This window comes from Vulpes vulpes, chromosome 10 (assembly GCF_048418805.1).
Source record: "Vulpes vulpes isolate BD-2025 chromosome 10, VulVul3, whole genome shotgun sequence".
Classification (NCBI taxonomy): domain Eukaryota; kingdom Metazoa; phylum Chordata; class Mammalia; order Carnivora; family Canidae; genus Vulpes; species Vulpes vulpes.
In genome coordinates, this window is record NC_132789.1 from 92,901,833 (window position 1) to 92,973,921 (window position 72,089).

Consider the following 72,089-nt stretch of genomic DNA (forward strand, 5'->3'; position numbering starts at 1 on the left):
TGTTATACATAGTGTTTCTAGAATATCTTTTCAAGTTGTCTACAATAGCAAGGATATTTTTCTCAGAATTGTTAGTTAATTCCCTTTGAATCTTAAAATATGTAACGGTCCACAATTATGCATGAAAAATACCTCAAAATTAGACCCATCCTACCTCACCTCTTGATAATCTTGGGCCTAAGTAATTTCCAGAACTTCCTAAATTACTTCTCTATGTCTTCCCCACTGTCTCCCCCAACACACACTCCAATCCACTCTAACACATGGCTCCCTAGCTTAAGAACTTATAATGGCTTCTCAGTAAAACACTGCACGGGATAAACAGTTTAAGATTATTCTTAGAAAGCCGTTATTCTTAGGAAAGAATGATGTATCTAGTATAAAGCTATAAAACAACTATCACCCAAACTAGAAAGCACTGTGTAGATTTCTTTGAAAATAAACAATAGGGTTCTAAAAGACCTAATTAAAAGAAAATGGGAATTAGACCTGCAAACACACTGCCAGTTTAGACTAAAAAGAGTAAGAAGAGGAAAGAATGATGCTGAAAATGATTCAGAGATCATCAGAGCTGCTATTTTCACCACAGGCCCCAAAGACAGAACTGGTTCCTGCTGGTTTCAGTGGGCCAGGATGCTGCCACTAGTGCCTCAGGGGTAAGGCTGCCCGCCAAGTCCTGTGGGCAGGTCCCTTGCAGAGAGCCATGGAGTGATGGCAAACTAAAAGAGCAAGACCAAGTCTTGCAGCTGTGAGGGTGATACTGTCACCCCAGTGAGCCTGGGACAGGGCACTCAAGCCAAAGAGGATTATTCCTGACACTTAAAAGCCAATGAAATTTGCTTATGTTTGGACTGACTTGGGACCCATCACCCCTTTCCCCTTTCCTATTTGTTCCTTTTGGAATGGGAAAGTTTCTCCCACAGTTGTCCCACCATTGTATGTGAAGACACAATGAAAAGGTGACCATCTACAACCTGAAGAGAGAACCCTTTCCAGACACTGGTCCTGCTGGCAACTGGATCTTGAACTTCCATTCTCTGATACTGTGAAAAATATATACCTGTTATTAAAGCCACCTAGTCTGTGGCATTTGTTGTAGCAGCCCAAAAAACTAAGAGAGAGACCAAAAATCTAACCTAGATAATAGTGCCTGGCGATAAGGTAAGGGGGAGTGATGGAGGGACAAAAAATATAACCCCAAGGATGGAACTACTGCCAAGGACAGAAAACATAAACCCCACCTCACAAGAAGAGCAGACACCTGTGCTCTACAGCAACATCGGCCAACAGATTTTTCTACAATGATGGAAATGTTCTATATTGGTGCTATCTGATGTGGTAACACAGCGTCCATGAAGCATATGAGGTTCCTGAGCATCTGAAATGCTGCAAGTGTGACTGAGGAAATGAATTTTTAATTTTAATTTTAATAGTTCCAAAAGCTATTGCCTGCAGCCTCAAAGAATATTTTGAAAAACTCTTTGAAAAACTAGTTCAAATAAAAAGAATGAGAAATGAAGGTCAACCAAGAGTTAACAAAGCCGCCAAAGAAAGCTGAGCTCTCTAAAAAGAAACTTGAAGATAATAAAATCATTACAAGAAATTAAGACTAATGGAAAGCAGGGAGAAGCCAAATAAATGGAGCTGAAATGAAATCAGAGATATAAAGGAAACATGTGGGGAAACAGTACATTTTGTGGAAAAAAATACAGGGAAGTAAGCAAATAAGGAAAAACCAATTGATTCAGAGCAGATTCCATACACATCTAATAAATATGTCTTTACCTGAAGACAGAACAAATAGAACCAAAAACTATTCAAATATACATTGTAAATATCTTCCTGAAGTGAAAGAAAATATAAATATGTTGATTCCAGAAAAATGTTGTGTTCCAGGAAAATCTGATGCAGAATGACCAGCTTTAAGACACATCCTGAGAATTTATTAAAATTAAAGGGTAGGAGCACCCAGGTGACTCAGTGGGTTAAGACTCTTGCCTTCAGCTCTGGTCATGATCTCAGGGTCCTGGGATCGAGTCCTACATCTGACTCCCTGCTCAGCAGGGAGTCTGCTTCTCCCTCTACTCCTCCGCCCTGCTTGTGACCTCTCCCTTTCTCAAATAAATAAAATCAGAAAAAGAAAAAAAAGAAGAAAGAAAGAAGAAAGAAAGAAAGAAAGAAGGAAGGAAGAAAAAAAAGAAAAGAAAAAAAGAAAAGAAAAGAAAGAAAAAGAAAGAAAGAAAGAAAGAAAGAAAGAAAGAAAAAAGAAAGAAAGAAAGAAAGAAAGAAGAAAGAAAGAAAGAAAGAAAGAAGAAAGGATTTAAAAAAAAAAAAAGAATTCAACATGCATGGAAACCAGAAAAGCGAATCACCTACAAGTCAGAGGGAAAAAAAAAAAAAAAAAAGCACAGCCTGACCTCTGACCTCTGAAATCTTATCTGCAATGTTCAATGCTATATGACAGTGTTATAGTGTCTAAAGACTTCCAAGGATATTTCGTTTTGAAAAACTTTTTAAAAAGCGCAGAATCCAAATTTTATATCACAAGGCTGTTGTTTACATACAGAAACAAAACAATGCCATTTGCAAATCAGCAAGGCTCGCTGAATATGGAACTCATGGGTAAGTCTGTAAAAATCATTTCCATGAAGCCAATCAGCAAAGAGATGAATGAGTACAACAACAACAACAACAAAAAAAACCTCAGGAAGGAAGAAGTTGTAATTGATGGTGAGCAGGAAATCTATTCAAATATGGAATTAATGCACCTGTGACAAAGTGGAAACCAGAAGGTAAATATTAGGAAGACTGACATGTAAGCGTGATGATAAATATTTTAGATATTGGTTTATGAAGGAGAGAAGTGGAGGGAGGGGGAATTTAAGAACATGAACATCTTTATCTGTCATAAGAAGAACTCATGATGTACGTTCTAAAACTGACAAATTAGAGAAAGACCCAATTACCTTAGAAACTAATTATAGATTTGCCATTTGTTGCAATTATCAGAAAAGCTATCGGCCTAGATTAAGTTAAAGCAAAACGGCGCATTAAGAAAGGACTCTGAGGAAACTAAAAATTGGAAGGCACCTCAAGCAACTAATGCGAAGGAGTCGGAAGACATGGGACCTCCCCATCTCACCCACCAGCACCTCTGAGGCTTGAGGCTTTCCCTCAATCTACATTAAATTTTCTCCACTCACAGCAAAAAAAAAAAAAAAAAAAGTCTAAGTAAGATCTCCAGAACATTGCCCCATTATTGCTTTAGGCTTGGGTCTTGGTTTTTGTTCTCTTTATCTGTTCTAAAACTCTGAGGCAAGTTTTCTGGGTGACCTACTTAGATCAGGTGTTCAGTTTCGAACCAATCAATTATGACAGGAAACAGAGCTGAATAGAGAGACTGCGACTGGCCCAGCATTGAGGCACATGTACATCACTGACCCCATCAACCATGGTCAACAGAGGTCAGTGAGGTGGGGCCGGGGGGACAGGGGTAATCTCGAAGAAGAGGGTTGACAAACAATAAAAGATTTGGGATATGATTGCCTCAAACGTAAGCAGAGCCACCCCCGCAGTTCTCACTATCTGCTATAGTTACCGGTGTCCCTTGCCAGACAGTTGAGATTTCTCGCTTTTGTCCAGTTAGTTGTGACGAAGTGCAAAGCCCTCCAGAACTTTCTCTCCCTCAGATACAGAAATAGAAGCATCCAGGCTGCCTCACCACGGTGATCCTCTAGGTGTTTATCTGAAGCAAAGCTCTCCTGCCAAGCTGTGGCAGACATGTGCTGTGAGAAATCTAGCTTTATTGTTTTAAGCCACTGAGATTTGATGGTGTTTTGTTTCTACAGCATTACTTAGCCTACCCTGTTGATATTCCAGTCTTTTCTTCCATTTCCCACTGGGATTCCTCACTGCCCATTGGCTGCTAACTGTATCACAGTAGAGCAATTCCGCTCTAACACACTTTGCTACTCGTTTTCCCCTCCTGCTGCTAAGGAAACACCCTCCACTTCCTTTGACCCTCTGTTGGAGGAGGATCCCACAGGGCTATAGGGTCCCTGGTGTGAGCAGGGCTTCTTTGTATTCCAGGCATCTTCTCAAAGACTACAGATCCCGAGCCCCAGGACAGAGGAAGGTAGAGCACAGATTTTCCAGCGCTTTTACTTCAACCACCATCCATTCCCAAATTTTTATGCTGATATTTAATTTGTCATATGCTCCTAAATTTATGCTCCACCTAAAATGTTTATTTCAAAGCCCAGTATGTCTCTTTTCTCCTCTCAAGTGGCTACTTTTATTGATCTCTTTCTCCAAACCATCAGACGTCTCAGGGCCCTGAGTGATGCCATACAATGTGGCAACACAGTCTAACACAAGGACTTAGAGAAAAATCTTCATAAGCTGAAGGCGAAAGGACAGGCAAAAAATTAAAAGGTTTGTCTTTTATGGAAGACTTTCTATCAGTGAAGGTGCTAAAGCACGAAGAACTAATGATTCTCAACCAGGGAATGACTTTACCTCCTAAGAGGACATTTTGCAGTATCAGGAGACATTTTTGGTTGTCACAACTTATAGGCGTGTTACTACTGACATCTAGTAGGTACCCAGGATAAAGTCAAGACTTAATTAGGAATTTGTGTCTCTAATTAGGACTTTGCTTCTCCAGAGGCTGTCATGTCACTCCTCCTTCAACACAACATGCTGTGTCTACTTGCAACGGACCGTAAGGAAGACAAAGGAAATGACACAATGTGGGCAGCAAATAGCACTGCCACATGAATCACCAAAACTCAAGTCCTACATTGTAACTGTCACCTGTTACCTGATGTGGAGGACGGACTCTTAAGAGAGGCTGTAAATTATTTCATCATTCTCTTAAGAAAGACTTGAATCTTGCAAACTTAACGATAATGTACTCTCACAAAGTTAGAGGCTATCTGAATCACAGTTGATTTTTTTAAGTTACTATGTGGTAAAAAATGAATAAAATAAATGTTGACCTCCCTTTTTAATGCCCCTGAGGGCCTGAAACAGGGATACAGAACAAGATCTCTTGTTCTCCTAAACAGAAGTTGAGCCAATAACATAGGGTACTTTATGAGCCAAATAATGTCTGGTGTCCTGGGGCTAAAGAAAATGTTGGCACATCCTGCAAAATCACAGCTGTTTCAGTCTCATTTAGTGACTGGTCCCACTCTCTGCAGCCCAGTTTGCCTTTTGAAATATAGCACAGCTAGCTAATTCTGCAGCATGTGATTAAAGCCACTGACAAGGGAGGTTTTATTTTTTAGTTCTTTGTCTCAGAAGCTTTAGAAATCTTGACAAGTACTGCTAAGAAATACAGATTACTTTTTTAGAAAGAAGATGCATAGAGATTTCTTAATGTGCACATGATTGTGCATATTTTTATCGAGAAAACTAAATGCATTTTGGAGTCATCATGGTAAAAAGGTAACTTACTAAGATGAAAAAAAAAAAGTTGAACTAATTTAGTAATATGCAGTGCTCTTGCAAGAAAAGATCTCTGCCACTTCATTCCCTTACCATGTGCACTCTTAGGTTGCAAAACGGAGTCTGTCCGCAAGCCCTTCTGAGTCAGACCTCTGAACTAGATAATCAACTGATAACCACTAAAAAATTAAAAGATTAAATGAAAATAAGCTCCAAAGGCTAATCACATGGTGTCATTCAGTTCTTCAGTGATAGAACTGTGTTTTGAAAGGTTGCTAAAGTAATTTTTCAAAAATTTAAAATCATGATTCTCAAGCAAATAAGATATGACTCTGTAGTCAAAAGTTTATTAGGGCAAAATATTTGAAATAATTGAAATCACAATTCCTATGCAAATGTAAAACGAACATATGTCAAAGACTTTATCTAATTAATAACCAAGGGAACTGCTAAGATGGTAAAACCATTTCGAAGAGTATTTCAAAAGCTAAGTATTTACAGGCAATGTTAGGGTAAGATTGCTGGACTAGATATAAAACTGGCTAATGTCCAACAGGGTAATAAACTGTAAAACCATTAGGGTTGTCTTTTCCACCAGGCAGAAATTATTTGCATCTCAATGGGATAAAAATCTACAAGTTAACCTCTGCCCCACAACATTAAGTAGACCATTCAATACAAAAGCAAGCCCAGCATTGTACTGAAAGAACACCCAAAAATCCCTTCTGGCTATTTCCAAGGGTCCAGTAACTTTTCCCACAAGTCAAATTCTGTTTCAAGAATGGAAGTTCTTAATTCTTGATGCTACTAGTTTTTGGAGAAAGGTCTTTTATCATCTTTATTTGGCCCACATACAATTTCCATACCATACTTTCAGACTAGTGCCCTAACTGAGCCTTCCTTCATTCTGTGCTGAGATAAACATAAGAATTTCATAAAGTACCGGGTAGATAAATCTACATCTCGGTTATTTTATTCATTAGCTATATCACATATATTTAAAGGTACTATGGAATAAACAGGCTATAATACAGGCTTAGAGATTCTAAATTTTTTGAGCATAAGTCTAAGACATTTTATATTTTGATAAGTCCCCCAGGATACCTAATAAACTTAATAAGATTGAATGCTATAAAGAAAACCTTAACTATAGTTCTAAGACTCACCCCCAGCAAAGAAAAACAAAAATCAGTCTCTTAGGGTTTGCGATAGCTATTAACTAATTTGCATACCGCGGAAGATAATGCTTTATGTACACCAAGAAAAAGCATAAAATCACTGGTAACAATGTCAAATATATGCATACACGAACACAGTCCAACAAAACTCTTAATTGTTCAACTGTTTCTTTTATCATGGGCAGTGGTAGCAAACAGTCTTCCGTACTTCACTTCTGAAAAGTCACCCATGTACAAAAGAAAACCCACCTACAAAATAAAAAGCACGCATCTTTATTTTCTAATATTTTTATTATAGATTTTTAAGATATGTATTTATTTTCATATTATCAGCTTAAAGAAAATAAGTCACACAAGAACAAGCTTTTGTATGCCTGCCAAGGTAAATTGTTCTATTTTAAATTTATCAAGTTATAAATAAACCACATAATATGCTTATGTGAACCAAACCACAGCATGATCTGAGTGCATCTGAAAGGTGCAGAGTACTCTCATTGTTTCAGTGAGAGAAAAGAGGAGCATTACTTAGAATTAAAAGCCTGGCCCTGTAGCTATCCATTATTCAAAAATAATACAGCATGAATTATTCACTGATTATAAAGCAAAATACATTGTTAAAAAGCAAAGGTGACTAAAATAAACATGTGTTCCTGGACCTTTCATTTAATATTAAGCATGTCAGAATAACTGGAGGCAAATAAGCAAAACCAGACCCACATAAGAGAGAACCAAGCTGCCCCAAAGCAGTGCAGCTGGAGACCCAACATTATAGCTCATTTCTAAGGAGACTGGAATTCCCACCACTAATATCACAAATTTGGCTAAAGATGCTCTACTCCATAAAAAGCATATTAAAATGAAAATATGCCACCTTGATAAGACAAGGTACAAGGCAACTTGACAATGAGTTATTTTAAGTCAGTGGCTCAAAATAGAACCTGGGTCTCCAAGCTTCTGTTAGGACAATTTTCTTTTATTAAAATACTGATTAATGAGAGAAAAGGGGATTTTTAAAAACCGGAGCACAGCAGGTAAAAGTAGAGACTCGGGAGAGCCAAAGAGTGCACAGGACATGTGGAACCGAAGAAGGGAAATCAGAGTGGTAGAGGGATAATGGAAAAGAAGAATGGTCTGAAGGCCACTTCTCTAAGGGTTAGCCCAGAAAATAAGGATGTTAAAAAGTAGTACTTGAATGTGAGCCTAGAAAAGTTCTAATTAGGTGATCAAATGATCCCTCTCTCCTTGCCTGTCTTCTCTTAGAGTTAGCAGGCGTTGTTCTGACATTTTTGTCCCTATACCTTTGAATAAATTAGAATCTACAGGTACATATATTTTTAAATTTTAGTCTTTATTGTTGTAATGCCTTTAACAGTTCTAATTTACAGTGATATTAAGCGACCCTTGATTAGAACACAGAAGATATGGGACTTTAGCAATAACACACAGACTCGAGAAAACAGAATAGAATGCAGTACAACATTCTTAAATCATATTTTTAAACTTTCAGGGGAAAAAGAAATCAGTATATCAGCTTTTAAATAAGGAGTAGGTGTGAGGGGGGTAGAATGATGACTTGTTCAAGATTTGAAACCTCTGTAAGAACATCTATCATATGTGATGACATGGTTATCTTTCCAGGACACAAAGATCCAACACATGAATACTGTACTTCCATGTCCCTGTGCCTAATTAAAAAGTTGGTAGAGGGAGTTTGGGAGGAATTATTTGAAGCTTAATATTGTCCAAATTCACTGTTTTAGTTCTAGTCATGTGCTTTCAATGAGGAGAACTGAAAAGAGTCAGGTTTCAATTTATTTTGTTCATATTTTTCATATTAGGTTAAGCCAAACAACATATCTAAATGCACTCGGTATCTGGTTCTATCGTCAATATCTCAGCAACATCATTTAAGTCAGTTTAAATATAATTAGAACAAATCTAAAGAAATCCCCTATTATTAAGAAAATATACAAAACTATAGTATATCCTTTGTATAGTGTATCCTTTGTAAAAATGACATTTTTTCAAAGAGGATCCATTAAAAAAAGGCACACTAGAAGTATAGTTTCAAATAAGCTAATTTATACCTTAAAATTGTTTAATGTCTAAGCCACTAGACAGAAATTGGACCAAAACTGAGGAAGCAAAACTACCTACTGTATAAATTGTCATACTTGGATGGTTTCAAAACTGAAAACAAAACAAATTTCTTAAAAAAAAAAAAAAAAAGTGAAACTGTGATTTTTGTTTCTCAGACTCACAGAGATGGCCGATCATATGCAGATAGAATATATCGGCGCTTTTGCAAATAACCCACCATTTCTCGTGTAGAATTATTGTGTGTGCTGGTGTTTTTGTAGATCACATGCCTCAGTTTTCCAATATGGAACTGCCTCCTCTGGGTCATATTGGGACGGCTCTGTTTTAACAATCAGCAACTGAAGATGTCAAGAACCATTCCCATCAGTACTTGATCAGACCAGTCAATATGGCATAAAATACACTTTGTTAAAGGAGTCAGTACCTCTGGTTTACACTGTTCTGTTAAAAGGCACGACAAATGTTTTAACAAAGCTAAATAATGATTACAACCATTCTGTAATCAGATGTTGAGACTCGCATGACATGATGTTAGAGGAAAATATGGACAAAAATCTTTGGAGCAGTATGTTTTTTAAAAGGTTTTAAGTCTGCTTATAGTGCTCAGACCGATCATATACACTTGGTTAAATTCATTTGTTTTATATATTCATCTACACTGCCTCATTCCTAAAAAGGCTTGAGGTTTGTGTATGTGATTTGAAAACAAAAACAAAAAAATGCATAAATATGCCTAGTATTATACCCAGAAGATGCTTTTGTTATTCATTCATAGGTAGTACTTTGGCCCCATGTGCATTGATGTAGGTGAGAAGGATTTTGGCTCTCTGTTCTATTACATCGATGAGCTTTTCAATTCCTTGTCTACCGCCTTGACTCTCCCAATAAACTTTATCAAGAAACAAGGACTGAAGGAGTTTCTGCCGTAAGTGCTGGCTCTTCAAAACAGAAACTGCAGATTCGGGAAACCTGAGAAGATAAAATGATATTTCATTCTTAGTAATTGCTTAGAAATATTACGCCTTACCCAATTGCTCTGCCCTTCATTAATCTGGCACAAATCACACTATCAAATAGTACCTGGAGAATGAAAACATTTTTGTCACTGTCAAGCCTGTCAAGCTGACACTTCTCTTAACAATAATATACTAGAAAAATATGTCTCAAGGGACCTGAATTTTCTACGTTGAATTTTCCATTGAGAACTTGACATGTTAACATCTTATTTAAAGTCATTACTGTAGGCAAAGAGAGGCATAGAATTAAAAAGAGTTCTGTTAGCCTGGCAAAAATACTTTCCTCAATCTTCAGCTCCATTTCACCCATAGAAACCACTTCAATCTGTCAAGTTAGAATAGTATCCTCATAAGTGTCAACATGGGGTTTTATGCAAGAAAATATGAGAAGCAAATTGCTGACAAATGCATGACTGAATTTAATGTGAAATAATCCAAAATGTAGGTAGTAAAAAGAGAAAGGAATCATTCCATGATGCCCAATTAAATAAGGAATTGCTCCTGATTCAGACTACACTTCAGGAATTCTGAGAATCTGGGAGCACTTTACTGAACTGGAATACTAAATTGTTTTCAAATCAATTTACCAAAACTCAAGTTTTAGAGCCAGCATTCCACAGTGAACCTTCTTTGGAAAACCTGAGGCCAATTTGGAAAGGTCCTTGTTGAATGACCTTAAGAGAGTGCTTTGGGCTGCCTGTTCTTCATTTAGAAAGTAAAAACCAAGCACATACACTATCTGAAGATGTCTGTCAAGTTTCAGGTTCAAAGTCTTAAGGAATGTCTTGCTGAATCTCCAACTGGCCCCATCCAGCTTTCATTGAAATACTGATGGAAGCACAGTACAGCTACTGGGGTTACGTGGTATATTTCATGTCAACGTAATTGCTCCTTAAAAACCAAAACAAGAACATATCCTGGGGACGCTTGGGTGGCTCAGCAGTTGGGCGCCTCCCTTCAGCTCAGGTCGTGATCCTGGGGTCCTGGGATTGAGTCCCACATTGGGCTCCCCGCAGGGAGCCTGCTTCTCCCTCTGCCTGTTGTCTCTGCCTCTGTGTGTGTGTGTGTGTGTGTGTGTGTGTGTGTGTGTCTCATGAATAAATAAGTAACACCTTAAAAAAAAAAAAAAGAACATATCCTTGTTTAAGGAATACAATTTGCCCAAAGTTTCAAGCCTCCTAAACGCCTTTTCCAAATTCCAATGGAGTGAACTAAGGATGGCATTCAGGGGGCATAAATGCTGGGCATCCAGGTGTTCCAGCACTTCTGATGCTGCAGAAAGACCAAAGGCCACAGAGCTGGACGTGCTTAATGAGTCTGAGTAAGCATGGAATTAAATAATACTGATAAGATGCCCTGAGCTCCCTGAAGACATGTACTATATAATTTAGTGGCCATAGTATTAATTAAGTAAGCATTTTTGCTCTATGAAATATTAATAATCTATGATTTATAAATTCTATGACCCTTCAACTAATTTCACTGTGGCAAAATGTATGAGATGAGATGGTGAAAACCATGGATCTCTTTAGCGACTAACCCTTTTCATAAGGAAAATCAAAAAAATTACCTCTATGTGCATTACATTAACAGGAATATTCTATGCATAAATCTGGGCTAGCAAAGTCATCATTTTTACTTTAAAAAAAAAAAGATTTTGGGATCCCTGGGTGGCTCAGCGGTTTGGCACCTGCCTTCAGCCCAGGGCATGATCCTGGAGTCCTGGAATCGAATCCCACGTCAGGCTCCCTGCATGGAGCCTGCTTCTTCCCTGCCTGTGTCTCTGCCCGTCTCTCTCTCTGTGTGTGTCTCTCATGAATAAATAAAATTTTAAAAAATAAAAATAAAAAAAATTTAAAAAAAGATTTTATTTATTCATGAGAGACACAGAGAGAGAGAAAGAGAAAGAGAGAGAGAGAGAGAGAGGCAGAGACACAGGCAGAGGGAGAAGCAGGGACTCGATCCTGGATCTCCAGGATCACGCCCTGGGCCGAAGGCAGGCACTAAACTGCTGAGCCACCCAGGAATCCCCTCATTTTTGCTTTTCAATGCATAACTTACTTATTCAAAAAAAAAATTAACTTCAAACTCATTACTCCTCATATTTCATTGGAAGTTAACTTCTTTGGAAATAAGACTGTATTCATATTAATATGAATGGATAGAATGGCTGGACCATATTCTCAGGTACTCCTAATTCCAAAAGAAAATTTAGAGATTTAAGAAGACCCCATAATATCAGTAAGAGATGCCTTTGGCAAATTCTTCTACACATAGAATTTCTATAGTTTAGTCACTTTAAAGAATGTGTCATATAGTCTACCTTCAATCCACAAAGAGATGTGAGAATGAGTATGCAAGATGCGGCAAGAACTCATGAAATTGGGGCTCATGAAACTTTCATGGGAGCAGTATTGTTTCTAGCCCTGAAAATACATAAAATCCACATTACCTGATTCGGAGAACTAGGAAGAACTAATGAAACATGCTTCAGAGTGTTGTTAATAAGAGCAACAGCGTAAACAAACAAATCACTGCAGAAGAAATGACTGGACCTGGATTTGGATGACTGGGGTTCTACTCTCAATTTTAGACTCATTCACGTGCTCTCCAGCAGTCACTTAGCTTCACTGAGCTGGTTAACTCTTTCACTAATGCTCCCTTCTATTTGCAAGTCTCAGACATACCCTAATGTCTTGGTCACTGATTTCTGACAAGGTAGGAAGGCTATGTAGGGCGGCTATGAGCTGGGGGGCCTGAAATCCGCACTCAATCCCTGTAGCTAAAGTTGAATGGCCCACACTCTACAGCGGGTTCCTGCCATTATTAAGAGTCTGTTTCCTTTATTTCCAAATAGATAAGCTCAAGATACTTTCCCCCATAGTCTATGTCTACCGGAAAGATTTCCAAAAGTTCAAAAACCCTCCTACCTGAATTAAAAAAGCCACTGTCTCCAGCAGATTAGCTCTAATTTCCCACCGCATTCAGAAGTCTCTTGAGTGTATTATGCCTTTGGACATCCCCCCAGTCAACATCTGCATGCCTGTTCTTCCCTCTGCCCCATGCCCTGATAACGGAGTTTCTGCTACCCACTCACCCCTGCTTTGCTGGTTCCTATCCCAGAGGTCCCTGCATGCTTCCAACCTTACCCACGTGGATGTTCACAATGAGGCCCAACCAACACAACAGATGTGAAATGTAGTGGGAGTTTTGTAGGTTGCATGGGTTAGTGATAGTGACACTGAGGCCGCAGTCTTGTTCTGTTCTGTTTAGGTCTGTTTCTCATTTCTGGGCCTCCAGTCCCCGATTGCACATCCACAATTCCATTCAAGGGTTAGATCAGTCACACATAGCATTTGGGTTTTCTCAAAACCTTACTACTTATTTAATCGAAAAGTGATGTCCCACAGATGTTACAACATCATAAAACTTACTCTTTAATGCCTTCTAACAATTTGAAGTTTAAGTTATCCTCACTCCTGTCAAAAAAACCCTTGTTGTCTATGAAGACCAAATGCCTTGGGTCATGCTTTCGCTGGATAATGTGTGCCAGAGCCACAGAATCTTGGTCGTCACATTTTGGCCTCAGTCCATTCTGTACACAGGCATCTTCCTTTCGAGGTCGGAATCCACAGCAATTTGTATCTAAGCGATTATAAATCTGAAAATGGAAAACGAAAACAAAATCCAAGATGCTGAGTAAAAACAAAACTTGGGAAAGTTAGATTTCTGAAGAATTAGTGCTTTCTAAATAGCTGCCTTGCCAGAATCTAATAGAGCCAGGCTCATTTAATTAAAGGCAACTGTCAGAGTAAGTCCAAGGTTCATATCCTTCTGACTAAGCCATGGTTAAAAGCATTTCCAGCTTCTAACAGCTCCAAAGTCAGATCATCCAAGTTAGACATCTCCACCCTTAATATTCAAAGTTCCCACTGACATCATATGCAGACACATGGCCAGAAGAATCTCTGACTCTACTGATGACAGAAGATAGAAACCACTGCCTTTTCACATGGCTAAAGGCTATATAGCTTGTTTTCTTTCTCGAATTGGGTTATAGAAAACCTGTGCTATCTCAGTGGCTCTAAAAATTTACTGCATCCTCTGACCTCTCTGGACTTTAGAATTACGCTATCTAACCTGAAATGAATAACATAGAACGAATCTTTTGAAAAGATGTGACATTCAGCAATGATAACAAAAAGCACTACCCATATGGGGCCCACAACTAGATTCTAAACAAGTGAGCACCATGAATAAAATTATTGGGTCCAGTAGGGTTTATTATGGGGATAGGGTTTCTATCCTATAGAAGAGGTAAACAGATCAATTAGAAAGGGATAATTGTGTCATCTCCATTTCTTTTGGGCAGGAAAGAAATAATATTTATTAATTAAAGTCTCAGCTTAGGAATTAGATAAATTTCAAGTCAAATCTCTATTCTCTCACTTAGCTCTATGACATTGTGTAGGGTCCTTTACATCACCTACTCTCAATTTAATTGGCTATATAATGGGAATGATACTATGGCACTGTACCTTGTACAGTTAGTGGGAATTTAGTTAGCTAGAGGGATCACCACCCACAGCTGTGATCCAGGCATCTAGAGGATACTCAAAAAAAAAAAAAAAAAAAGTGAAAATAGCTATCATTTTTGAGACACACACATATATACCATATGAAGTGATTTACCTAGAAACTATATGTTGGCAAATTGAATTTAAATTAAAAAGAAAGAAAAAGGTATCTCATTGTAGAAAAAAAAGAAAAAGAAAGGAAGAAGCTTCCAAGACAAAAGGCAATTTCTCCGTATTAATGAAGAAATATTGAGCCTCAGGGAGGTTAAATAATCCACTCTAGGTAGCATATAACTAAGTAGCAAAGTTAAGATTTAGACACAGCTATATTTGTCTCCAAAATTTCATGATTCTCCACCCAGAACATCATGTCAAATAGTTTAAGGCTAATCAAAGAGTACACATACACTCATGATTCAAAAGATGGCTGGACCCGACACTTTGGCAGTAAATTCCCATCCTTTCTCTTCCCCTGTTTCTGCAGATCCTGTGGGGCTGGCCACTCTAAGAGGCCAATTGCTCAGAAAGGAATGCAGAAAGAGCAGTACCGAAATTTAGCCTCCTTGGAAATGACTACCCATTCATTCATTTATTCACCCAACAAATGTTTATTGAACATCTACCACCTGTCAGTGAGCTGGGCACAAAAAAAAAAAAAAAATGTTGCCCATGGTCAGTACCTCCCCACCAAGACTACTCCCAGAGGAAAATGAAGCGGTCATTTAATGTTGCCTCACTACCACAGCAAACCTTAAGAACTGCACAAATGACCATCCTCTCTGTCTTCTGCACAAAAGTGAACTTTGTATCAACCAGCATATTTTGAGAAACAGGGATTGTAAAAGAAGTCAGCCTAAACCAATCTTCTATGTCATTTATGTAAAACCAGTCACATGGGACAAGGGTGGTCAGTGAGCCAAGAAACATTTGGATAATGCAGAGGGTACATTGCTGATCTACAAGCAACGTACAGATAAAGGGAGGCCTCTCTTGGGATTGGTTCCAGGCAGCTGATCCATGGGGCTATAAGTCTAAGCAATGATTTATCCAAAAGGTCACATAGGCTGATTGCAGAGAACAGTAAATTCCCACTTCTGGTTAAAGTGTCTCCGTCTGATATGAGGACAGGGGTCGCCCAACGGTGAGCAAGAGTGTCCCCAAGCGAATCACTATAGGTTAAATGGAAAAAAAGCACAAATTAGAAAGTATTAGAAAAATTTATGGAGCCCTTTCTCTTTAAACAATTTGATTCATTTTGTATAGTATCCTGACTGCCTTTGAATATAGGAGAAATCAAGTGACATAAAGAGATTGCATCTGATTGGCAATCATTTAAGTTAAGATCAGAGAGTCGGAGAGGACGTGAAAAATAACCCTTCTAGAAGCTGCTTCTCCATTGATCTTCCCTCATTTATATACATTAGCTAATAATTCTCAAAGATGCTCTATACCATTGCTCCATCACCATCGTATGTTTATATCCAGTTATAATGACATTATATATGGGGAAAAAAACTAAATCCTGCTTAATTTTAACCGCAACATTTAAGGTCTGTTATGTTGGATAAATGGTTTAGAACTTAAATTTTATGCGCCAAAACTTAGCCCTTAAGGGCGCTGGGTGGCTCAATCTGCTAAGGGTCTGCCTTGGGCTCAAGTCACAATCCCAGGGTTCTGGGATTGAGCCCCGCATCTGGGCTCCGTGCTTTCTCTCTTTCTCTCTCTCTCTCTTTCTCTCACTATATCTCTCTCAAATAAATAAAATCTTTAAAAATAAATAAATAAAATAAAATTTGGCCCTTAAACTACTTCATAATGGTACCCAGAACCCTGAACTTTTTTCTTCATTGTTAACTTCATATCAGTGAAGAAACGATGAAGACATAGAGCTACATTTCTGTTGTTTCTACAGCAAAGCCATCAGTAGCAAAAATATATTGTTAAATAATAAGCGCCTTAGAGTTTAGACCCCAACTTTCAGTATTTCTATAAATATTATACTCTTCTATTTTTAAACTACAAGAAAACATTAAAAGTTAGAGGTGGAAAAGACCGATTTAGGTCATTTTTTATTGCCTTCCCAGCCTAGATTGTTTCCTACAGTGTATTTTTAAAGTGCTTTGTCTGATCTAATTTTGAATCACTCAACAGTCTGTGATGATTTCACCACTTCCCCGACAGACTGTTGTGCCATTCAAGTCTAACAGACCTTATTATTAAAAACGGGTGTGTGTGTTCAGCTCAACTCTTCTTCTAGAAAATGTTCACCCTTCCTTTTATTCAGATCTACACATAGAGTTGGTGGGTATGTTAACACACATTGAGTGTGTGTGGGTGTGGGTGTGGGTGTGTGTGTGTACACCTACAAATATAGAATTAGATTTTAAGGCCTCAAATAATCTGGGTTTCACTTCATTTTCCTTATCCTCTAACCACAGTAAATTATGTCTTTGTATTATTATCCTTGTCTAGCAAGGGCCTAAGTAGCTCTTAAATCTTGTTCCCTAGCTCTTCTCAGAATTTTTAGAGTCTTCTTTTTGAATTCACATTCACTATACCAAAAATAATTTGACCACAAAACCATAATCCACTCCCTTAAATTCAATGCCATGTTGCTTGGCATTTAATTTAGTTATATGTTGAATACATTTCTGCTTACTTCCAAGAGAGCCTACCTATTTTTTAAAGCCTAATAAAGCATATCCTCAATAGCTATGAATCCTTAATATGGTGTTAATATATTTTTTGGCGCACACATTAAAATAATCATTCCATTTAACTACCGCATAATCAAACACTGTAATTCACATCCACAAGTCTATGTCCTTAGAAAATTATCCTACAAAGAAGACTCATTGGGGGTAAATTTTATCAGGCTAGCGACTGTGAGTATTGATCATCATTAATGCAACTTGTTCAAATTCACAACCTCTCACTTTTTAAAACAAGGAAAATCTTTTATAGAATCGATCTTCTGAATCTGAAGATTACTACCAACCATCATTTTCCATAAAATTACTCTTTCCTCTTTTAGGAAAATATATCTTTTCAATGTTTACCTAACTAAAATTATACTCAGAAAAATCCAGGTGTCCCAGCCAATTTTTTTGTTGTTGGTGTCGTGGGGATATTTTTAGATATACTGCTTTCTTCTAAAGTTCCTTTTTTTTAATTCCATTTTCCTTTTGGGAGTGTTACTTTTGCCTGAATGAAAAAAGTATCGTATGAGTGACTCAGTTATGTTTACAGAACCTAAGCAAGTAGGCCTCTGCTGCACTGACCAGCTCCCCAAAGCCCCATAGGAATCTATAGAAACGCAATGACGTTCCACTCTTGCACAACGCCCATTCTAGATGTGTCTTCAAAAAGTGGGTCTATCGAAGGACAAACATTATATGGTCTCATTCATTTGGGGAATATAAATAATAGTGAAAGGTAATAGAGGGGAAGGGAGAAGAAATGGGTAGGAAATATCAGAAAGGGAGACAGAACATGGAAAACTCCTAACTCTGGGAAATGAACTAGAGGTGGTGGAAGGGGAGGAGGGCGGGGGGTGGAGGTGACTGGGTGACGGGCACTGAGGGGGGCAATTGACAGGATGAGCACTGGGTGTTATTCTGTATGTTGGCAAATTGAACACTAATAAAAAATAAATTTATTATTAAAAAGTAATAACAAAAAAGTGGGTCTATCAAAGCAATGGCTTCATAGCTTCTTTTTCCTCAAAACAATGGGATTGAATGACTAATTCCAAGCAATGTCTAAACAAATGCAAAAAAAAACATTCTAAAAGTGCTGCTAATATTAATGAAAAACATAAGAGCAATCATTTACTGAGTGTTTAGTATGTGTCAGGAACTGTAAACTTAATGCTTTATATGTATTGTTGCTTTTAATCCTCAAAGCAACCTGAAGAGATCAATGCTACCAACAGTCCCATTTGATAAGAGAAGCAAGTGAGGCACAAAGAGACTGGTTGACTGACCCAAGGTCCATCACTTCAAAAATGACAGATCTCAGGATTCTAACCCAAATATTCATGCCCTTCCCCATCCTGATTGTATCTCTCATATGTAGCCCAGGTGGTAGTGAAGAGAAAAAAAAAAAAAAAGCAAGTGCATTTGTATAGAATATTAAATGTCACTACATTTAATAAATGCTGGTTATAAGGTTTCAGCAGAAATACCAAAAAAAATGCAGTGTAGGAGTTCAGATAAAAACGCATGAAGGAGGGGATCCCTGGGTGGCACAGCGGTTTGACGCCTGCCTTTGGCCCAGGGCGCGATCCTGGAGACCCGGGATCGAATCCCACATCGGGCTCCCGGTGCATGGAGCCTGCTTCTCCCTCTGCCTGTGTCTCTGCCTCTCTCTCTCTCTCTCTCTCTCTCTCTCTGTGACTATCATAAATAAATAAAAATTAAAAAAAAAAACGCATGAAGGAGAGGATATTATGGTTGTGTTTTGAGAGACAGGGAGTATTTGCTAAAAAATAGGCAAAGGCATGAAGGTAGGAAATCAAAAGACATTTTTAGAAGAACTGAGAGTACGTTAGACCAGTAGTTCTCAGACTGTCTGTAGTGAAAGACCAGGTAGTTTTGTTGTTTCTCTCCCTCAGCCTCACAATCCATATGGATTGTTATTTGTTAAATAATAATGATAATAATTTATCACTGGAGAAATAAAATTTTAAAAAATACAAAATACCAACCAAACATTTGTTAGAATCAACAGATGAAATTCCTCTACCACATTTCTATCAAAGTTTCTAAGTGTTGCTTGCAATTTTTGTACTTGTCATGGACTAGTAAACCAGCAGAGTCCTTGAGTTCCACTTTGAGTAGGATGGTGCAGGCCCGAGCTGTCGAGGGTAAGGGGAACGTGAAGGCAGGTAGCAGAGCAAAAGATGGATAAGAGTATTTTTATTGCGCCTTTAGGGGAAAGCCAAAAAATCTGATGTGCCTTCAGGTCTCACTATATTTTCTCAAGTTGAGCTGGAAGAAAGGTAAAGGCAAGGGAGCAGCACATCAAGGGAAAAATGTTAAAAAAAGAAAAGAAAACTAAACGGAATCAGGACCTCTCTTGGAAGCTGAAGACAGAATAAAATAAAGATGTTCTTCCTCACATAGATTAGAAATATCTGGGGCACCTGGGTGACTCAGTAAGTTAAACACCTGCCTTCACCTCAGGTCATGATCTCAGAGTCCCACCTCGGGCTCTCTGCTCAGTGGGGAGCCTGCTTCTCCCTCACCCATTCCCCTTCTTGGGCTCTCTCTCTGTCAAATAAATAAATAAAATCTTAAAAAAAAAAAAAAAAGAAAAGAAATTCCCCTAATCCAAATATTTTTTTTCATTCGACTCTTTTAGTTAAATTATGTGACCCTGTAAATTTTTCTACCGCAGTTTCTGTACATTTCTTTAAGGGACTCAGTGAGTGTATGTGTGTATGTACGTGTCGGTTTCTGATGCTGAGTCAATACTTAAGATCCCACCATCTCTTTTCAAGTTATTTGTTTTTAACCACTTAAAAATTGTACCTTTACAAAGAAAACTGTATTTTTTTAGAGAGAAAGCTTAAATAATGCAATAAAATGTGTAATAAAGTAGACTTTAACAATTTACCATAGTAACTCATCCAATCCCGGCACCTACTGGGCACTCGATAGTGTGTATTATAAAAAGAAATTTCGAGAGTTAGGAAGAATCAAATACAAAATAATGGTGACATAGGAAGACATGGGTCTTTTTAAAGTAGCCTCTACTGGATAGAGGGGGAAAAAATGGGAAGGGAGCAAAAAAAAAAAAAAAAAAAATGGAACTGCCTGTGCTTGTCATTTTCTCTCAGTTGGCTCCTTTATTTGGGTTTAGTCCCAGTAACCATGGACCAAAAACTGTTCTATCCCACAGAGAGTCTGCCATAATACCTTACAGGTAATAGGCACTTGAGAAAGACACTACAATCAGATGGGACAGAAATAGCAATAGGGTATCCTTTTCTATAATTAGCAGTTTTCTACAAGATTTCTTTGACTTTCAGTTACCTCATTGGACATCTCATTTGTCTTAAGAAAACGTGTGGAGGGAAAAAAGTCTCATTTTCAACAATTATCTTATTTCAAAAAGGCAAAAAGACAGTGTGTATCATTACCATTATCAGCCCAACCCCAGGTACAAAGAAACACAAAAACATATAGACGCATTTATTAGCTAATGACTCACACTAGAAAATCCTTCTGTGTGAATTTGTCTTGATATGAACCAGTGTACGGTTGCCAGTGAAATTAGATGGATCCCTGTAGTCTACTGAACATTGTGAAGCTAGACCAGACTGTAGAGAAGACCAACCTCAAACAAATCTTACAGTCCCCACGGTTCTTTTTAATACAGACTTAGTGCCTCACTGTGGGAACGCTACACAAGCAAAAGCAAAAGTGTTCTCACCAGCCTGCACCTGCATCACTCGGGAACTCTCACCTCATAAGATAATAGATTTCAAAAAAAAAAAAAAAGATAATAGATTTCATATTTGTTCTGTGCTGCCATGACAACAGGTGCCTGTTAAATTCCTATGCATATAAATGTGACCAGCAGAACATTTGATGAACGATGAGAAAGTAAAAATAGTTCACAATAAATGCGTCTAACAATGCCATAGGCTCGTTTTTGCCTCTGCCTCTGTAAACAGCAGTCACTGCTCTACACTACCTAATCTGGAGAATTCCACTTAAAAATCCTTCTCAATATGAACCAATTCAATGTAGAATCTCTAGTTTCTTCCATGTTACTGAGTCATAAGTAAAGATAGAACAATATTTCTTTATGTATAAGTAAGAGCATTTTTATTTATTTTTTTAATTTATTATTTTTTTTTTTTAGTAAGAGCATTTTTAATGCGACAATGCATTTGAATCTATTTCTATGCATGCAATGTTGGGAATCCACATATTGTACCTCTGGATAAGAACCAGAAGTCAAGCAACATTCCGCCACATAAAGACTCTGGAGAGAGTCACCAGGCAAGTGATAATCTATTTTTAGAGAAAGAAAATGCACATCTGTAATTTGCACAAGCAGAGCTGCATGGAAATAGCCTCAGCCAAAGGCACACCCACTTTCCTCTAAAGATTTATAAAGAACACTCAGACTAAGAAAAACAATAATTTTTACATTTCATAAAGTATTTATGGAATGGGTTTATGTTAAACAAAGAAAATTAAAACAAGAGTAATGTAAGTAAAATGTTTAAAAAGTGCCTTCTTTTGAGGAAATGAAACACCATTTTTAATAATTTAACATTAAATCAAGTTGTAAGCAAGCTTAAGATTACACATACTTACATCTGAGGGAACACTGTCACTGAAAACTTTCTTTGTTTGACTTGACTGTATTAACTTTTGGTGTTCTCATAAAATTTTTATCAATTTTATCTTCTCCTATAATGTTGTATTTTATTATTAGGAAGTTGACAAAAACAAGATAATCTAAATGATGATGCGAAAACACAATTCTGATTACAGTAACAATGATTCTTTGCTGGACGTAACTTTAGTCAGGCTCCTGCACCTTTCTCCTAGACCTATCTGTGCACTTCCATATACAATCCAGTTCTAGCGAGAACCTGTAAATCAGTTTAATCGGAGTCCCCCACCATTGATAGCTGATCACTCTCGATATCTAATTGGGCTCCTCATCTCCCACCAGTCCCCCCAGGGCAATGTCTGATGGCCCTGGTCTATCTTCAGCAAGAATCTGGTTAGGCCAGTTAAACCAGAACTTTTCTTACCCCTGGTGCTTCCTCTTCATAATTTGCCATCCACTGACTCCTCTCCTGCTCCTTGGCTGTACATTCACACTTGCCCATACTGTACTCAGGGTGGAGCCCAATCTCCTCACCAAAAAGTCCCATTACAGTGTCCCCGTACCTAAAAGGATCATCCTGAATAAGATCTTTATTGTCTTTAACAAGCGTCACTGAACATTTTTTTTCTTTAACAATGATGAACACAATCTAATATAACATATCTAAAAGCTATCTGAACTCATATCTTTTGATGGAAATTGGTCCTCTTTATAAAAAGCCAATTCACTCTCTGCTTATTGAAAATAAATACTGCTTGAGAGTGGAATGGTGATTGCCAGGGGCTGGGAAGTGGGGAAATGAAGAGATGCTGGCCAGAAACTTGCAGAAAGAAAGAAACTTGCAGTTGCAAGATGGGTAAGTTCTGAGGATCAGATTATGATTAATTATACTGTATTGTATACTTGAAATTTCCTGAGATCGTTAAGCATTCTCTCGCGCACACACGAAAAGTACCTATGTGAGGTGATAAATGTGTAAATTACCTTGATCATGGAATTTCACACTTTTTACAAACATCAAATCAACACATTATACACCTTAAGTATATACAGTTGTGTTTGTCAAGTATCCTTCAATAGAACTGGGAAACAACTAAAAAAAAAAAAAAATCTGCCTTACAAAATTAAATCTTTCTCGAAGATTATTGCTACATGTACTTACAGAAATCCCCATTTGAAGACAGATTTATTTTTATGCTCTCTGGGTTAGCAAATAGCTATAAAGTCCTTTATTCAGCTTGGATACAAAAGTCCCGGGATACTGCTAAGCACTTTACATCACAAACTTTCCAATTATCAAGATAAGCCAAAAGGACACACATTTTTTCCCACATTACAAATAAGAAAAAAGCTCAGAGATGGTAAGTAACTTGCCCAAGGAGACAAAACTAGTGTTATGATGTGAATCTCTACCAAGGAGACTAAACTAGTGTTATGACGTGAATCTCTACCAACGTCTGCCTCACTCACCACACTGTCTCCCAAGGTAGAAAAGACAAGCTTTTTACTTTTGTGGAGATTATAATCTGGCACTTCTAAGTGTGATTCACTGTGTAGCTTTCACATTGATCAAAAACACCATATTCTGCATAGTGCACATACTCAAAAATTGTTGAAAAAATGAAACAATGAACGCTGGCTTCACTCATCTCACCTCTTCAAACCTATCTAATGCAGATAGCTAACTATGAAAAGACCTCTCATTAGGCCAGACCTCCATGTTTTCTTCTACCCATTTTCTTGTAAAAAGCTCAAAATCTTAAAATCAAAATCACAGAATCTTAGAATCACAGAAATGTAATACCTTTGAATTTATGAGCTACCATCCAAAGGAAAGTTTTTGTTTTTTTTTTTTTTTTTTTTTCAGAAAAACTACTCCAGGCCATGCTTCTCGAAGTTTTTTTAAGTACCTTTGACACATACAGTTATTGAAGACACCAAAAAGGATTACTTTATGTGGGCTATTTACCATATAGAAATGAAACCTGAAAAAATGATTTATGTATTAATTTATTTAAAAATAGCAGACATATCTGTTACATGTTAACATACTTTTAAAGAAATTGCTATACTTTCTAACAGAATAATAAGAGAAATGAAATTGTTCTTCCAAGTAAAAATGATGTTTAATGAAAAAAGCAGCTAGTTCCTCTCACAATCCAAACAACTGCATAAAGTTTTTTTCTAGACAACCACTGCTCTGTGGGAGGAATTAGAAGTGCTCTAGGCATTCTTCCTGGGTTATCACACAGAATTTTTATTTTTTAAACTATTTTTCTTTTAAAGATGTATTTATTTGAGAGAGGAAGAGAGAGAGAGAGAGAGCATGAGCTGGAGGGGCAGAAGGAGAGGGAGAGAGAATCTCAAGCAGACTCCATGCCAAGCTCAGAACCCAATGAAGAGTCTGAGATCATGACTGAGCCAAAATCAAGAGTTGGATGCTTAACCGATGGGGCCACCCAGGTGCCCCTCAAATAGAATTTTTAAAAGATGCATATTTACATGGAGGATTTAAGAAAGTTAATAGTTTCACTGCTTCATCAAGGACATTCTTAAGTGAATCAGGCATTTTTTTTCGTGTATTTTTTTCTTGTGAGCACAGTGGCAATGAAGAGTAGGACAGCAGTTGGTATAATTCAGCGCCAGCTCTGATTCATGCTAAGGCACCACCAGATTCACCCATTACTGCAAACATCAACGTAGTGAAAAAAGCAAAAACCATCTTAACATTATTATGGAACTAGTATTGACCTCATGGACCCCCTGAAATGGCCACAAAAAAAGCCAATGTCCCAAACAATCCTATCAGTAACAAATTTTTGAAGCTCCATTTATCTCTTAGTTATCTATGTCCATTAAATAACAACTTGAATACGGCTGGCAAGAGCGTGGAACCAAAAGAATCTTTATGAACCAGCTCTCAACCCTCTCTGAGTCTACTAGATCAGGCAAGTTTTTAAAAATACATCTTTTAAAAATAATTATACCAAAAAATAACTATATTGAGGCCCATGGGTATCTGTCTGGCCTCTCAGGTGTTCCCATGAATATACTATTGTATTAAGTTTTCCATGGTTTTTTATTTGCTTCCTGGTGGATTTATCCAGGCATGATGCTTAAACCTCCTATTTCCCCAGAACACAGCAGTTAAGTTTGGTTTTAAATTGTCTGTGGTTCAATGGCATAGGATTAGTGGGGAAGCCAATCCCACAGCTAGCTCAAGCGATGCATTAAACAATCTTTGAATATCAAAAGGTTGTTATGGAATCACACAGGCTTCCTCAAATCCCTGATCTCTCCAGTCCAGCTATGTATACAACACATTTTAGGATTGAGACATAGTTACTATGCACTACTCCATTTCAGCACAGTCTATAAATTCCAGGGCAAGTGTTGAAATAAGCAAAAGCAGTATATCGTTAAATAACATAACATGCTTTTGGCTAATAATTAAATTAAAATTGACCCAGGAATGTTGAGTTGTTTGTCGCTCAGCAATATGAACTTTACGAATATAACTTATTTGACCAGACATTTTCCCCTTTGATTCAGACTGATAAAAGAGCAAAGACTACGTGAGCCAATTTCTGAGTCCACATTTTATGCAAATTGGGCTTTACTATAATCAATGCCAGAAATCCCTGAGAATAAATGCTAGACGGTGGATGGAAAGAATATATAAAATTCTAAAAGCTTTTACGTTGAAAGCCAACATCTGAGGAGCTCATATGCTCCTGAACAGGAGGGATATGCTTTGAGATACAGGGAAGTCTTAACAAGAAGCGGACCAGGATCCAGCAAAACACATTCTTGTGGTAAAGGCCAATAAGCCATGCCTCTGTGATAAACCGGGGTCAGTATGGCTAGACAACTGTTTTTCTTCAAAGTTGCCTCCCTGAAAACCAAATAAATAGCTTCCATGCTGTGAAGTGAGACAACGTAGTCTCCAAAAGCCAGGCCTCTACTAGAGCGATGATGTCAAAGCCCAAAACAGGGACTCATGGGCCAGTGCCTTTGTGTTTACTTTCTCAACCCTGTCATATTCCTGTAGAAAATTTTTAGCAGCAGATGTACATTCCACTTAAAGGCCATAAAAAGTGAAACTATTTGCCTTTTGAAGTGCTGGCCAATATAATTCTGCTCTTGGTTTCCTAATCTGCCTGAGGTTTTGAGAATGCTTAACTGCTGAGGGGGCAGGTACAGTCTCGCAGGTCGGTTTTCTGCAGGTTTCACAGACTCCCTACATCAGACTCTTTGGAAGAGAGGATTCCGAAGGAGCCAGCATGTGTGAATGGGATGTTATTCCATGAATAGTCAAAGGGGAACTGGCTATGTGGCTTAGCCAAGAGGACATTTGGAAAGAAATCACACCGAGAAAGAAGGGCACAATAGTTCCCAGGCATAGAAATGACATTGTGTCAGATTCAGAGCCAAGTCACAAAATCTCAAATGATGACTGAGCCTCACAGGTTGATTAGGAATTGTCTAGACAGAACATAGAAATTCCTCAATTCAGGTTTGCTCAATTTGATTGAATCTCATGAGCAGTGTCCTGTACTCTTTGTAATTCCGGATTTTTGTTGTTCATAAAGTAAAATAAAAAGTACTATGCTATGACAACAGGAAAAAGAACAAAGGGTTATAGAATAAACCATCTAAATAATACACCTATGAGGCCAAGCAAAGCCTTTCATATGATGCCAAAGTGGCCAGAAGCAGTAAATAAGTGCCCTAAGGGATCTGTTACATTAAGATGCTGTTTCAATCTAAGGAAAATTTCTTGGCTTCTGCCTTGCAGACCTATGGTCTCAGGAATATAATCTCCCTAATATCCACCTCCCACAACATCCCTTTTTCTGGCATCATAAAACCACAGCCTGCCTCACCCCTGCTTCTCTCTAATTGGTAAAAGGACAGGAATAGCATGTGGTCAACTGCACTTAAAGTATGTAAGATTCTTAAAAACACACAAATATCCACTTATTATGCATATAAAGTTACTTTTAAATTGACTGAAAGAATGCAGCCTAATCTCATGACAGTGATCATCTATTTAGAGAAAGTACAGGAAGGGGACCTGAAGAGATGGTCAAATGGGACTTTAACTTATTTTTAATATGTTTATATTTCTAGAGTAAATCATAAAAGCAAATATACAAAAAAAAAGTTGACAGAATAATCCTAGAAGGTGGAAATATGGTATTTGTTGTTAGTCTTTGTTCTTTGGATTGTTGCTTTTTTTTTTTTCCATGTCTCAACAAAGAGAATAGAGACATTGAGGAACAGGAAACAGAATTTCAGAATCTAATCCCATCCAGCTTCCCAGATTCTATAGGCTGAGAACCCTGCAACTAACAAACATGTAAGAATGTATTCTCTGAAGTCCATCATCTAAGCAAATATGATAGTCCTTTACCCCAACTTGACCTGAATGGCAAGTCCATGGAAACAACCTTATATGATCTCATGGTTTCCTACAGCATCAGAAGCTATAATGAGCAGCTCTTTGCTGCAGAAAATTCACAGAAAAAAACAGACATGAGTCCTACTACTGAGGACTTGCAGTATTTGGAGATTCAGGAAATCACAGCTATGTGTATAGATATACATTCAAAGTCTTATAAACGGGGCGATTCTAGATAATCTCTATGCTGATCCACTGAGTACTTTCTATCTGCCACTGCCTTACTCCACTTGTGCTGCTACAACAAAATACCACAGACTGGGTAATTCATAAACAACATTTATTTCTTGCAGTTCTGGAGGCTGGAAATGTGAGATCAGGGTGCCAACACAGTCTGGTTTCGGTAAAAGCCCTCTTTCCTAATGCAAACTACAACATCTCACTCTGTCCTCACTTGGTAGAAGAGACTAGGGAACTCTGTTGGGCCTCTTTTACAAGGGCACTAATCCCACTCATGAGTGCTCTGCCCTCATGACCTACCCACTTCCTAAAGCCCCCCTGCCCCACTTCCAATACCATCACGTTGGAAGCTAAGATTCAATGTATGAATTTTGGTGAGACACAAATATTCAGACCAAGGCAGCCAGGTACCATGATAAGCATTTCATGTGATAGGCAAATGTTTTCGTCAATAAGTAAACTGGTAAGGGAAAAAAAAAAAAAAAGGAAGAGTTGGGGGTGGAGGAGTCTATAAATTAAAAGACATATCAACTGATAAAGTGTAGGATTTATTTGAATCCTGCTTCAAGTAAACAAACCTAAACAATAAATATATAAGCAAACAAACATACAAATAGAACATTTATAAGTCAATTAAAAATTAGACAATTTACTGGATAAGTTACTGGAATTATTGCTAATTTTTCTTTTGAATGTTTTAATAGTCCTATGCTTAAGTTTTATTTTCTAGTGATACTTAAATATTTACGGATGAAAGAATATGATGTCTGGGATTTGCTCCAAATTAATGTGAGAATGGGGAGTAGATTGGGATAGAGATAAAACAAGCCTGGTCATGAGTTGATTATCAATTGTTGAAACTGGATGACAGGTACCCAAGGGTTCATTTATTTTTGTATATGTTTAAGTTTTTTCATATAAAAATTTTTAACTCAATAAGACATTTAAAATTTATTTTTAGGGGCACCTGGGTGGCTCAGATGGATAAGCATCTGCCTTTGGCTCAGGTCATTGTCTCAGGGTCCTGGGATCCAGCCCCACACTGAGCTCCCTGATCAGCAGGGCGTCTACTTCTCCCTCTCTCTCTACCTCTCTCTACACTGGTGCTCTCTCTCTCTATCTCAAGTGAATAAGTAAAATTTTTTAAAAAATAAATAAAAACAAAAAAAATAAAATTGATTTTCCAATCATACGGAAATCTTCAGAGCTTTATTTTTTATTTTTGTAAGAAGCAACTAAAACAATTTAAAGGAAAGTACAAAAAGTCAACTCAGCAATGGATCACACATAAGTTGCAGGTGGGAAAGACAGAGATAAGGAGATCAGACCTATAGTGATAAGAGTTTGATTCGGATATCATTAATAGGGATGAAAAGGAACATGTAATTGGAATGATTCTGAGGAACTGTCAAAGTTTAGTGCTTCTTAAAAATGACGCACAAAGCAAAGGAAGATTCAAAGTTGACTCAAAAATTTCTGACCTGACTGACTTTAAAAATAGTAATATTATGAATAGAAACAGGTAAGTCAAGAGAGCAAACTGTCAGGGCATGAGGTGACAAATTTGCTTCTAGATATCAAGTTTGAAAGGCTGACATGAAAAAGAAAAAAAGAAAGAAAGAAAGGCTGACATGATCATTGGCTATTTAAAGTGAAGTATTGTTTAGCTATATATGCATAAAAATATTCTTTGTGCCCTCTCCAATTGTGATGCTTTATTTAAAAATAAAGTCATGAATTGAAGTTGTATAATAAAATAACTGAATAAAAATATGTAAGTCGGGGATCCCTGGGTGGCTCAGCAGTTTAGCACCTGCCTTTGGCCCAGGGCATGATCCTAGAGTCCCAGGATCAAATCCCACGTTGGGCTCCCTGCGTGGGGCCTGCTTCTCTGTCTGCTTCTCCCTCTGCCTGTGTCTCTGTCTCTCTGTCTCTCTCTCTCTCTCTCTCTGTCTCTCATGAAAAAAATAAATAAAATATTTCTTAAAAAATATGTAAGTCAAACTTCCTTCTACTAGTAAGATAGCCCAAATCCTTCCTTAATAAATTTCCTTGGCATAGGTTAGCCATTTCATCTATCTCCTCTTCTCTGCAAAAATCTCTACGTTGTTTGATACAGAAGCAAATCTGTACGCTTCTTTTACATCACCTCCCCTGTCCCTATATATCTAAACATAGGTGCCCAGGAAATATCAGCTTTTCTGGCCAATTTGCTCACGTATGGTAAGCAGTGCTTAGAAGAATAAAACTATAAAGTCACAAAATAATTTGGTAAGTCTCTTGAGGCCTCTTTAAATAATAGATAATCCCCTGCATCACAGCATCAATAATACTGAAAATATTTTCTCCTAGTGACAAAGTATGGACATGTATATAGTAGAAACTATGTCAAAGTCAGACATTTGAATTTCATTTATAACAAAGGGCACAATTAAACAATTAAAATTCTGTAGAAATCACAATAGATTTCAGTTCTTAGCACATCTGTACCTTCAGAGTTTAGAGTTGGTCATTTTTGATGCCCCGAGTATCACATTCCCATGTCCTTTACCTTAGTAAGTGACTCAGCCATCAACTGAACCCCTGTGATTCTCAACATAAAAAGAAATTGTGAAGATTTCTTTTTATGAAGCAGTAGTGTTTTCAAAACCCTGTGATCCTTGGCCATCTTTGTTCCCCAAATTCCTGTCAATTCAGCAACCAATATTGCCAAAGCTAATCACTTTCTTTGCTACTTGAAGACAAGACAGTCTTATATCATATATAAGACATATATTTTCTCATTGTTTGCGAGCAAATAAACAAAAAAAAAACTCTATTATTTTCTTGTTTGGACTTAATGCTACAAGCTATTTAGGCTACAAGCTATTTAGATTGACAGTGCTACTTCTGCAAAACAGCAAAACTGACCCAAACTATTAGAAATCCCAGGGTCCAAGACCCAGGATTGCTATGCCTTTTGCTGTCAGAGTGTCTGTCTGTGAGTGATCTCAGAAAGTTGGAGACAAAATCCTTGATCACTGAGTAGTAGGGATAAAAGGAGGGGAATGCTTGGAAGACCTTCATAATCTATTATGGAGGCCATAGTTGGAATCTTTCTTTGCCTAGCATTTGGATATTCCTGCAGAAACAAATACTCTTTTAGTGAAAAGTTATATTTTCTCTTGTTTAGATGATAGTTGATTGGAATGTTTACTTTTACTATTATCACATCATTAATTGGAAAAAAATTATGCATAGATAAAGAATAAAAGAGAATAGGTCAAAGATTACACTTATTAATATAATGTATTATATTCCAGAACTGAATCATTAGAAGCCAGGTAAGAGCTAAGAGAGTTGATAAAAGACATACCAATTCATATTATTGTTGTTTGTTGAATTTATGAAAATAAGTTTATTACAGTCACTGAGGAGGAAACTACCTAATGGAACAGGAAGTTTCCATAAGCATAGTTTTTCCCATTCAGAACTTTTTTTTTACATCTTTAGCCCTTTGTTAGAATCCCTCTCTCCGAAACCCTGTCTCCTGTACTCACCTGATTCCTGCAAGGTCTTCAGTCTCCACATTGAATGTCACATTCTCTGTCTACATTCTCTACACATCTCTAAAAACTAATAGCACCTTATTTGTTTCAAAGGATGTTAATCGTAACTCAGTTATGACACTTGATACATTCTGTTATGATTGTCTCTGTTTTTAGACTGCCATAACTCTTGAGGTCAGGGACAGGATCTCATCCATCTTCGCACCAGCACTAAACCTGCCAAGTGTCTGGGACAGAAAGGGGCCCAAAAGTCTGTCCAGTCCACGTGGAAAGAAATATATGTAACTTATTTTGTTGAAGGTGGAAGCAAACAGCTCCAAAAACACATCTCTGTTAGTCCTCCTCTATCTAAACACTCCTTAATTGCCCATGAAATAAAGTTATACTTAGAAAATGTAAGTACAAGAAGAACTCCAATAAATAGTAAAAATATTAAATGTTTTCTATTCATTTGATTTTTCATTTTCTAAACTTCTAATTCTCTTATTTTACAAAACTTCATTTCTTTGGTGCAATTACAATTTTATTTCTTTCACTTTTAACATTTTTAATTTGGCACTTTTGATTTAATATTTTAATATAACTAGATAGTTTTCTTTAATCAAAAAAAATAACACCCTGAATGTGACACTCTCAGATACTCTACTACTAATTGAAAGGTTACAGAGTTGGATAAGACAGGGACTTGCCCTTGAGAAATTCACAGCTTATTAAAAAAGACAGACTAGTCAAAAATAATTAAAACTTAATAGGCCAAGATCTCTAATATAAGTACATAAGAGTAGAAAAATGTAACGATCTGGGAAAGACTGGCAATTTAATGAATAAAAATGATAAAATACTTTAATTCTTATATTGATGTTAACCTCTACTATTATTTCTGGATGGTCAATTTCTTAATATATAATACTCCCTGAACCTATTATGTACCAGGCATTATTCTAAATTCTTCATGTGTGTAAATGTATTGAATTCTCTCAATAGCTCTCTCTATAAACAATATTATTATTCCTGAGGAAACCAAGGTAGAGAGAGGTTAAGTAACTTATCAATGTTAAAAAATAGTATTGGAAATTAGGATTGAAATTTAGCAGGCTGGCTCCAGGATATCAGTTCCTAACAGATTATCTCTGAGCTCAAAAACTAAGTTTTCTACATCCTAAATCTTTTCCTGATATTTTATATGACCTTTTGATAGAAATTTCCCAAATCTTAGAAACTAAAATGCTCTCTAGAATACTATTCTTTGTCATCCTAAGGAAGGTGAATTTTTGTCTCTACAGTTCATACCCCCACGCTTCAAGAATAAAAGGTTACTTGTGCCTCTATCACATTTTACGGTAAAATGGCACAGCCTTTATGAATGTAGATTTGTTAATTGGGTAAAACAAAAAGAATATTGTGTACAGAAAATTAACAACTGGGTTCTGTATTCTCTTGCCTTGCTGTAGCATCATAGAACAAATTATTTTAGTTTACTTCAGGCAGAACTTTTCTAAGATTGTTAACAAAACCCACCCAATACACTCCCAACACATTCCCAATCACCATTTAAATAAGGAATATATTTGACTTTAAAGTAAACATTTCAGTGTAACTGATGAGAAGGATTATTGTATAAGAGAAAACTATTATGGTACTCCTGAAAAATGGCGTATGCATTTTCATTTATTTGTTTATTTGTTCAGCAAACATTTTTAATAAGCATCTCTCTATAAACATAGTATGATGCTAAATACAGGAAGTAAAAAGATCAATTAAGATATAACTTACAAAAAACATACAATTTCTCTGAGTGACATCTACTATGAACAAAGTCAAATGAAAATCAACAAAGTAAAAAAACTATTTGAGATATATAGGATTGATAATGGTTAATTTTCATGATATACAAAATGTTTTTATAAATCAAAAAGGAAAAGCTATGGAATACAATAAAAAGGACAATGATATAAACATGCAACTCACAAAAAATGGACTATAGATAACATTTGAAAATATGATATCTTCAATCACATTCATAATGAAAAAACTGGAAATATAAAAGACCTTGCTCCCCTCCATAAAATCAGTAAAAATATTAATTAGTTCTCTACTTCCCAAAATCAACAAGAAAGAGGGAAACACACACTATAATACCTTACTGGTAAAATTGTAAAATGCTGCAGCATCTGGAGGAAATTAGCGTTTTGTCTGTTGCACTGTGGGAAGCAAGTAAGTGTTGAATGAATAAAAAAAAAAACTCTATTCTCATAGATGCCATCCTCATATATATAATTTGAAACACTTTTGTAGATGCCAATCAAATTAACTCTTGACAATCGAATTAACTTCTGACTTTTAGATTCATTGCTTTAGCCAGAGCCAAAATTGGGAACTCCAATCTCCAGTAAAAAGAGGATGTGATCTCTGCAACACACATCCTCATGGATTACCAAGAATGTGAAAGACACCCCCACAACCTTCCCCAGGCAGAAAGAGCAAGAAGGCAGATTACAAATAGAACTGACCTGCCAATAGAATCAGTTCCTGCAGAGATAACAGCAGCCTGATTCTCAATATCTCAAGCCAAAGGTGATCTTGGCTTAAACAGTTTGAGTGGACTCAAAGGAGTCATCCAGGTAATAAATTACAAAGCCTGAACTAAAACAGGAGCATAAGCCATTCCTGAAAGAAGATGGGCTGGGTCATTGTATGGATGTGAGGGTAAATACCATGAGGCATATAAATGATCCCCATATTTTTGGCTTGGGAAATTGGAAAATGATGGTGCCACTACTTTATCAAATGATTAGGAGGAAGCATTGCTTAGAAGTTTGTCTCTCAAACCAGAACTCCTCAGTTGAGCTCCAGATCCTACTGGATACCGGTTGTGACTCTAGCCAAATTATTTAATTTCTCTTTGCCTTAATTTCCTCATACCTAAAATATGAATAATAATAAAAACTTCTTCATAGGACCATTATGAGGATTAAATAAGTTAATATCTTAGTGCTCAGTACAGAGTGCTTAGAACAGTGCCAAGCATATAGCAAATGTTATATGATTGTTAGATTATTAATAGTATTATTTTAAGGACTTAAAATATTTATCTTCATTGAAAACTTATAATAGAGATGTGTCTACATTCATCCTCAAGGTCATAGACAATGGGTACAATGATTAAAGCTGCTGATATACTCAGGGAACTGTGGTTCAGCTGGAATTCATTCTTAGTCAAGGTAATGAACCGAAGTTACAATGTGAACACACCTCTTGTGAAAAAAGCTCTCTTCCTCCATGATCTATCATATCGCTTATAGGCAGGAGCCATCACTATTCCCCTAAAAGACTGTGTTTCAGACAAATGGTATATTTAGGATGCCCTAAATATCATATGAAAATTGCCAACCCCATATCCTTCCTCACATTTGTGCTCACCCTCTTTATCATTTACAGCCTGTGATCTTACTCAAACTCTTCCTTCTTTACTGTTTCATGGCAAAGTATTCTCCCCTCCTTAACCTCATACCAGTAAGGACTTTTATATTATTTCATCCAGCCCTTCTTACATGTATCTATCTTTGTTTCATAAACTGTACTTTCCTAAGCGACTTTTTATAAAACTAAACTTGGGTTAGGGCAAGGGGGTTAACCATCTTTACTACTTTGCTACCCCTGTGTTAGTTTTCTACAGTATAATGTTCAGTAGATGCTACATAAACACATCATCATTGATTAAATGATCGTTGTGATTTCCCTCAATAGAGAGGAGAATGACAAAGACAGAAGGTAGGTAGCAATTTACTTGAAGTTTCCAGAATTAACATAAATGTCACCAGAGACAACTTGTAAAAGGTTTTGCCCTCTATTCCGTGTAGAGTAGATCTTTGTTCCTCAGCTACAAGCCTCAGGGTCATTCTTTTTTCATAGACTTCACTGCCATGTTCATGGATCATCTCTTCACTCTCCTGCCTCTACCTCATCACCCTCAGAAACTTCAACCTCTACACTGTCAACACTCCAAACACACGGCCTTCACCTACTTAGCCCTAGAAATCTTCACTCATTCCTCACTTTATTGCTAATACATTTTATTACACCAACACCCTTCATTCACTTAAGGATAACCTGGTAGTTTCCATACAACAATGATTAAAAATATGGAATCGAGTATTAGCCAAACCTGCTGAAAACTAGTTTAGGAACTTACTAGTTATGTAATATCAAACAAGTTAGATAACTGTTAAGAAACAATTCTCCATGGCATTTCCGCATGTCTTACATCAGATTTTGCTCCGCACTGTCTCTCCAAGGATATTAGTAGAGCAAACAGCCTTGGAAGATACAAAGAGTGTTTCCAACTGATGTGGCAAGCAGATCTGATTTATCTCCTGACCAAGATGATAAAGTTAATGTCTGCTTCTGGGGCAATGTTGGGCAGGTTTGCTAGCAACCTCTCATAAGATTAGGGGTTTCCTAAGCTTAGAATTCCTCTGTAGTGAAACAAACCACTACAGGTAGCAGTCACCAGGGCCATTCTGTATCGTCACAATGGGACTTGAGGGGAAAAGGGACATGAAGCTCATGCCACTTGCTATACCATGATAATTGAAGTCATCTGTCAGCCTCTGGCCCAGGAGTCTTTTGTCCTCTGCTAGCATCTACGAACATGTGGCTGGTTAATTTGTTAGTTTACAGAAAGGTAAGTTCTCAGACTTTCCACAGTTCTCGATAATAACGTCTTTATGCTTCAGTTTCCCTTTTACTTACCTATAAAATGGGGAGAAGATGACTATCTCACAGTTAGTATATTAAATAAAAGGAATAATGAGCTAATACATATACAATGCTTAAGACCAGTCTGAGCCTCGTAGTTGGACTCTACCACAGTTTTTTTGTGACTCTTGACTGCAATTTTGCCAAATGGCCTGCTCTCTAGCTCAGTTCTCACTGGTGGTTTTACAACACTGACACTATAAATCATCCTCTCCTTAAAAGTTCCTAATCCCTTGAAAGTCTGCGCTGTTGTACTAACCTGTTTTCCTTCTTACATTTTTACCTGTCTCTAGTTCCTTCCCACAATGTCACACACACACACACACACACACACACACACACACAAGTCACCGAAAGGAGAAGTTTTGCAAATGTCCTAAGACACTCTTACATTTTCACAAAATACTAATTAGCAATGCAACAACAGCAGTCAACTGGTTTTTCTAAGATGAAGGAAGAGAAAAGCAGTAATCAGAATGAAGGAATGAAGAGAGTTGTGAGATCCCCTTGCCAAGAGGAGATAGCGGGTTATAAGAAATCTGTAACATTCTGTGTCAATTATGTAGATGGTCAATATTTATTATTCTATTATTCCCCAATGTCCAATCTTAATGAAATATTTGAAAAAAAAATACTATAAAGAAAGCAAGAGAAATGGTGGCTGTAAGCGTAGTGACCAACGAAACACAATGTGGAATGATGGAAATACAGTGTGAAAGGAAGTCAAATTTTTACCATCAACAGATCCCAGGGAACCCCAGCTCCAGCTTTTAGAGGTTTTCAGAATGTGGATGAGGTCCTTAACCTCAGGAAACATCAGTTTACTCCACAAATGGGGGAAGACCAGTCACCTTGAGTTGTTGATGGGCTTCCTCAATAAATTGGATCTACAATGAGTATGACAATCGCAAGACTGAAGTACTGAAGGAGAACTCCTTCAGAAACTAACAAAAGAGCTGAGGGGTGTTTCTGAATATTTCCCAAAAGAATATAAAACTTTGCAACGTAGTATTAGACTTGCCAAATAGAGCATCATAGAACTTAAACTCTGGCTTCCTCAAAATTCAAAGTATAGAAAATTCCTTAGTGTTAGACTTACATAACTCAGTGTCAGTCTTAGAGAACCACTTATTTGATTTCCGAAACCTACCTGTAACAAAAAATCGAAGAGTGCCAGCTTGGACCACTCATGGTGATGTATTTCAGTACAACCCCATTCAGGTTTGGGTACTCGACCATTTTGCCAGCACTTCTGTTTCAACGACTGTTGGTAGGTTCCCCAGGTGAGCTTAACAGAAGAGTGGGTCTCGTTACTTGCTGGAGATAAAGATGAGTCCCAGAGAATGAGAGGGCACGGGCGGCCATCTATAGAATCCAAAAAACAAACACACGTTAGCACGTTTAGCATGAGTCAGTGTGAGTCTTTAGGCAGCCCCTCACAGCTTCACCCTGTCACCTACCAAATGCAAGAGTTTGATTACATGATATTTCACAGTCCCTGTTAGACAGTGAAAGATTTTCGAAACAAGGCCTTTTATTGATGTAGCACAGGAATAAGCCACTAATCACCAATAGCAATGTCCTCTGGTTAATGTGGTTTTATTCCACATCTAAAAGCAGCCACCACGAAAAGGGAAAGAGTCCAGGCATTTATAACTGTGTATTCAATAACTAAGTGGAGCTGCTCTCTATTTGTAATAACAACTGTCTGATTTTCTGAGGCCACAGAAAAGGAACTTTTAGAAGTCACAAATTTAAAAGTGAAATTGCACGGCTTACACTAGTCACTATAATCCCCAAAGAAAGAAAAAAGAAGCAAGATGGAAACTTTTTCTTCTCTGATGGGAACAGGAGCACTCTTAGTGATGGATCATTTATTCACACATAATCTCACACACAAAGTACATTTAAACAAATGTCATTTCTGCAACTGCGTGCACATAGATGATTTTTTTTTAAATCTGTCACTCTAATTGTTTTTGTCTCAACCCTGATAGTTTAGAAATTTCACTGCTGGACTAGATAAAGACTGATGAGCCCAAGTGAAGTCGTTACAAACAGGAATGATCACTAAGGTTCCATTAAATGATACTTCAAGCTTAAAACTAATGACATCCTTTTCCAGTCCCCATTTCTGCCAAATAAAGTCACTGAGAGATGATGTTAGGCGGCTTCACTTGGAAGTTAAAAATCAAAATGATGCTTGTGGGGGGAAAAAAGTCACAACGGTCTGGAAAAGCCTACTTAACTCATTCTTAACAGGCCTGGACAACAGAAGCCTCTGAAATTATGACTGGAATGTCTAAGACACATCACAGGAATTTTTAAAAGCACTTTTAAATAACCTAAGAGGTTCTCAATCTATGACTGTATTCCTTTGGTCAAAGACATTTATTTCACCGTCTTGCTGGTTTGCCTTTTGTAGAGCTCTTACCTATGTCTGGGCTTTACTATGAGAAAGAGTTGTCTTCTCTAACCCCTCTTGAATTTGCTGTTACAGTGACCTCAATAATATTAGTAGCATTCACTTGATCCTTTGGATCATCTGCTTTCCAGTTTTATTCAAAAGAAAAATCTACCTCCTTTCAGCCTTGCAATTTAGGCCTGGGCATGTAAAAAGTCCTTTAGATTCTGGAAAGTATGCCACAGTCACCAACACACAATTAAGCAAAGAGAGAGACAGACAGACAGACAGACCACAGATCCAAACTAAAGAACTTCTTTTTTAACACTATCTCCCTTTTTAATTTCCTTTGACTTTTCTAAACGGTTTTGGGGCTGCTGAAATCTAATTGTCTTCTTAGATATAAGCTAAATATAATTTTTAATGAGTGGACTCCAAATACAATGCCAGTGTAACAAATAATGATAGTAAAGTCCAGGTAAAAGCAGTTCATCTTGAGTGGGAGACTACATGTAGTGACCAATGTAACCCAGTGAGTGGAAGACACAACATAGCTTCCAAAGACATGGTACTTCGGACTTGTAAAGACAAACACTGAGGAGTTCTACCCATTGTCTCTGGACTAAAGTCATATGCAGACAGTACTTGAGATCCTCATAGGTAGGAAAATTCAGAGGGAGTTGAAACCTAATCCTGAACCTCAACAACACAAATCAATACAGGAGACAGACCGACATGAGGCCTGCAGAGAAGCAGGGAAATGATCTACAGAAACAACTGAAACAGTTAACCTTTTGGGCTGTTTTTCCTCTCCTTTAGAAACATTCGTTTCTTATTTTTAAGGCAATTAAAAGCAAATCTACTCATTTTAGGAAATGTGGAAAAACATTAGCGGGTAAAGCTAAGAAAACAAAAATCATCTATAAGCTCCTATTCTAGTAATTGGTTCTGTGATTTATATACTGACTTCTGGAATTTCCCATCCCTTTCTTTCTCACCTAAAAATGTCCGTTGTTTTTAGAAATTTAAGAAGTAGAGCTTATGGGTGAGAGCTTAGGCTCTTTTGAACTCTGGTCACGTTACTTCGTAGCTTTGTAACATTAGACAAGTTAAACACCCTCTGTAAGCCTTGCTTTCATCTTCTGTAAAATGGGGGCGAGAAGGTACCTTCCCTAACTGGCTTTTAGGATTAAATGGGCTCATGCATTTGAAGTCCTAACATGTATGCATATTCCAGAAAGCTTTTGCTAAAACTATTATTATATATTATTATTCAATCACACAATTTATCAGTTTTTGACTGCCTTCATTTGTTTATCGAGCATCTACTATGTGCCAAGCATTGTTCTAGAAACTGAACCTAACTAAATTAATAAATGAATGTCGATTTATATTTATTTTCTTGGCATTTACATTTCCACCAGGGTAAAGGAAAATAAACTATTTGAGACTATCTCATATATACAGTTTGTCATGATTGTTTTACTAAATATTTTACCACAAACATTTCTCTTATAATTAAATATTTATATTTAATTGGCATCAGTTTAACTGTCATACAGTAATCTAGCCTACTGGTCAGCACATTTTGTCAAAGGTGGGTAGTAAATATTTTAGGCTTTGAGAGCCGCCTGGTCTATCACAACTATTGACCCAGCAAGTATTTAGCTCTGCTATAGCACAAAAGCACTCAAAAACAACAGGTAGATGTGACTGTGTTCCAATAAAACTTTATTATAGACACTGAAATTTGCATTTTATTTCATTTTCAAGCCATAGAAATGTTATTATTCTTTTGAGGTTTTTTAACCTTTTAAAAAATTGGGGAAAGCATCTGTAACTCATAAGCCATTCAAAAGCAGGCAAGGGGCCATCTCTGGGCTGCAGACTGAAGTGTATCAACCCCTGATCTAGTCTAAGAGGGTACGGTATTTCATTTACCATTTCTCTACTTTAGTGAATTGAATTTTCTGAATGATACATTTTCTACACTATTATTTAAAAAGCTGTTCTCAAACTGCCAAAGGGAGCTTTCAGCTGCTAGGAATAATTGGTTTTCAATTAATATTCTGGGTTTTTCTCCACATCCACCCATGTCCCCTCAGCAAAATAGCTTCAATGCTGACTATAACATAAAAATGTTCCATCCCGCCCTGCTGGCAATCTGTGCACCTCAGGTAAGGGGGATTTCCAGAAAGCAAGAAGAAAGTGGGGTGAGTAGAAGTTCTCAGGTAGAGTGTGGCTGGGACGGGTCCTTTGTACACACTGGTCTTCTTCTTTCATCTCAGTGCATCTGGCCCTTGAGATAACAGCAGTAGTCAGTACGGCTCCAGACCTCAGAGCTACAAGTACTAGTGAGAAAAGAATTCCACTTTTTATAAAATATGGCTGTTAAAAGAATTAAGTGAACTTTGATAGATCTGAAGGGATGACAGAAAAATAGCCTCTGAAAACAGGAAACTGGTTAAAGCAACTTACCCTGAAGTGTTTCAGAGATGAGGAGCATTCATCTCTTTGCATTCAAGTTTGTCAAAATGATGCAGTATTGTACTCCCTAGAGAAATCTTAACAGTGAAGAGATAAAATTCTAACTGTCAGAGTGGTGAGAAAGCAGGTTTTAAAAGATATGTGGGTGTTTGTGTGAATTAAAGGTTATACAGCTGCCTTAAAAAATGAGAGTCGCCAGTAAAACTGTTTTTCCCAAAATCTGAATATTTCCCCTGATTTTTTATGTTCTCCCAAGCCCATTCTTTATTCAAAAGAATAAAGATTTATGATTTATACCACATTTCTTCAAAAGCACAAAGAAGACATCTTTTGAGAAGATGAACATGAAAATTCACTAAGAACGAGTCCTATACACAATCTCCTTTGCCTGGATTTATTAAATGTCCTTCACTTTGAACACCGGCTACCCAGTGTCGTTGAACTACAGGTGGATGCTAAGCATGCTGGATGGAGCCATGAGCATCTGTCTGCGTTTGTCACTGAACAAAAATAAGTTAAAAACGTTCTGAGTTCTGAAATCCGAAGTCCTTTCTATCATACGGGCCACCTTCCAGGACTATTCCGAGACTCCTTGTGAACCAGACAGGAAAGGATTGGGGGGTGGGGGTGGGGGTGTCCATTCAGAGCCCTTCATTAAAAACAACCCTACAAAATCTCTTAAAACAAAGGCCAATCAAACCTTGAGACTTGTCTTCGTTATAAGAAATGGATTCTGTTGGGCTCCACAACTATCAGCAGCGTTGCAGGAAAACCTTAGTGTCTTGGATCTCTAATTGCTAAAGGCAATTGCCGGTGTTGATGTGACTCCAATGAGAGTGTAGCAGGTGTCTCGTTGCCAATGATCCCTTAAGTATTGCCTGCTCTATTTTTCTCGAGTGCCTCTCCCAGTAGGGTTTGGGCCATCAAAAGTATTAGATTGAGGTGAAAAAGCAGGCACCATCTCTTGGCTTGGAGTCGGTAAATATGAACAAGCCAGTGGAGGTGGGTGAAGGGAAAACAGGAATGGAATGCAAGATTCCAGGACAGCCTCAAGGGAGGAGAAAATTTGAAGGATGTGATGAGATTTACCTTGGGCTGAGGAATCTAAATACTGTTGATTCACTGATTCAGAATGCAAGTTTTTACAGTTGTCTTCCAGTGGACCTCTTAGTTCCCGGGTTTCGGACAGAAAGAGCTCAGTGAGGCACAGCAAAGATGGGAAGCCTTACAAGACCCCCCTCCCAGGCAAGGTCCCAGCCTCAGAGAGTTGGAGGCTTAGTAGGAATAGAAAAATGTGCACACCTAATGATGATCAGACAAAAATATCTGCCAGTTGAACAAGTGTTTGAAGGGAACAAGTGAAGGGCTGACATAAGGATTGAGCTTTCACTGCAAAGTTAAGAAATGAAGAAATACCGAGCCCTAGAATAGCTATATGCTGAAATGTCGCAGTCAATAAGGGGAAGAAACTTCACTGAAAAGGAGCTAAGAATATTGGGGGCGGGGGGTAGAAAAAGAAATCACAAATGTTTTGACTCTACCCCTGATTTATCACTAGTCCCCAAGGAACATGGGCCAATCCCCCAGGCACCTTGACTAAGGCACTGAGTTCCCCGAGGTATGAGAAGAGTACCTTCCAAATCACCTCAGGGTTGAGTCAGAAACCAGTGAAATACTGAAAATGTGGCACTTGTCAAATACTGGGAAAAAAAAAAAACACACCTATGTGAGGTCTTTATGATTTAAAAAAGGAGAGGCAAAAGAGAGATCGAATTCTATAGATTTCATAGGTCGAGATGCTCTACAGCCAATCGAGTCCTGTCTCAGAAATAGATTGCTGGGTGATTTATACCACATTTCTTCAAACCACAAAGAAAGTATTTCTTTACCTCTTTAATTGTTTTTCACTTGTTTTCTCTAGGTTGGACTGGGTTACAATAATCTCCATATTTCCTCAAGAGTTAGCTAAGTGTGAAGCAGGAAAGGAGAGTATCTTGTGACTTCCTCCGTCACAGGCTATTTAAACAATCTAAATCACCAATTCTACTTTAAAAACAAAGTGTCCTTCTCTTTTCTGAACCTTTGACTAATGGACAGGAACTTCTGCTTTCTAGCTCTGCCCTGGACTTCCTCCTAAGAAATGAAAACTCCCAGAAAATTCCTGTCTCGATATTCCATTAAAAAAAAAAAAAAACAGAAATCAAATGTGACTTCCAAGGGTGCTGATGATATGGTCACTGTGCCAGGCTCCACAAACAATCGTATTTTGTGAACAAGGTCTTGGTCACATCAGGATGACCACAGTCCTGGGCAATTTAGTATTCATTAATGTAGATAAAGGAGCCATGAATTCCTGCCCAGGGTGACCTTCCTACAATGCAAAACTCATTTTATCGTTTCTCTTCTTCAAACCCTTCAATGATTCCCCATTATCTGCAAGATAAAATCCATGTCCTTACGTGACATCAAACCCAGGCACTCTTGAGCACCACAGCTTTATCTCACTTCATCCTCGCTCACAACCCTCCCAAATCCTCATGTCCTTCAGAGCTCTGAGATTTCCTAAGTACCTCTGCCTTCACAAGTTTTTCACACATCTATTCTCTCTCCCCTTCCGACACCCACTCCATCTCTCACTCCACCCACAGTGACTTCAGATCCAGTTCTGACATTAGCTCTTCAAGAAGTTTTTACAATGTCCCCCCAACCCCCCCCCCCCCCACCACGCACACATTTTGGGCTAAATTTTCCCTCTCTATGCCTGCAAGGCCTCCTCAAAATATCTCCATTGAGGTCCTCCTCATACCTTTTTTATATGGTGCAGTTGCTTAGCTGTCTCCTACCCTTCAAGCTGAGAGTTCTGTGAGAACAGGGACTATTTCTTAATCATCTTTGGACCTCTAAGTCCTGACATGATGTCTGCACCAAAGCAAGCACTCAAAAATGTTGGAGAATTGGGGCACCAGGGTGGCTCAGTCAGTTAAGCATCTGCCTTCAGCTCAGGTCATGATCTCGGGGTCCTGGGATCAAGCCCCACATCAGGCTCCCTGTTCAGCAGAGATTTTCCCTCTCCCTCTGCTGCTCCCTCTGCTTGTGCTCTCTCTCTCTGTGTTAAATAAATAAACAAACAAACAAATCTAAAAAAAAAATGTTGGAGAATGAATGAATTTTTCAGAATGCTTCAATTTTCATCTAGAGCCCTGAAGTTCCAAAGAACTGTCAGTCAATGGGCTCTGAATCAAAGTTTGATTAGTGGGACATCCTTACAGTAAGCTGTGATTGGACTGTCCTCACTCTCAACCGAGCTAAGAAAGATCAGAGAGAAAGTTGAGAAACAAAGGTGAGGATATGCAGAGGTTTCCACGACCTGGTTCCAGTCAGCTTGTGCTCAACAACAGTCCACTCCCAGGTCTCCATAATCCTGTGAGTCACTGGAATAATAATGAAAATGAGGGTGCTAGAAACCCCCACCTGCCTCTCTCCTCCTGACCCCAGATCACTGTCATGAGAAGCGGAATAGTGGAGGTGTCATGGCTAAAGTCAGGAATCAGACTGCAAGGCAGTGGAGAAAGCAGGTTACAATCCGGATGTATGATTAACTGGGAAAGCCCCAGGCCACAACCCCTGGAGGCTAACACACGAGGTGAACAGCTCATGGGGGACAGGATAGCACAGTGATGAAGAACAAGGCGCTGGGCTTCTTCCAACCCCGCTACACAAGACCTGTGGCCCTTTGGAGGACACGTATAATCTTCTGAGCTTCATTGCTTCCACAGAAAGTCTGTCTAACAACACCTCGTGTATGGGGCCATTGGGAAATGTTGTGAGATAATAAATGTAGAGTGCGTAGTGTTCACAGATGAGAGAGAATGGCATAAGCCACTATCAGCTCCAAGGACTTTCTTCCAGTGACCACTCTAGGTGCCTGTTTACTTCAAGTAAATGTTAATCTAGATAAACACATTCAGAAAATGTAGGCAAACACACCACAAAGAGCTGAATCAGCTTGAAAATCGGATAAAAAGAGGTAACATTTACTGAGTGTTACATTGTGTTAGGCTCTTTTATAAATATTGTTTTCACATCACTCACTTAGTTTTCACAACTTCATGGGGCAAATACTGCTAACATCATCATTTTTATTGTCGTCATCCCTAGGATACTAATTAAGAAATAAGGTGCCCCGTGACTATCAAGTTCATTTTTCTGAGCTCACAAACCCACTTGATTCACAAGTGGTAGAATCAGGATTCAAACTCGGGAAGTCCAGATCGTCAGTTGTAGTGAACTGAACTATGTTCCTCCCAAATGTATGCGTTGAAGCCCTCAGTACCTCAGAATGGGATTGTATTTGGAGACAGGGCCTTTAAAGAGGTAGTTAGGTTAAAATGGGGCCCTTATGGTGGGCCCTAGTCCCAAATGACTGGTGCTGTTCTAAGAAGGGATTTGCATACAGAGGGACATAAGGAACAGGCAGGCACAGAAGAAAGGCCTTGTGAGGACAAAGGGAGAAGGTGGCCATTTGCAAGCCAAGGAGAGAGGTCTCAGCAGAAAGCAAACCTGTGGACACCTAGATTTCCAGCCTCCGGAACTGTGAGAAGATAAACATATGCTGTTTAGCCTATGGTATTTTGTGATGGCAGCCCTAGAAAACTAATGTGGCAACCCACGCCCTTAACTACAAGGCTGTTTGGATTAGAGAGTGTACGGCGTCTTCCCCATGTTTAAAACAGGGCCTGGAAAGCAAACGTTAATTACAACCCAACAGGACTGCAATACTTGCCCATTAACCAAAATCCAAAATCCAAGCCAGTCCTTCTGCACCTGCATGCTCCTTAGGCCAGTCCAAAGACGATAACATATTCAGTCCTAATGGAAAGATCATAACCTTGAGCCCAAGAAGGTTCTGAGCAGATCCTGAAATCAGTGGCGGAAGAAGACTCCCTTTGGGCCACCAAACTCTCACATGGCCCACTGGTGCCAGCTGGACAGAGGCAGGGAGTCTCGACTTTTTTGTTCACTGACGTGGCCCCCAAAGACTAAAAGAGCGGCTGGCACAGGGCAGGTGCTCAATAACATATTTCTTAGAAGGAGAAAAGATGAATGTGATACTGGAGAAGGAAGCAGATTGCATGGAACCGAGGCACGTACACCTTCACGCTGTGATGACACTGATTGTGCTTTCTACCCTCGCCACATGAGGGTCAAGGGACTAGTTGCAGAGGCAAGGCAGAGAAGGTTACTGGGTACCCCTACCTGTCTACGAAGGTATGTAGTGAGCAAACAGGAGGATACTCAAGCAGAGTGCTGCTTGGAGCAGATGTTCAGCAAACTTTTGTTCACCAATGAAAGAAAGTATTGAGCAGACCAGCTCCATCTGATTGCTAAAGTAACACCCTCAGGGCTTTTCTGATAACACAATGTGCTTTCAATCCTGATTTTTCACAACAAAATGTGATTCCTAGACTCCCAAAGAAATCTTTTAAGAAAGTTTGCACGTATGTCCAAGACTTTTAGGATTTTGAGTCAATGTGTTTCCACGTTGTGGGGGTATCTACATTATCCTCATTGCTCTCTACAAAATGCTCTGTCCTGAACTGAGAGCCTAAAATCACTTGAAATGTCTGCCCTGGCAACTGCCTCATCACCCAACAAATAAGAGTGCTACCCACGAGGACTCTAAAAGAGAGTGGAAAATACACACTGTATTTCTCCTACTTTATAATAAGATGAGGCAATGCAAGTTGGAAAACAGTGAGCGACTTGGGATCCACAATGAATTTAAATGGAAGCTGGTGGGGTGCCTGCAGTTTGTCATCTAAGTAGCCTTGACATACAGAATTCCTGGAACTAGGCTACCTTAATTCGGTATGACAGCTCTGTGGCAATAAAGCAGCATCCTAAAAATAAAGCATACATAATGCATCTTCCATGCTGGGCATGAAAAATAGTACAATGCTTAAATGCTACCAAAATGGTGTCCCTTGGGATTCATTCACATCACTGTGCAGACTGCTAGGGAAGCTTTGGCAAAGCTGCTAAATTGAAGATCACAGAGGGGTGCTGAGCTTTCTTATGCTCTTGACTTTTACATGAATGTAGTCTGCTTTTCCCATCTTAGATAAACATTTAGAAATATTTTGTTAAAAAAAAAAAACAAACGTATCGGCACCATGTAGTAGCTGGTGATCTCTGAAATGACTTATGACTTTTGCAAGGATCGTTTGGCAGAAAACACACCAATATGTTCAGTCGTGTTTGCATATATATGAACATTTACAGCAAAACAAGAAAATCTGGTAAGCACTGGCTTGCATTAAAAAGAAAAAAAAAAAGACAATGGAAACCTTGCAGCAGTGTTTAGGGTGATATGTCATACTTCCTTTGTATAAAAACATTATCAATGTTAAATTGTGGAATTGAAAAAGGAATTAGGTAGAAACAGTAGTAGTGGCAAATCAGAAATCACTATGCTAAAATTTGCCCATTTTGCCACTATCCCATGCTTATACCAAGTTATATCTGAGAGGTGATGTAGGTGAAGAGAATCAACTTGAGGAAGCTTTAGTATCCGACAGGATGGTTACAAACTCGAGCTCCACTGCTCACTAGCTCTGTGGCCCTGGGCAAATTTCATAATCTTGCTGACTCTCATATTTGAAGTAGAGATAATATCTTCCTTATAGAATGAGGAAGTGATGCATGGACATATAATACCAAATGCAGTGCCGCAACTGGGTGACGTCTAACACGAGATCCACTATAAAGTCTCAGCTGAAGAAGATGCCATTGTTGCAAAACCTGATTTTGTTTCTAAAAAGCCCTTTGATGCTATATTTCCATTCACTTTTGCATTTCCCACATGGATATGCACAGGATGAGGCCGTGTTCCAGTGATAATTGCTAGATTTTGTAGCATGGTATACCACTGGCCTTTCCCCAAGGACGCCCTTCTCATTTTCTCCGTTCTCTTTGGAATAGCACCTGTCGGAGAAAGGTCTGGTATACAGCACCAGGTCAGTGAGTCCACTGATTTCACACACACACTTTTTGCACTCAAAGAGAACCGCAGCGAATTCATCAAGTTACACAACCAAGAACCTGTCCCAAGCTAAGCTGAGCTAGCGGCTCCGTGCTGATAGGAGCATCCACAACAGTTTTACTAATTAAAAAACAAACAAAACCTGAGGATGAGCTTTGTAACGGAGACCTTTTGTCTTTGGGCTGAATCAACAGAGAGATGCATCTGAGAGGCAGGGGGCAGGCAGGGGGATCAGTCAGTGATAGCCCTTAATACTCTCACATCTCCCTCTCCATCTCATGTATCCTTTTTACATACAGGCAATTTACGTGACTTTGAGCTAAGTAGGTAATTACTCTGGGCCTCCACTTCCACATCTACAGACCGTCTCTCACAGAGGACCCATCTTGTAAAATTTTTATGAGGAGTTAATGAGATAATTCATGCGCGGTACTTAAAACGGTGCCTTAGTATATCATGACCTCAACATGACTTTTGCCATGGTTAAGGTTGCTGCCTCCTTGACAATAAAGAGGCTCTCGTCCTTGTGCCTCACTGCATAAGCCATCTATTCCACTGCATTAAATAACCAGATATGCCAGTACACTGCGGTAAGGGAGAAAAAAGTCCTACCGTAAGGCCCCTTCAAGGATTTGTTGAAGGATGTAGGTTGACGGAAACAGGAAAGCCAAGGAAGTCAGAAGACAAGGAAGCTCTTTCTCGATGACTACTAACTCATTGTATGACCTAGCACAATTTTCTCATTCCTTTTTTGCCATCTTCAAACTAAGGTCAAAAAAAAAAGTTTCTGCTGCACCGGTGTTTTGGAAAGATTTACTGAGATAAGCGTAATATCTGTATTTGATTCATAATACAGACTCGCTGTGTTCTTGGTGCTGGGCATGAATTTATTTTCACAAACATTAATCAAAAGTCAGAGAACAGAAACACAGCAGGATTACTTACAGGATTTTCTGGCTACGCACTCTCCCAGATATTAAAAAAAAAATCTATCCTTAGACCAAGCCAAATCGCCAGAGAAATATAAACCTAAAATAATCCAACAGTTCCTCCTACAGAAAACTCATTATCAAATTACATTGCAGTGTGAGGCCAGCAGACCATACTGATGGTCCTCACAAAAATAAGTTCTATAAACCTGATTATTTGCATAACACAGGGGCTGCCAAAGACATTTTTCATTACCTCTACAGTGAGAAATCTCAGCCTGAACTTTAGGACTAACGATGGTAGCACCTGTCTCCTGACAAGTAGTATTGGAAGTGGAAGCAAATACAGATGTACTGTGAAGACTCAGTGGAACGGGCCACGAATGTATTCCTGCATTCATTCAAAAATATTTCTTGAACACCTACTATGTCCGAGACTCACCACTAGGATCTAGAAATGATAAACAAGACAGGAGCTACCTCTGCCTTCACAAACCTAGAGACTGGAGGAAATGAAAAGATGATTAAATGAGCAACTGTAATGCAAAGAGATGACATCAAACGAACCAGAAATAGGTCCTGGGCAACTAGATGAGATCTGTCACTTCCTTAGGTAAGCAGGGAACCTGAAATAAATCTAAGCTTAGACCAAGAGAAGAGGACCCTAGAGGAAAATACGCACTTCTGTGGAAATCAAAAGAGGAAAGACGTGTCAGGAAAAGCCTAGAAATAGGTGGATGGAGATAGACACTGAGAACCTAAGGCTGTCTATATATCTCCTACCAAGACCAGAACTGATCTATTTATGTACTTTATTTCCATGTAATAGCCTACATGAGTAGAATTATATTGTGTAGAGGGCTCATACCTATATTCAAATCAGGTCGTAGACTCCCAAGGAAATTGGCTTGATTTTACGTCTCTAAATAAGCACGCAGGAGAAGGTGTTAAAGAAAAAAACAAGGAAAGATCTAGTATTGTTTGAGATGTAATCTTGGGCATTTAAGTCATCACATTGAGAGTCATGTTGATAGCACCTTGTTGGGTTCTTTCCAACACCACTTACATCTGAAATGAGAGAACACCAGGATGTACTGGGATTGTAAACCAACCCCTCCATCATATCGAATGCAACTGCCCTCTCCATCCCCATAAGTGCCAGATATCCTGGGGGCACCTGGGTGGCTCAGTCAGATAAGCATCCACATCGCCTCTTGATTTCAGCTCAGGTCAAGACCTCAGGGTTGTGGGATCATCACACTCAGCAGGGCCTCTGCCTGAGATTCCCTCTCTCCCTCTGCCCCTCACCCCACCTTTCTCTCTCTCTCTCTCTCTCTCATTCTCTCTAAAATAACCAAACAAAAATATTTTTACAAAGATTCTGGATATTCAGAGCACAGGACTAAATATATACACAGAATCCTGATATTAAAAACTTTGAGCAATCAAGAGATCAGGGTTTTAGACCTGGTTGTGTCACGTAAAGAAATGATACATGAGGCTTAGAGGCCACATAAGTAATTCCATAAACTTGGTCCCTCCTGCGCATCATGTGGTAACAAAAGTAGTCAATATTTATTGAAGACCTACCGTCTGATAAGCCCTCACTCCATGTGTTTTTCACATATTAACTAACGACAACCTCACGAGGTAGGTATTATTGTCCTTTTACAGCTGGGGATACTGAGGCATTCAGAGATACTGTGACAGGGGCCTTTCTGACATGACGGTGAATGGCAGTACAGGACAACAAGAGTGACCCCATGCTGTGCTCTGCTTTGCCCAGGACAGATCGGGCAGATGCCTGTTCTCTGAATGCTCACCAATACCTTCTTTTACTCCATGGTGGTCTACTTTGGATGAGGACTTATAGGGCCACCCAAGGCCAGGGATTAAGACCTTAAGTTCTGCAGTTTTCTGAGTCTACATTTGGAACCCAACTTAGCCATTTACTAGCTGTGGAAACTGAGGTCAATTAGTTTAGCTAAATAAGCCTCAGTTTTCACATGGACCAAAAGGAAATAATAACGGTACCTACCCGATGGCACCATTGTGAGAAGCAGAGGGTCAGGACATGTATCAACTATATGAATCGATTACTACAGTGCCTAGCAAATACTAAGCACCCAAGAAAAATGAGCTTTTACCAACCTTTTTTTTAAATATTTGAGAGGTTATCGCACATCTCCCTAATCATAGCGGGCTGTTTTATGAACTTGAGACATCAGAACATACCTCTGAATCTGAAGCTCTTAGACACGAGCCAGGATGAGTAAGGAATGCCAAGCCTTTCTAAGTGAATCGTGGGTACTTCAAGAAGTATCCATTTCAAGACTAAATTATAATCCTAAAGCCATTGGAAATGCCGTTTAGATCTTGGCCACGCCCAAGAATTTTAATTCATTCCATTCCAGACTCCATACAATGCTAAATTTTATGATGACAAAAAGTAAAAAAAAAAAAAAAAAAAAACCTCTTTGAGCTTTTAATCCCCTCGTGGTCCTTTTTAGCCTGTTGGGCCAGCCCAGATTCACAATGGCAACTTCTGGGATTATTGTGCTTCCAAACACAAGTCGCTGGCCCACCCTACTTGTCTGCAAAGCCTGGAACAGCCTCAAGGTTCAGAAAACATCCTTCATGTGGCACGAGCATGGCCATAGACCAGGCCCTTTGCCTGCAACTAAACTGACTGGCCACACAGCCCAGAACCTGCCAAAATGTTTGTCACGTGACAGTCTTAGAAATAAAGCTCAATAAATAAGACTCATAGGCTCAAGGAGACCATATAGCTGGTTACTATACGCACTGAACAAATTACCTATCTTTGCTTCATTTTCTTTGTAAAGTAAGAGGGTTAAATCCATTGTAAGAGAATCAAAGGGCCAACTCTAATGTGGTCTGGCTCTGGGCCCTTTTTTTTTTTTTTTAAGATTTACTCGTTTATTCATGAGAGAGAGAGAAGAAGAAGAGACACAGGCAGAGGAAGAAGCAGGCTCCATGCAGGGAGCTCGACGGGGGCCTCCATCCCAAGACCCCGGGGTCATGACCTGAGCCAAAGGCAGATGCTTAACCGCTGAGCCGCCCAGGTGCCCAGGCTCTGGGCCTTTTAAAGATTCCATCTCGGGGCAGCCTGGGTGGCCCAGCGGTTCAGCGCCGCCTTCAGCCCAGGGCCTGATCCTGGAGGCCCGGGATCGAGTCCCGCGTGGGGCTCCCTGCATGGGGCCTGCTTCTCCCTCTGCCTGTGTCTCTCTGTCGATAGATAATTAGATGATGATGATAGATTGATAGATAGATAGATGATAGATGATAGATAAGACTGCACCTGCTGCAGACGGCTAACCGCTTTCCCCTTTCCTTTTAAAAAACTCCTAAGGAATGGAATCCTACCTACTCGCATAGTGACCTAATAACACACCTGTCAGCAAGTCCTTGGCCTCCACCCGCTTCCTCTCATCATGCTAATTGCCACTGGCTTCAATTAGATGTGACAAGCCCCTGGGCCGCGCGGCGGGGCGCCCCCCCCCCTTGCGCCCCAGGACAGCCCCTCCCGGGAGCCCCCCCACCCCGAGCCCGGAAGATGCGGGGCGCCCGCGTCGGGAGGGACCCGCCGCCGTGCGGGTGCGAGGCGTGGGGGAGGGTGGAGGCAGCAGCTCGGGAGGCAGCGAGGGCCACCCGAATCCCCAACAGCCGCACATCGGCCCCCCCACCCACCCCCACCCGCCCCGGGAGGCTGGTACCTTGGATGAGCTCGGATTTCCTGCCCACGGCCGGCAGGGTCCTGTTGAGGCCCAGGATCCTGTCCAGGTGGAAGGCGAAGACCTCGCTGAGGTCCAGGGGCCGCCGGAGCAGCCCGCAGGCGCGGGGGCCGCAGCGGCGCGCGGAGCCCGGGGCGCCGGCTCCCAGCAGCAGCAGGTGCGCGCGGCCCCCCGGGGCCCGGGCCAGCGCGCCATCGGCCAGCGCGCGCATCCGCAGGATGTCGTCTCTGCTCAGCCACGAGGGGGCGCTCTCGCTGTAGATCCGGATGCCGCTCTCCGCGCCCCCCGCCGGCGCCCCCGAGCCCCGCGGCCGACCCCCGGGGGGGGCGTGGGGGGCCGCGCGCCGCGGCCCGGGGGACGGGGCGGCCGAGAAGACGTCGCGGCCCGGGCCCGGCGACGCCAGCGCGGGCTTCTTCCTGCGCTTGGGCCTCACGGTGCCGCGGATGTGCGCGGGCTTGCTGCGCCGGGAGCGCAGGGTGATGTACACCACGTTGAGCGGCAGCGCCGAGCCCGCGCCCCGGGGCTCGGGGGCGCCGACGGTGCCGGCCCAGGGGCCCTCGGCCAAGGGCGCGCCGGCCGCGCGGCCGCCCCGGGGCTGCGCCCTCCCCGCCGCGTCCCGGGGCCGCGGGGCCGCGCGCCCCACCTGGCTCACCAGGAAGCCCAGGTAGAGGGCGCAGGCCGTGCCCAGCAGCAGCGTCCTGCGCGCCCCGGGCCGCCGGCCGCCGCACAGCTTAGGGAGCCGCGGGCCGCAGCGCGCGCCCAGCAGCCGGGTCAGGAGCCGCCCCGGCGAGCGCGGGCCGGTCATCGCTGCGCGGCGCCCGCATGCTGCGGGGAGCGTGGCCTGCGCCCCGGGGCCCCGCCGCCGGGTGCAGGGCGCAGGGCGCAGGGCTCAGGGTGCAGCGAGCAGGGCGCAGGGTGCAGCGAGCAGGGCGCAGGGTGCAGGGCGCAGGGCGCAGGGTGCAGCGAGCAGGGCGCAGGGCGCAGGGTGCAGCGAGCAGGGCGCAGGGCGCAGGGTGCAGGGCGCAGGGCGCAGAGTGCAGGGCGCAGGGTGCAGCGCGCAGCCTCGTCCGCTCCCGCCGCCTCCCCGGGCGCACGCGACGCGGCTCCTGCAAATGAATGGGAACAGACCTGAGTCACGGTCTCAAACTGGTTCGGTTCCTCTTCAGGAGGAAAAAGTAACCCTTTCCTCGCAGATCTCCCCATCATGAAATGGTTTGTCTTAAAAGAACGAAGTTTGAAAAAAGCGAAACGACACAGATGTCCAGATTCCACTTGCAGTTTAGATTTAGTGAGGACGAGCCATGAAAAGCCAAGGATGCTTGATAACTTGTGGCCACTCGTTGAATTTGATGCGGAGAGAAAGGTATTAAAAGTCTGGCAAGCGCTTTCTGAAGTTTAGGAATGATTGAAGAGAACTAATAGATGCTTTTTGTAAAAAAAAAATAATAATAATAATAATAATCTGTGGCCATCCCATGCGTATTCGTGGAAGTCCTGCATTACGCATTGGGCAGAAGCACCAAGTATTAGCATTCAAATCCAGAAACCTATTCTCTCAATCTGATAGCACAGTTGTTGTTGTTTTTTTTCCTTCATCGTGTTTCATCATCCTACAGTAAGAATTATTCTAATAGAAAGACGTAAGTGTCCATATATCTTAGAAGAAGTTACGTTTATGCAGTCACACACACACACACACACACACACACACAAAACACAAATCTAACAGCTTTTCATTCCTCCTCTTCCCACAAAAGTCAGCTGAAAGAAAATAAAGGGATCTCTAGCTCCATTTTTTCACTTAATTATTTAAAAAAAGAAGAAGAGCTCAAAAGCAACCTTACTTACACAGCTGGCCCCACGCTTGGCTCCAGGAAGAATGTAATCCCTGACTGTAATGCAAAGAACTTTTAGAGGCTGAGGCATGTAAGTAGAACATATTTCATGGTCAAGAGTGTTCCACATTTCAAATATTTCAGCTCAGCTTTAAAAGCTCCCTTGAAAACTACTGATTGCAAAGCAAAACGGTTCCTTGTAAACTGGCTGCTGGTCACCCAGTTTTAAGACGCCTCAGGGTTTTGTTTTGTTTTTTAATAGTTTGCAATATAAACTCTAATTTTTAAATTCTGGAAAAAAAAAAAAAAAAGCCAACGCCGTACAGAAGCAGTTTTCATTCAGAGCATTTTCCACTCATTTTTAACCCCTGGGAGCCCTCTAGCGTCCTGTTTGGAAACAGACTCTGAAATGGCAGTCTCCGGGAGTTCCAAAGGATTGAGAATGTTTGCTTAGCAGCAGCCAGATAAATACCTTATAAAATGAGGAATGCTAGAACCTTCCTGTGCATCCAGCGTAGCTGGAGATTTGGGCACCAAGGTTCCCAGGGACTACGACTCACCTTACCGTCTTGCCTGTGTACAGGGTGACATTTGTCTCCCACCTCTTCTGAGAAGGCCTAGAGGTTCATAAAAAGGTAAGAAAGGGTTAACTCAAATGAGGAAAAAATAGAACGGTGAGATAAGAGGACACACAGATAAAGAGCACGTTTATAGTGTGCTCTTGCACAGTGCAACAGCTCACAAAAAGAAGTCATGGATTCTTCCTGATTGGAGGGTGTTTTAAAAACAGGTTAGTAATTGGCTTGGGGAGTTTGCATGTCCTGGCACAAAGGCAGGGTTGATGACCTCTGGGTCTCATTTAAGCTCATTCTTATTGCTTCCAGGGCAAACAGAATCAGAAGGTGGTAAGGTGACAGGGATTGTTTGCCCCACTGGAAAAGACATCTGTGCTATCAGGGCTGTAAGAGATGAGCGGATGGTGTGTAATCCTAAAATACTACATTTAACAATGCAAAAAAAAAAAAAAAAGATCAAGGAATTGAAACAGAGAGAGAAGGAAAGAAAAAGCTTCCAAGTGGTAAAATGCCAAAAAAAAAAAAAATTCACTGTTACTTTAGCACTGGAACTCAGACCTCTCTTTCTTTTTTCAAAATCCTGCCACATGGAGGAAGGCGAAGAACAATTCCAATTCTGACCATGGTCCATTAGTACCTGTGGATTTCGGCTAAACTTCTTGAGAGTTCAAGCATTCTTCTACAAGCATTTTTCTTTGTGTTCCAAAAATTCTAAACGCTCACTTCCATAAGCACAGAATTATTTTCTAGGTAGTAAATGTTAACTTCTTGAAAGGAAACCGTGACAGAGTTGTTTTGTTGTAACAGTATAGTTTTCACATATCCAGAAAAATAACTGACCTGGTTCTAAAAATTAGGGATCCCTGGGTGGCGCAGCGGTTTAGCGCCTGCCTTTGGCCCAGGGCGCGATCCTGGAGACCCAGGATCGAATCCCAAGTCAGGCTCCCGGTGCATGGAGCCTGCTTCTCCCTCTGCCTATGTCTCTGCCTCTCTATCTCTCTCTGTGACTATCATAAGTAAATAAATAAAAGATAAAAATAAAAAAAGATTTAACAATTAAAAATAAATAAATAAATAAATAAATAAATAAATAAAATAAAAATTAAAAGTGCATCTTAAATTTAAAAGCAGAAGCCAGGTTATAACAAGCAGATAGAACTCTCTGTTTCTGAGGGAATCTTGTTTTTTTTTTTTTTAAGATTTTATTTATTTATTCATGGGAGATAGAGAGAGAGAGAGGCTGAGACCCAGGCAGAGGGAGAAGCAGGCCTCATGCAGGGAGCCCGATGTGGGACTCGATCCCCGGACCCCAGGATCACACCCTGGGCCAAAGGCAGGTGCTCAACCACTGAGCCCCCCAGAGTCCCTCTAAAGCAACTTTCAGTGAAGAAATGTTTCAGAGATAGATGAGAGTTGAGTGAGTTGGTAAATTTGCTTGATTGCCCCTCATTGCGACAAAGGTCTCTTTATTGGAAGAGCAGCACATTGTGCCCCCTGCAGCCGTGGGAGGGACTGGCAGAGGCTAAAGGGTGGGCTGTTTGCAGAGTGGGATCCACGGGGAGAAAGCCTGGCTCCCAGTCCTCCCCCGTATTCCAGCTGTGGTCCTTGTGACCAGCAGCCTTCCCTTTCTAGCCTCAGTTTCCCTAAGACTAGCATTTACTCCATCAGTTTCTTGTGGTGGCTCAATGAGATAACGGTGACCTGAATGACAATTCGAAAGATTAGTCAATGTTTTCTATTCCCCCAGCACCTTCCTGAACTTCTCAGAGACCCTCTCCCAGCCCAGGCAGCTTGACAGGGCGAGGCTGTCATGGTAAAATTAGGAACACACGCGTTGAATTATTGGGATAATCAGCATATTGATAAAACCAACACAGTGGATGAGAATGCTCATCAGATATAATCAGAAAACAGTTTTCATCGGGGTCCCTAGGTGGTTCAGTCAGTTAAATGTCAGCCTCTCGATTTCGGCCCAGGTCATGATCTCAGGATCATGAGATCGAGCCCCACATCTGGCTCCACACTCAGCGGGGCATCTGCTGGAGATTCTCTCTTGCTTTCTCCTTCTGCCCCTTCCCCATGCCTGCCCCCCACTCCCTCACTTTCTCTCTCTCCCCTTCTCTAACAAAAAATAAAAGAAAGAAAAAAAGGAAAAGAAAATAATTATTTTAATTATTTTAATAATAATTATTATTATCATTTTATTTTAATTTAATAAAATAATTTATTTTAATTATTTTAATAATTATTATTATTATCATTCTCCCCACTGCCGATTCAAACCTGCTCTGTGGCCTAGGAGCACTTCTCAACTCCTTTGGATAAACACAAAGACATGATTTTTCTAGTCATACTTAGATTTTTTTTTTACATGTCTCCACATACACACACATAATTTGCACATAAACTAACCAAAATGTTTGATCCAAACATAGTCAAAATTTTCAAATGCTTTTTAAGTTTAAAGTATTTTCCCTTTCCAGAAATTAGCCGTCCCTCAAAAAGCATGGCCAAAGCTTACTGTAAGGAGGAGAGGAAATCCATCCCAGATTGGTTTTTTGTTTTGTTTTGTTTTCCTGTCTAGACCGTCTGTCCCTTACCTTGCATACCCACTGCCCCCACTCTGAGTCTGTCTCTGGCTATTCCAGAGTTGAGGGGTAGTGGGGACGGGAAAGTAGTGGCAGCGCAAATGTTCTTGCCCCTCCACTGTATCGTCATGAATTGGTTTATAAGCTCTCCGGGCTCAGCACAGGTATTAAAGGTAACCATCTGGTGGGCATTTGGCAGTCAGCTCAAAACACCACTGTTATTGTCTCTCTGGCTGCCTGTTGATGTCCCCTCAGCCCCTTGGGATCTAGCAGCCCTCTGTTCTGTTGAGGTCACCTTCTCTCTTCAGGCTGTTCCTTGGGCAGTATTTAAAATGGCCAACAGGGTGGCTCTCTCATTTGGGCCTATCTGTGTCCCCACAAGTGGTCCCATATGCCTCAGCAAGCTCAGGCTTCACAGTGTGGCCACTTATTCCCTTGGTGTGGTGGACCCTCATTTTGCAATGGGGAGCAGCTGCCATCTACTGCTCATGGTCACTGTCGAAACTGAACAGAAAGGTATTTTCTACCATCCGGTGCTATGGAGCTCAAGAAAGAAGTTTAATTTCGTTTTAGAAAAATAAACCAAAAAAAAAAAAAAAAGAAGAAAGAAAAGAAAAATAAACCACCTGGGTGGCTCAGTGGTTGAGGGCCTGCCTTCATCTCAGGGCATGATCCTGGGGTCCTGGGATCGACTCCCATATTGGACCCCTCCTCCCAGGAAGCCTGCTTCTCCCTCTGCCTCTCTCTCTCTCTCTCTCTCTCTGTGTGTGTGTGTCTCATGAATGAATAAATAAAATCTTAAAAAAAAAAGAAAAGGAAAGAAAAGAAAAGAAAGGAAAAGAAGCCTACATTCCTTGAATGAGTAATGGCTTGAAAGTTTGCTGTCGCGATAGAACATTCACAGGTAACATGTGAGCACACATAGAACACTCCCATTATTTGTTATTGGTATTAATATCATTTGATCAGAGAGATCAAATCCTCATACCTAAAATACTTTCTCGTCATTATAAAAAAAAAAAAAAAATGAAGAAAACAAAGTGGAAATGTGGGCAATAAGACAATGATATGGCTCATTAAAATTACCTGGAAAACTTTTTTATACTTTTATGGAGGCAAGAGAGGGTAAGGGTGGGAAGCAACATGAGCAGGGGCTGGAGCCTCTGATAGTGTTCGTTTTCTTGATCTATATGGTATTTATGAAAGGATGCTTATCTGGGGACAATTTATTGGCTATTCATTACGATTTATGAAAAAGGTGGTAAGTAAACAAATATTCCCTTTGTATTCTTTATATCTTGTATACACTCTATATAGAGAGGAAGTAGAAGTCAGAATTTTTTACATAATTTTATTTACGATGAACAGTTTGTGATGCTTTCATCCTTTAAAAGTAAATTTAAGTTAAAGAAAGCTAAAATCACTGAAAATTTTAAAAATATGTAGATACCTAGGCCTCATCCGCCTCCCCAGAGATTCTAATTTAATTGGTCTGAGGTCGAGGTCAGCAATCCATGCTTTGGAAAACTTCCAATGTGCGGGGTTATAATTCACTCTTCTAGAAGTTAAATGGCTAGTTTCGGGGTGCCTGGGTAGCTCAGTAGGTTAAGTATCTGCCTCTGGCTTACTCATGACCCCAGGGTCCTGGGATGAAGTCCCACATTGGGCTCCCTGTGGGAGGACGGTGGAGGGGGGATAGGGGTGGTATAGGGGTGGTGGGGATGGTCTGTTTCTCCCTCTCCCTCTGCTCCTCAGCCCCCATGTGCTCCTGTCTCAAATAAAACTCTAAAATCTTTTTTTTTTAAATGGCTCACTTCAGAAGCAAATTAACACCTTCTTGCAGTCTAGTGGTAAGTCTTCGTTTTCACTGGCAGTAATCTTTAAATCTTTCAAGGCTTCCGATTGTAAGCACCAAGTGCAGTGAAGGCTGCTCCTCCTTCGGGCGGGGAGGACCCCAGGACCAGATGGGACAGTGTCCAGGCCTCCAGTTTCGCAGTCACATTTCTCAATTCTCTCCTCCTGTCAGGTGTACCTTTTGCGGCTACCGTGGGCCCAAGCTTATCCACCTCCTCAGAGCCATTCAGAAAGGGGAGAGGAGAAATAAATAAGGACTCCAGTGACTGAAAAACTCTAAAGCTTCTCCCTGCTGTTATTGTACATGCTTGTTACATAGATTACAGACCTACAAATGAACACGTTGTTCCTGGCTCTGTGCTGACCAGACCCTTCCACTGGGTCCCTGACCCTTGCTACAAACCTCCCTGACTCTCTAGGACCTAGAGCCTTCTAAATGTACAATCCTGGCTTTCGCCTAGGTTCTCAGGTATGAACTCTGTCTTGTTTATTATACGGAATTTGCTAATACTTTTGCTGTCCATTCTGATAACGGGCCTGGGTGGCAGCCAAGCTGGCCTGTCCTAACACTGGAGAATTCTTAGCCTTATGATCTTTGAAATTTTGTCATTAAGGTGTTTGATTGGGATCAAGAAGTTTGCAGTTCCTTAAATAGTGCTCTATATTATATCTGGCTTTAAAACTATGCAAAAGAAGTTACAGTCGTTGTGTTCTATTGTATAAAAAAAAAAAAAACGTGTGCACTTCCATCTGACACTTGATTATTGGGTCACTGAAGGACCTCTTTCCTGTTGACCTATAACCCCACATCTACTCGCCATAGGTAGGAGGTGCTTTCAAAGAGAACTACCTGTCTACTCAGAGCTAGCCTTACAAATCTATAAAGTGACGCTGAGTGCCATAGCTTGGTCTCTCATGTGTGACCAGGAGGGCACCAGATAGGCACATTTCCAGGGGGTCCCAGTGCCTGGCATTTCATTGCACTGGGTGCTCTCCCCTCTATCTGCTCTTATAATCTGGCAAAGAAGAACACGAGCCTCCTTGCCTTTTCCCAACATAGAAATCTACTGCAATCATGCATGTAGTTTCATTTCCCTGGGACTGTGTATTTCGTTTCTATAAAGTTGTGATCACGTCAGGCTGCTTCTGCCACATGGCCAGAAACTGAGCAGTGTCTATATGGACAGAGCATAATACAAGAAACTAATAAAACGTATGACAGCCGATTTGACATACGTTTGCCATAGTGTTTTTATATGGTTGTTATTTTACTCCTGGATAATTAGATAATTGATGCATGTTATAATAACCAGCACTTGTTTTATAATTCTAAAACCCAAGAATGCTTAGATGCATGCACTCATCATGGAGTGAGAGAAGACTTAGGTAGATCAGAGGCCACCTGAGTTCCCTCTAAAAGCCCCTGGACAGGGGATCCCTGGGTGGCTCAGTGGTTGAGCACCTGCCTTCAGCCCAGAGCGTGATTCTGGAGTCCCAGGATCGAGTCCCACATCAGGCTCCCTGCATGGAGCCTGATTCTCCCTCTGCCTATCTCTCTCTCTCTCTCTCTCTCTCTCTCTCTCCCTCTGTGTGTGTGTGTGTGTGTGTGTCTCATGAATAAATCAATAAAAAAGAAAGAAAGTTGCCTTTCAATAAATAAATAAATAAATAAATAAATAAATAAATAAATGCCCCGGACAACCTAGGCAATTAATCTCCTCTACTCCAGCCGTGGGTGCTGAAGGCCTTGAAACCCTGCCTCCCACTTCCACTCCCCGGCCACACTCACAGAAACTAGGACATCCGGTCCTAGGTCATTCTTGGCTTCATTCTTGGCTTAGATAGAAAACCCAAACAGAGGTGGGTTTTGGCCTATGTAGAGGACTAAAGATTGGATAAAGCTGTCTTAATCCTTAGGCTCCTTGCAGAAGATTATGCAGAGCTACAAATGAACTCTTTTCTCCTCACCTAAGGCATTGTTTGCATAAAAGAAATAAGCTGCAGAGTACAGTTAGAGGAAGGAAGGCCCCCTGGCGGGACTGGATTGAATTTGGCATATTAGAAATGCAACAGGATTATAAACTAACACCTTAAAAGTGCAAGAGAAGAAGGTAGAGAGAAATTTGGGGTCCTTTTTTCATTTGCATCTAGCAGTTTTGAGACTCAGCCGTGTCTCCCACTGCGAGTCAGACATGCATGGCACACCTGAGAAGTTGCTGGGGTGTGGAAACTGCATGCTCAGGGTTCATGAACCTTTAGAGAAGCCAGATTAGAAAAGACAGAGAGTCTTAATATTACATTCCCTGCCCACCCACCCATTCCCACCTTCCCCGCTCTAGAGATTCAAGACCCGGGAAATAACTGTAGGCAAACACAGATGAAAATATGTTCATGTCTTGTCCTATGAGGTATCAAGGCAGCAGCAGCCCACTTTGGTTTCCAGGCAAGGAGAGGTGATACAGAGTCAGGGAGCATCCCACTGTGGCCACCTTTCCAATTTCAGGTGCACTGGCAGGCAGCGCCCCTGGCACCGACCTCACGCCTCCCATGGAAGGCAGCAGAAGCAGCAGGCTCACCTGTGAGGCACCCTTAAATAGCTGCATGGACAGAAAACATCCAGGAGAAGCTAGAATGTGGCACCCAGAATTGAGCGGATGATAAGCATTTGAGACAAACCCCATCCTGTGACACGGTTGCATACTTGTCTGAGAGGTGCTGGAGGTCTTATTTTATGCAGGAGAGAGTAAGAGTCAGTGCAATGTGAGTCACTCCCACTAAAGAGTGCTTGGTACCTAGGCTGCCGAGACTCAGGGCAAAGCACAGCCACTTAACATTTGTTTAATTCCACCATTTTCTTCAATGTGGGTGAAACTGGAGGGTATTATGCTGAGTGAAATAAGCCAATCAGAGAAAGACAATTATCATATGATTCCACTCATATGTGGAATATAAGAAATAGTGAAAGAGACTATAAGGGAAAGGAGTGGGGAAAAATTAGAGAGGAGACAAACCATGAGAGACTCATAACTCTGGAAAACAAACCAAGGGTTGCAGAAGGGGAGGTGGGTGAGGGTTGCGGTGACTGGGTGATGGGCATTAAGGAGGGCACATGATGGGATGAGCACTGGGTATTATACTATCTGTTGGCAAATCTAATTTAAATAAAATATTTTTAAAATATTGAATGAATGAATAAGTGAATGAGTGAAACAATGAATAAACAAATGAAAATATTAAGATAATAAAGCACAAAATCTAGACCATGATCTCTCAAAATGTGGCCCTGGACTATCAGCATCAACTTCTGTGGGAATTTACTACAGATGCAAATCCTTGAACCCCACCCCAAACCTACTGGGTTAGAAACTCTGGACGAGAGGCTCGGCCAACTGTATTTGACAGACCTCCAGGCAATCTGATGCATGCTAAAGTTTGAGAACCATTGCTCTCATGGAGGAAGGCCAAAAAGAGTGAGGCAGGCCAGGAGGAAGATAGAAAAATGCCAAAAGAGGAAGGATAAAATAAACCACAAAGTTGTAAGCAGATTCAAAACAGCGTTTGTAATTTATGTAGTTTTTCTTGAACTTTTCCCTCTTTATGAGAGTTCCTTTCCTCGTTGACACTTCATCTATTGGTTGAGAAAAGACAAAATACACTAAGAGCACATGTTTTGCCCAGTGAGGCACCCTCACCTACACAGCCCTATTGATTCTAGCCCCTTTCTCAGAGCAAGGGCATAGCATGTAGGTACTGGGAAAAGAAGAAATCTGAGAGACAACAATCACAGAGAGAACAAAAACCAGGAACACTCCTGGGGGTGGAGGGACTATCCTCCACAGGAAGAAATTACAGGAAGAAATCAAATCATCTACAAGCCATCATCAGTTCTGTACCCATAAAGATACCTTTTATAGGAAAATCACACTGTTTTCCAAAAGGCAGTCATAGGGCTCCCATGGCCACATAATGTGTAGCATAGACAAAAATTATAAGCCCAAAAGCTCTATTGAGAAGCCTGGAATGGGGTTTGAAATGTAAAAAAACGAGCAGATACAAAGCAGTATAACACATAGAAAAAAATTAAATATTTGTATAAGAATGAACATATTGTTTCCCTACATATAACACACCTCAATCATTTTTCCACAGGAAATAACCAATGCTTTGGTTAAGAATGCACATTATTTTGCAGTTCTTTGGGGAATAAAGCAAACTTGATTGAAATAATCACCAGCTCAGAGGCAACATTCCTTTTCTTAATCTTTGTACTAATTGCTTATAATATAGAAATAGCCAGAAATACAGTTTATGACAATAAATCTGAATTTAATTCCATTGAGTTGAGGAATTTGTAAACAAAATATTCTTAGCTGGGTGCTTTCGGCAAGTGCCGTGAACTGAATGCACCCCCTCAAAATTCATCTGTTGGAATACTAATTACCAACGTGAGGTAAATGGAGACGGGGCCTTCGGGAAATAACTAGGCCATGAAGGTAGAGCCCTCAAGATGGAAACGCTTCCCCGGTAAGAAGGGACAAAAGAGACTTCGCTTCCTCTCTCTGGTCTCTGCCATGTGAAGTCACAGCAAGAAGGTAACCATCCGTGAACCAGGGAAAAGGTTCTCACCAAAACCCTACCATGCTAGCACTTTGATCTCAGACTTCCCAGCCTTCAGAATTTTGAGAAACAAATTTCTGCTCTTTAATCCATCCAGTCCAGGTAATTTGTCATTGTAGCCCAAACTAAGACACCAAAATATTTCATTTTGCTCAGCTTCCTCATATGAAAAACTTTTTATACTTATCTAGCTCATTGGGCTATTCTAAAATATGTCATACATAAAGTACTTAGCATAGTTACGGTACACAGTAAGAAATAATGGCTCATTGACTTGCTCTTTTTTTCTTGCAAGGATGATGCTAATCACTAGGCATTCTCTAAAGAGACCCCAAGAAAACACTGATGGATAGAACATTGATCAATACACAATTTCAGGTTCAAGAAATAATTGTCATTCTTGCCAAGTTACTAATGCAGCGTATTATCCAGAATTTGCTCCCTATCTCCTTCTATACTTAACAAAGGACTTAAAATTAATCAGGACCATATTTGGCATGCTACTTTGGATTCAAATCTTTGGTCATTTTTGCCATTGGTATTTAGAATTAGTCCATGGTAACCACTGTGAGACTCTAGCAAGGTGGGTCCTTGGCAGTGTCAGTGGAATCATGGGGCATTTGTCATATAAGGTATTTAGTGTAGACCACAGTTTGAAGAATTTAACCTCAGGCAATTTGACACTTTCAGCCTGGTTAGACACACTCCTTCTAGGCCTTTAGCAATATTCCCAGGGCAAAAATGATTGATGATAATAGTAGTATAACAATTTAATAATAGCACCTCATAGAATTGGTGCAAAGATTAGATGAATAAATAAATAAAAGCCATTACCAAAAAGTTAATTCTGTAGCTACTGTCACTACTGGGACTGTGATGAGGAAAATAGACCTTAGAAATATTCAGTTATTATGGGCAAAGAGAGTTTGAGAGTTCATTGTGCCCATTTACATACTGATCTAGGAAGAGGTCATTCAATTATTGGATCACTTTATCCCTCCAGTTCTCCTGGCAGATATCTCCCTATTATGAAGAAACTTGTGATCTTCAGAGACTGAGGTGCCTGTTACCTTATCTCTAGACTCCTACATTATTTTGTTGGAACTTTTTATTTAATTTTTGTTTGTTTGCTTTGGTGCGACTACTATGTGACAGACTTGTCAAGTCACTTTGGATGTAGGTGCAAAAAATATACTCAGTGGTCTAGCAGTCAAGGGGCATATAGGATCTGACCTTCCAGACTAGCCTTCTAAAACTTTCAGCCCTGTCAGTTCTCCACCTTCTTGCCCATCTACCACCCTTAGAACCTGCCCACACCCAGCAGACACATCATCTAAGTTCAGATGTCAAGTCTTCCCATTGTCTTGTAGATCATGCCTACACATAGCATCAAATATGACAATTCTAATCTGGCCAAATTTGTCATCTGCCAAGTAACAGTACTAGACTGGCTTGATTAGTTTTATAGATTATTCATTTTCACTTCATGAATAATTCACCTACCAATCCATCATAAATTTCAAACTGAACCAAATCTATCCCCTTATTGGATCCTGGGAAAAAAAGGCATTTTTCTTTTCCTTAAATAAGGAAAAAATCCTTTAAAATTAGTTGAATTTCAGCTAACAAGTAGGTAACTTTCCCTCTCAAATACATATTTTTTAAATAAATAACTTTAATAACATGGGTTTGGAATTTCTACAGATAAAGCTTTTAAATGTCTAAGAAGCTTGATGAATCTAAGTATATCACAAAACAAATCAGAAAAGACCCTGAATAGCAAGGGGAATATTAAAGAAGAAAACCATAGCTGGGGGCATCACAATGCCAGATTTCAGGTTGTACTACAAAGCTGTGGTCATCAAGACAGTGTGGTACTGGCACAAAAACAGACACATAGAACAATGGAACAGAAGAGAGAACCAGAAGTGGACCCTTAACATTATGGCCAACTAATATTCAACAAAGGAAGAAAGACTATCCGCTGGGAAAATTGGACATTCACATGCAGAAGAATGAAACTGGACCATTCTCTTACACCACACACAAAGATAAACTCAAAATGGATGAAGGATCTAAACGTGAGACAAGATTCCATCAAAATCCCAGAGGAGAACACAGGCAACACCCTTTTTGAACTCGGCCACAATAACTTCTTGCAAGATACATCCATGAAGACAAGAGAAACAAAAGCAAAAATGAACTATTGGGACTTCATCAAGAAGCTTCTTCACAGCAAAAGAAACAGTCAACAAAACTAAAAGACAACCTACAGGATGGGAGAAGATATTTGCAAATGACATATCAGATAAAGGGCTAGTTTCCAAGATCTATAAAGAACTTATTAAACTCAACACCAAAGAAACAAACAATCCAATCATGAAATGGGCAAAAGACATGAAGAGAAATCTCACAGAGGAAGACATGGACATGGCCAACATGCACATGAGAAAATGCTCTGCATCACTTGCCATCAAGGAAATACAAATCAAAACCACAATGAGATCCCACCTCACACCAGTGAGAATGGGGAAAATTAACAAGACAGGAAACCACAAATGTTGGAGAGGATGTGGAGAGAGGGCAACCCTCTTGCACTGTTGGTGGGAATGTGAACTGGTGCAGCCACTCTGGAAAACTGTGTGGAGGTTCCTCAGAGAGTTAAAAATAGATCTGCCCTTTGACCCAGCAATTGCACTGTTGGGGATTTACGCCAAAGATACAGATGCAGTGAAACGCCAGGACACCGGCACCCCGATGTTTATAGCAGCAATGTCCACTATAGTCAAACTGTGGAAGGAGCCTCGGTGTCCATCGAAAGATGAATGGATAAAGAAGATGTGGTTTATGTATACAATGGAATATTCCTCAGCCATTAGAAATGACAAATACCATTTGCTTCAACATGGATGGAACTGGAGGGTATTATGCTGAGTGAAATAAGTCAATCGGAGAAGGACAAACATTATATGGTCTCATTCATTTGGGGAATATAAAAAATAGTGAAAGGGAATAAAGGGGAAAGGAGAAAAAATGAGTGGGAAATATTAGAAAGGGAGAGAGAACATGAGTGACTCCTAACTCTGGGAAACTAACAAGGGGTGGTGGAAAGGGAAGTGGGCAGGGGGTGGAGGTGACTGGGTGACAGGCACTGAGAGGGGCACTTGATGGGATGAGCACTGGGTGTTATGCTATATGTTGGCAATTTGAACTCCAATAAAACATAACTTAAAAAAAATAAGTATGTCACAAAACATTTGTATTGCTTTCCTAAGTTTTCCATGGAGAGCATAATTCAAGATTAAAATATATAACTTCTGCCTCAGCAGTATGCCAGGCTACATACTCTCAAAGGCATTCTTACTTTAAACCAAGACCCAGGATAAATAAGGAAAAACATATATAATCCACTATTTACAAGTTTTCTAAAAAGGAAGGGCTCTCAAATTTAAAACTTTCACAAATTTTTATTAGTTTATATGAGGTGAATATAAAAAACCATCAAGCATACAAAGAAGAAGAAAAAACTGAGAACTTTTAGAACTATTAGAATCTAAATATGAATTTAGTATATGTAAAAAATGTTTAAAGGAAGAACAAATGAGCATGCAACAAAAAGGAATTAAAAATAATGATGACATATTAAAAAGAAATTTTAAAAAGAATATTCTGAGATGATAAAACAAATTGTTGCAATTAAAATTTAATGGATAAGATTTTTGGCCCTGGACCTAATAGTGTAGCTTATGTTGAACTAAATTTTATACCAAAAATAACTTCAGATGTTGGGAAAGCACATAAACAATGCTTTGAAAGCATTGAAAAACCAGCTCAAGTAACATTGAGCAACTAGAATCCTTGAGCAAGGAAAGCACACAAGATGTACTCCACATTCACCTCAGAATTTTCCTGAGGGCACTTTCCCAATTGTGGCAAGAGTGGAAAGAGCTCAAGAAGAAAGCAAACTCCTAGGTCTGAGGAGGCAAATAATAAGTTTGGGGATACCAAAGGAGATGGGACTGGAGGAGCAAAATATTGGAGAAAAAGGATCTTTTCTTTTGGAATTCAAAGGAATGCCCAAAACTCTGCATTCAAATTTCCATCGAATGGTTGGTCAGCTTCTGAGCTGTGAATGTGCAAAGCAATCCTGAAGAAGTGTGGTAAACAGCAGGCAAGAAGCTCAAGAATTGAGGTGGATTTTAGCAACCAGACAGCACCAGGGTGTTAAAAGATCGGTACTCAAGATGGAGGAAACTTCAGGCCTGAACCCTGTGAGACAAGGCAGAACCAAAATAGGCATAACAAAACTGAAAAACAAGTCTTGACTGGATCAAGGTCATTCACTGTAACTCTTTGACTAAAAACCTTAACACTTTTTGGGAGAATATCATATAGAGCTTCTAGAGTTTATCATCTATAATCTGAAAAGCAACTGAAAAGTATAAGCATACTAAAAATAAAAGCAAATGACCAATATGAAGAGAAAAGGCAAGAAATAAAAAGATACAGGTCTCAACCACATGGCCACCATAGAAGCAGGAGTGCTGCTGTCCTGGCTACCTGGAGTAGCCCAGTCCAATGCTATGTGGCCACTTTTGGCACCTGGGAGCACACCTCACTGCACACCAGACTTCCCTTAGCCCAGGCTTGGCCAGATTTCTTCCCATGCTCCTGTACCAAAATGGCCCCTGTGGTAGGTTGCTAGTGGTCATCTCCCCCAAAGGCAATTGAAAATTTCTTATCAGAAGAAATTTGACTGGCATAAGTAAATAAAATCTGTAAAAGAAGACTTGAAAATTTTGCCCTTCTCTCTGAACTTTTATAAACTTTATTTGGCAGGGGAAAAATGACTGCCCATCACACTTTTCACTGCTGAGAGGTGCTCCAGCTTTAGCCAGGAAATGACCTGTATTCACAAGATTCAGACTTTAGAAGATTATTTGTTTACTATAAAAAAAAAAAAGAAAAAAAAAGGTTAAAGAAATTATGAAGGAAGGCAAGACATTTCACCAAGTATAGTAATCTTTACAGTATCCACATGACTATCGTGTGCTATAGTCTTTATAAAAGACTTTTACCAAAAAAAAAGAAAAAAGAAAAAAAAAGGCTTTTACCTACTATGTAGGTCTTAGGATAAATGTGTTTATACTTTAAACAGTCATGTGGATACTGTAAAGACTATTAAGGTATATTTCTGTTTAAAACCACATGGTATTAGTTTTTATCTGTTCCCAAAATTGGAAACTTTATCCAGTCAAAATTTAAAAAAAAAAAATAGAAAACCATAATTATTTTTACTCTGGAGTCCTAGTTAATGAATGCAAAGAGGTTAGAGAGATTTAGAGCTACTCATCATTTAATGGTGTTTAATGTTTATTTTCAGTATGTTTAATAGGGCAACTTTTTTGAATCCTCCAAAGAGTAATAATGTTTATTGATTAAATGTGGGGAATAAAAGGGGTGGCTCAGTCAGTTAAGTGACCGACTCTTGATTTTGACTCAGGTCATGAGTTCAGGGTGATAGGATGAAGCCCCACATCAGGTTCCATGCTCAGCAGGGAGTCTGCTTTAGAATCTGTCTCTCCATCTGCTCCTCCTGTCTGTCTGTCTCTCTCTCTCTAAAATAAATAAATAAATCTAAAAATGTGGGAAATTATGGTTAAGACACCAAATTCTACTTCAAGACCTGTAACTGTATTACACACCATTAAATGGATTTCATTTTTCATAAAATATCTTATTTTCCTGACCTATAAAATAGAGACAATGATTTTTCTTAAAAAAAGAGAGAGAGAAAGAATCCACAGGTGACTCAGGCTTTAAAACACTAAGATTAGTATATAATAGTATAAAAGTTAAAAAAGTAAAGGTGAACAAAAAAGATGAGAAGTGAGAAAATCTCAACAGGAAATTGGGACCTATAAAAAGGAATCAAATGGACATTCTTAATGTGAAAAATAAAAAATATATACGTAGGCAATAAAAAGTATTTATTTGGGTTTCTAAAGCAGATTGGACACAGTAAATGCAAGGTTTGTAAACCAGAAACAGGTCCCTAGGGAATATAAAAACTAAGTGTCAGACAGTAAAATGGAGAAAAATAAAAACTGAGTGTTTAAGAGACACATTGGACACAGCTCAAAGATCTAATGTACAACTGGATGTCCAGAAGAAGAGAGAAAGACAACATGGCAGAAACAATACTGGAAAAGATAATGACAGAGAATTTTCAAACTGGCAAAAGACATCAATTCAAAGTTCCAAAAAAAAAAAAAAAAAAACTCACAGAGATCGAGAAAAGATATGTGAAAGAAAACTATCAATAAACACCTCATAGTCAACTTACTAAAAACCAAAATAGATGCAGCTGAGAATTCATAAGCTGAAAGGTGGGTCAGAAAAAAAAACATATGAAATGAAGCAAAGACAGTTAAAAGAATAGAAAATACAGAAAGGACTATATATGAGACATGATTATGAGAAAAGATTTAAAACAAGAATAATCTGAGGTATAGAAAGAAAGGAGAGAGAATCTGACTACAGCAGTATTTGAAGAAAAAAAATGGCCTTGATTTTTCAGATTCAGGAAATACTATGAACCTCAGGAAGGATTATTATAAACATTTTTACATTTTTATAAAGGAAACAATACAAAGTTTGAATAATTGAGGCATAGTTGTATTTTACAGTGGAATCTTAGAACTGGGAGAGGTCTGAGAGATAAACTAACGTTAACACCCTGATTTTAGAGAGGAAGCAGATCAACAACTGTATAAGCAAATGACCTAAGAAAGGCATGATAATGCACAGCCGGAATCAGAATTCTTGAATTCAGATTAGGTGATGTTTTCACGGTACAAGATTCTCTCTCCTCTTTATATGTCAGCAGCATTATTCAAAGATACGGATCATTCTATCATTTTAAAATTATGTTTTCTTAACTAAATTATTTTTAAATCTTTCTTGCTGACTTCCGTATTGCCAAACAGACTGACAATGTAAAAAAGTAACTCTCGGTCAATCACTTGCTCAGGCTGCTTCATGGTAGAGGTAGAGCAGGGACAGAAATTCAGATTATGGAACTTTCAATTGCAGAGTATTTTTCGTATCTAGTTTGTTGGTGGTGTCACTGTTTTGTTTTGTTTTGCTTAGATTTTATTTAATCATTTGAGACAGAGACAGAGCATGATAAGCAGGGCCGAGGGAGAGGGATAAGCTGAGCAGGGAGCCAGATATGGGGCTCAGTCCCAGGGCCCCAGGATCATGACCTGAGCCAAAGGCAGACGCTTAACTGACAGCCACACAGGCACCCGAGTGCTACTGTTTTTTTAATAGCACTTGCGCACTGAATCTAAGACCATAAAACTCCTGTTCTTTTACCTTCACCTTAGCAATTATTTTGTGACTCATACAATTTCTGATTTTTCAGCGCCTTTTTCTCCAGCTATGTGGGGTATAACTGACAAAATTGTACATACCTGAAGTATAAGATGTGATGATTTTGTATATGTATACCTTGTGGAATAATTTACACACACATGCACACTTGCATGCACACACGTGGCTTCTGGAGCAGCTGGTCTAGCTCAGCCATACTTCACCTATTTTCTCTTTCAGGCTGGAGACATGCTGTACTAGAGAGCCATGAATCCTAGTTCTTAGTGTTCAAGGCAGAGATGAGAACAGAAAGAAGTTCCTACCATTATCACTGAGGTCAAATATAAGGTCCAGGTACCTGATGGGGTTTACTAGGGCTTCTTAATTGGAAGCCAGAAAAATGTAGAAATAGTGGAATGGTGCCATTAGCCCACCCTCACCCTGCCCACAGCCCAGAGACACCACCAGGTTTTAGAGAATGACCTTTAGGTTGGGGCAGCCAGAATGCTAATGTGCAGCTGGGGGGCTGCTATATGATCCCAGGCCCAAAGGGGCAAGTGTAAGTGAAGGGCACTTGCGCTGAAGCTTCTTTGGGTTCATGCTACATCTCCATAGAAGCCTGGGTTAAGAGACACCCATTTTGCCAGTAAGAGAGTTTTACACTCAGGCACTATGCTGACAGAAAAAAATTGAACTCTCTACTTCACAGTACAGGAAACTTGATTGTCTTGCGCTCATTTTCCCAAGATTAAGTCAGTTGTTACCTCCTCTTCTTCCCTTGATTTATTCTTCCTCTGTACATCCAATAATTCCCTCTATTTATTGCCATTATTTCCACTCATCCCAATGGTATTTTCATTTGAAATTAGTTGGAGGCTCTTCTTGGGTTCAGGCAACAACAACAACAACAACAACAACAACAAAAACAGAAATCCTACTCAAGTTTCCACAAAAAGAAATATTATTGGCTGGTTTCACTCCAACATCCAGAGGTAGAG

The 72,089-nt window shown here is 39.7% G+C and overlaps 1 protein-coding gene across 3 annotated transcripts; it reads right to left on the reverse strand.

Moving 5' to 3' along the window:
• Positions 1–7,958: 7,958 nt before the first annotated feature.
• GASK1B (golgi associated kinase 1B) lies at positions 7,959–54,755 on the reverse strand. Of its 3 annotated transcripts, none has more exons than XM_072724921.1 (5): positions 54,641–54,755; positions 52,228–53,351; positions 36,779–36,993; positions 13,180–13,406; positions 7,959–9,698 (listed from the first exon to the last, which is right to left on the reverse strand). In XM_072724921.1, the coding sequence occupies exons 2-5, from the start codon at positions 53,048–53,050 to the stop codon at positions 9,491–9,493; spliced, it is 1,473 nt and encodes a 490-aa protein (XP_072581022.1). In that variant the 5' UTR covers positions 53,051–53,351; positions 54,641–54,755; the 3' UTR covers positions 7,959–9,490. The 3 variants fall into 3 exon arrangements, with proteins under 3 accessions (XP_072581022.1, XP_072581021.1, XP_025863889.2); XM_072724920.1 differs by lacking the exon at positions 54,641–54,755 and adding an exon at positions 54,094–54,310; XM_026008104.2 differs by lacking the exon at positions 54,641–54,755 and having other exon boundaries at positions 52,228–53,891.
• Positions 54,756–72,089: the final 17,334 nt, after the last annotated feature.

Bases quoted from the DNA above. Each gene is read 5' to 3' on its own strand.
- GASK1B (XM_072724921.1), bottom strand. From the start codon at position 53,050: ATGACCGGCCCGCGCTCGCCGGGGCGGCTCCTGACCCGGCTGCTGGGC. The intron at 13,407-36,778 runs GTAGGTTTCGGA...TTCCATTTTCAG, and splicing joins TCTTCGATTTTTTGTTACAG to ATTTATAATCGCTTAGATAC. The intron at 9,699-13,179 runs GTAAGTTTTATG...TTATCTTCTCAG, and splicing joins TTGTTAGAAGGCATTAAAGA to GTTTCCCGAATCTGCAGTTT.